Here is a 72,089-nt window from a genome sequence, read left to right on the forward strand (position 1 = left end):
TGAGACACATCGACCGGAGGGTCTCACTGTAGCCTCGAGTGGCGTATGTGTTGTATGTGGTATTTTGGGGAACTCACTAAGCATTTATGCTTACAATTGTTGTGTTATGCGTTTCAGGTACCAGCGAGGATCGCGGGAAGGCGTCAGCATGATCAGTACACACTCATAGAGATTATGTTGAGATTCTGGGAATTGTTTTGTGATGATGACATTGGATACATTATATTTTAATATTGTTTTATGATTAAAAGTACGATTTAAAAATGAAAAATTGTTTTGGAAATTTACGTTGTTACAAGTTGGTATCAGAGCCTTGGTTTGAGGGATTCGGACGCACCTTTGGGCGTATCTGAACTCAAATTGAGGATTTGAGGAATTTTTCGCAATAAAATAATTTTTCTAAAAAGAGTAAAAGGTTTTGAGACGAGCAGAACAGAGCAGTGTGTACGGTCAGCCAGCGCCAGAACGGTGATTTCCCAAAATACCCTTACATTATATGTTATGAGATATGATATGATATGTTATGCAAGATAGAATAGGCTAGGTATTCATATTAGGACTAGAGTGGCCTGATATGTAATGCCTTAGCCTAGGAGATTACTACTACTATGAGATGCTGGAGAGTGAGTAGGTAGCAGCGAGGAACTGATGAGGGGTCTACCGAAGGGTAGCCTATGCTAGCGAGATGTAGAGTACTTGTGACCTGGGATCCTAGGAGGAGGACTTGGGGTGAATACCGATGCGTTGTGGAAGGTAGTATAGGGCCCGTACTACTGGAAACACCGGGTCGGTGAGCAGTCCAAGTAAGAATCCTTAGGGTACTAAAGAACAAGTAGGGTTGAGTATCGAGTGCGAGTATACCCGAGCGAATCTCTGATTTCTTTTGTGTTGTATTTCAGAGACACCATGGTTGGGACGAGCCACCACCCAGGAGGCAGTTGTACCAGTGGTACCAGTGATGAGGAGATCCGTAGGTTGATTCACGAGGAGGTGGTTGCGCCCATTCGAGCTGAGATACCAGAGATGTTCGGGTCTATCAAGACCAATCTGATCGAGACTTTTGATGAGCGGTACGCTGCTCTTACTGATGTTGTTGTTGCTACGGCCACCGCAGCCGTCGCTGCTGCCAGGCCGCAGGGGGGGTGACTCGTTGCTGTATCGAGAGTTCAGCAACACGAAGCCACCAGAGTTTGATGGGACGCAGGACCTGATCGTTGCGATAAGGTGGATTTCTGATATCGAGGGATGCTTATACACCTGCTCGTGTCCGGAGCATCTGAGGGTTCGGTTTGCGCTGAACCAGCTTCGCTTGGGAGCGAAGGACTGGTGGAAGTTTGTGACGACAGACTTCACTACGGCAGAGCTTACTGCGGTGACCTGGGAGAGGTTCACCACGATGTTTCGAGATGTGTATGTTCCCCCGGTGGAGAGGGAACGTCTAGCCCAGGAGTTCTTGTCCCTCAAGCATGGAACTGAGTCTGTGACAGTGGTTACGAGGATGCTTCATGAGAGGGCGTTATTTTGCCCTGAGCACGTGTCGACTGAGCAGGCACGTATGAGCCGGTACTTGAGCATACTGAGGAGGGATATCCGTGAGTTCGTGGCGAACTCGTCATACCGGACATTTGCTGAGTTCCAGGCAAATGCCCGGAAGAGAGAGATTGAGCTGGAGACTCAGGTCAGGGAGGAGGCCGAGTCTCAGAGGAGGGACAGGCGACCGGCACAGGCGCAGCCGGCAGCCAAGCGGGCAAAAGCCCGCTGATTCGAGAGCTGGGGGTCCGAAGGGCCGCACTTGTGGGAAGTGCGGCAAGAGCCACGAGGGAGTGTGCAGAGCTGGGGTGTGTTACAAGTACGGAAAGGAGGGGCATTATGCGAGGGATTGCCCCAAGGGGTTCACAGTTTGCTTTCATTGCAACCAGACCGGCCATCGGAAGGCCGAGTGCCCACAGCTACTACAGGGATCAGCGCAGGGATCTGCACCCACTGCTCGAGCTACTGAGATCCGGCCAGCGAAGGCCGAGGCACCGAAGGCTCGCGGGAGAGCCTTCCAGTTGACAACGGAGGAGGTCCGCGCAGCGCCCGATGTCGTGGTTGGTATGTATTCTTTCATTTATTTAAGCTGAGTTTGAGATATTGTGTTTATATTATGATATGCGTAGGTACTTTTCTTGTGAGTTTTGTACCTGCTTTGGTGTTATTTGACTCGGGTGCGAGTCGGTCTTTTGTGTCGTTAGCGTTTAGTCAGCACATCAGTATCCAGCGGGAGGCGTTGAGTCGACCTCTACGAGTTTCCATAGCTGACAAGCGAGCGGTGTATGCTACGGATGTGATTCGGGGATGTGTACTCGAGATCTTCGGTGTTGAGTTTCCGATTGATTTGGTCCCGATTGCGATGGGGGATGTGTGTGTCATAGTGGGCATGGATTGGTTGAGCCGTTTTGGGGCTGTTATAGACTGCGAGCGACAGTTGGTGACGATACGAGACCCTAGTGGGGGAGTTCTTACGGTGTACGACGAGGGTACCCGTTCAGGGTCAGCATTCTGTTCGGCTGCTAGAGCGAGGCAGAGTCTACAACAGGGCTGTAGTGGGTTTGTGGCCTACGTGATGGACACACGAGTAGCAGCAGAAAGGCCTAGTTCTGTTGATGATGTGCCGATAGTGCGTGAGTTTCTGGACGTTTTCCCCGAGGAGTTGTCGGGTGTGCCTCCCGAGAGGCAGGTGGAGTTTCGCATCGATTTGGTTCCGGGAGCGGCGCGCCTATCGCCAAGGCACCCTATCGCCTTGCGCCACCAGAGATGCAGGAGTTATCCTCACAGCTTCAGGAGCTGTTGGGGAAAGGATTCATCAGGCCGAGTAGCTCACCTTGGGGAGCGCCGATCCTTTTTGTCAAGAAAAAGGATGGTTCACACCGGATGTGCATTGATTACCGGGAGTTGAACAAGTCAACGGTCAAGAACCGTTACCCACTACCGAGGATCGATGATTTGTTCGATCAGTTGCAGGGAGCGTCTTGGTTTTCCAAGATTGATCTGAGGTCGGGATATCATCAGATGAGAGTGCGTGATGATGATATCCAGAAGACAGCGTTCAGGACTCGTTATGGGCATTACGAGTTCGTGGTGATGCCTTTTGGGCTCACCAATGCACCGGCGGCGTTCATGGATCTCATGAACAGGGTGTGCAGACCGATGTTGGATCGTTCGGTGATCGTGTTCATTGATGATATATTGGTGTATTCGAGATCCAGAGAGCAGCATGAGGAGCATTTGAGGGAGGTCCTCGGAGTTCTGAGATCGGAGAGGCTTTACGCCAAATTCTCCAAGTGTGATTTCTGGTTACGAGAGGTCCAGTTCCTGGGGCATCTCGTTAACCAGAATGGGATATTGGTCGATCCGGCCAAGATTGATGCGGTGATGAGCTGGGAGGTGCCGAGATCCCCCACCGAGATCAGGAGTTTTCTGGGGTTGGCCGGCTATTATAAGAGATTTATTAAAGATTTCTCCAAGATTGGTGTTCCTCTCACCAGGTTGACCCGGAAGGGCGTGGCTTTCAGTTGGGGCCCGGAGCAGCATGCCTCATTCGAAACACTTCGCCAGAGATTATGCGAAGCCCTAGTGCTAGCCCTTCCGGAGGGGATGGAGGATTTTGTGGTGTATTGTGACGCATCGATATCGGGGTTGGGTGCAGTGCTTATGCAGAGGGGTCATGTGATAGCATATGCATCGAGGCAGCTGAAGCCTCATGAGATGAGGTATCCCACCCACGATCTAGAGTTGGGGGCGGTAGTGTTCGCCCTCAAGATATGGCGTCACTATCTGTATGGGGTTCGGTGTACCATATACACGGACCACAAGAGCTTAAAGTATTTGATGGATCAGCCCAACCTGAATATGCGCCAGAGGAGATGGTTGGATGTGGTAAAGGATTACGATTGTGAGATCCTGTACTACCCGGGCAAAGCTAATGTTGTAGCTGATGCCCTGAGTCGTAGGGCGGAGAGTGCCCCGATTCGAGACATTTGTATGCGGTTGACGGTGATGACTCCGGTGTTGGACACCATTCGGGAGGCCCAGGCAGAGGCCGTGAGACCGGAGAACCGCAAGAGAGAGCGGGTAATTGGGCAGGTATCTGAGTTCGTCACCGATAGCCGAGGGCTTATGACCTTTCAGGGTCGGATTTGGGTGCCATATGCAGGCGAGACACGTACCACCTTGATGGAAGAGGCGCACAGATCGAGGTTCTTGATTCATTCCGGGGCCACTAAGATGTATTTGGATCTAAAGAAAGATTATTGGTGGCCCTATATGAACAGGGATGTAGCATGGTTTGTTGAGAGGTGCTTGACCTGTCGCAGGGTTAAGGCCGAGCACCAGCGTCCGCATGGCAAGTTGCAGCCACTTGAGGTTCCCCAATGGAAGTGGGAACAGATTTCTATGGATTTCATCACCAAATTGCCAAGGACCGCGAGGGGTGTCGATGCAATTTGGGTGATCGTCGACCGGCTGACGAAGAGCGCGCATTTTCTTGATATCAGTGAGAGCTCTTCTGCTGAGAGGCTGGTAGAATTGTATGTGAGAGAGGTGGTATCGCGACATGGAGTACCGATCTCGATCGTGTCGGATCGAGATGTGCGTTTCACTTCCAGGTTCTGGAAGAAATTCCACGAGGAGTTGGGTACGAGGCTGCATTTCAGTACCGCATACCACCCACAGACGGACGGTCAGAGCGAGCGGACGATTCAGACGCTCGAGGACATGCTTAGGGCATGTGTGTTGGACTTCGGAGGAAGTTGGGACACATACCTACCATTGGATGAGTTTTCCTATAACAACAGCCACCATTCGAGTATTGGTATGCCTCCCTTCGAGTTGTTGTGTGGGAGGAGGTGTCGGACTCCCATTTGCTGGGGAGAGGTAGGACAGCGCGTGATGGGCAGCACTGAGATAGTGCTTCAGACGACCGAGCAGATACAACAGGTTAGACAAAGGTTGTTGACAGCTCAGAGCCGCCAGAAGAGTTATGCGGATAGGCGACGATCCGAGCTGGAGTTCCAGGTGGGAGACTTCGTACTCCTGAAGGTGTCTCCTTGGAAAGGAGTGATTCGATTCAGGAAGAGGGGCAAGCTGGGGCCCCGGTACATTAGGCCGTTCAGGGTGACCGCGAGGGTGGGCAGGGTAGCGTATCAGTTGGAGCTACCTGCGAAGTTGAGCCAGATTCATGATACCTTCCACGTGTCTCAGTTGAGGAAGTTTATAGCCGACGAGTCGGCGGTGGTGCCGCTGGAGGATATTCAGGTGGATGCGAGCCTAAATTATGCTGAGAGGCCAATCGCGATCCGGGATCGGAAGATCAAGGTTCTGAGGAACAAGGAGGTGCCCCTGGTTCAAGTCCAGTGGCAGCATCGGAGAGGGTCCGAGCTGACTTGGGAGCCGGAGTTGGAGATGCGGGAGCAGCATCCAGAGTTGTTTGTGGAGCAAGACTTCGAGGGCGAAGTCTGATTCTAGTGGGGGAGAATTGTAACATCCGGATTTCCAGGTATTATGTTTGATCATGTTTTCTTTTTGTAAAAGAGAGGGACTCGACGAGTCGACGCTTGGACTCGTCGAGTAGGATCGCGTTTGCTGACTGGATTAATGAGCGGACTCGACGAGTCGGAAAGGGGGGACTCGACGAGTCCACGCTGTAGGTTGAAACCCTAAATCCCCGGGCCTGAGCCCTATTTAAAGGGCCTTATAGGCTATAGCCCTCTTGTGCGGCTACCTGTCCTGAGAGAGTGCCCCTTGAGAGCTTGAGCAAGTTGAGAGAGTGATAAGGCCATATTGATCGGTTTTGGTGTGATTTAGCAAAGGAGAAGTTGTTTCCAGCAGGAGGAGGTCAAGGGAGCTGTGGATCCAGGGTTTTCAAGTTCAGATCTACACTATTGAGGTATCAAATCGAACTTCCTTCCTGTTTTGGGTTAAGATCTATGATCTAGGGTTTTCTATAACCTTTTAGGGCTTGAAAAGTTGAGTTTATGGTCCGTTGCTGTGTTAAACCTCGGATCTGGACCCATAGAGGTCCAGAGAGCCTTCCCCATTCTGTTTTATGTTGGTTTATGGAGGAAAGGAGACTAGGTTGCCATTTTAGAAGCTATTTCACCAAGGAAAGCCTTGGGTGCTTTGCATGTGAGTCAAGTTTCGACCTTTACGTGGTTATTGGTCGTGGAGAAGTCAGATCTATAGTTTAGAGAAGAAGATCTGACCTCAGAAGGTCATTTGAGAGTTGTTATGGGAGCAACTCGCTGAGTCGAGTCGGGGTTGCCCCGCGATTCGTTGCAGAGTAACCCGGCGAGTAGAGGAGGGACTCGACGTGCCAAGTGAGGCTTAGAAGGATTCAGGGGACCCGCGTGGACTCGCCGAGTCGCCCATGTGCACTCGACGAGTTGGGTCAAAGTCTGACCGTTGACTTTCGTTGACTTTTAGGATTTTGGTCAACATTTGGACTTTTGGGTCAAGGAGGGGTAAAATGATCTTTTACCCTTCTGAGGGATTGTAGAAGGGGATTTAATCTAGCCTTTGAGAGCCATTATTTATTTGAGGATATTGTGTATGTGATTAGGCGGGGGCTAGATCAGTATATTCGTGTGAGAGATCATTCGAGATATCCGAGGTGAGTCTTCTCACTATACATTACCTAGAGTGGTATCTATGTGTAGACCGGAGGGTCTTGTGTGCTATGTGTATGTATGAGATTATGTGCATTGTGATATATGTATGCTATGTGTTGTATAGACCGGACCGGAGGGTCCAACGATATAGACCGGACCGAAGGGTCCAACGATATAGACCGGACCGAAGGGTCCAATGATACAGACCGGACCGAAGGGTCCAACGAGCTAAGACCGGACCGAAGGGTCCAACGAGCTACGGGACTGGAGGGTTCCGTTGAGACACATCGACCGGAGGGTCGCACTGTAGCCTCGAGTGGCGTATGTGTTGTATGTGGTATTTTGGGAAACTCACTAAGCATTTATGCTTACAGTTGTTGTGTTATGTGTTTCAGGTACCAGTGAGGATCGCAAGAAGGCGCCGGCATGATCGGTACACACTCATTGAGATTATGTTGAGATTCTGGGAATTGTTTTGTGATGATGACATTGGATACATTATGTTTTAATATTGTTTTATGATTAAAAGTACGATTTAAAAATGAAAAATTGTTTTGGAAATATACGTTGTTACATTCTTTGGTGGTTTTGAGAGTTGTTTGGTGTATTTTGAAGCTAGGGAAAGAGTTGGAAGGTAGAAGATTCAAGGGAGAAAGAGTAGATCCAAGAACAACATCAGATTCTCTTCACTTTCTGGTAATCAAGCTTCAAACTTGACTTGTACTTTTTTAGATCTTCTTGTTGCCATTTTTATGAAGTTTTGGGTCCAAGAAGCTTGATCCTTGGGACTTGGACGTCCCAAGTCGATTTACACTCAGATCTGGAACCTTGGAGGGTCCTCATGGCATAAAGGTGCCATCTTTATGGCCATGAGAACCCCCAAGAATGAAATAAACCCCATTTTTGGTCCTTTGAGCATAAAAGTCCCATATATGAACGTAAAGTTCGTGGCTTTACGTGCTATACCGATCTTAGGAGCCTAGATCTACCTTCTAGAAGAGTTTTGCACATCAGAAATCGAATTATTAGACTTGGATATGCATGGACTCGACGAGTCGTTCTTGGGACTCGGCGAGTCGTGAGTTGGTTCCCAAAACTGTTATGACTCAGAGGAGCCCATTTTAGTTCAAAAGGGATTTGGATGAGTCCAGGGAAAGGACTCAGTGAAATAGACATAGCCTTGGATCTGGAAACCATGGGACTCGGCGAGTGCAGGAACGTACTCGGCGAGTCCAAGGCCATCTCCCAACTCATGAAGACGGACTCGACGAGCTGTTCATACAACTCGGTGAGTCACAGACCAGACACGTTAATAAGATGAAGATAAACTCGACGAGTTCAGAAAGAACTCGGCGAGTCAGATGAAGATTGTCTTGATGCTATGATTGAAAGAGAACTCGTCGAGTTCTTGCTAGACTCGACGAGTAGAGTCGGGTTGGGGGTAGATGAGAGGATTGGGACTCGGCGAGTTGTCGAGCCAACTCGGCGAGTCCGGTCAACTAGGAAGTTGATTTTGACCATGATGTGGACTTTGGTCAGGGGTAAAAGGGTCATTTTACCCTATAGATAGCTAATAGTTTCTGACTAAGTGTCATTGTGGAATTTATAGCCGGAGAATCGTCGGAGCAGCAACCAGATATTTTCCGCTCAGTATTTCAGCAGTCAGTTACGCGAGGTGAGTTTTCCTCCAGTAGGAACGGGTCTAAGGCACCAATGCCGGCCCATTTATATATTGGTAGTATACCGGGGTTAGCCCGATGCAGTCTATATGTTTCCGGACTTCGGTCCGATGCCGGGGTGGTCCCGAGAAGTAGTTATGAATGCTTGATGTCTTTGTGATTCATGCATGTGTATGTTATGTGTTATATGCTCCGGACTTCGGTCCGATGCCGGGTAAGCCTGATGCAGTATATGTGATTATGTTATATGTTTATGTTTATGTTTATGTTATGTTCAGTTTATTCCGGACTTCGGTCTGATGCAGTGGGCGAGGCCCAAGTTATTCCGGACTTCGGTCCGATGCAGTGGGCGAGGCCCAAGTTATTTTTTGACTTCGGTCCGATGCAGTGGGCGAGGCCCAAGTTATTCCGGACTTCGGTCTGATGCAGTGGGCGAGGCCCAAGTTATTCCGGACTTCGGTCCGATGCAGTGGGCAAGGCCCAGTAGTTGCTTTATATGTTATTGTATGGTATGTGGTAGTTTGGGGGAGCTCACTAAGCTTTGTGCTTACAGTTTTCAGTTTTGGTTTCAGGTACTTCCACTAGCAAAGGGAAGGGCTCGGGATGATCGCATGACACACACCACAGTCTTCAGCCTGGGAGTTTTACTCTGATATTTTGTTATGATATTTGACATGTGATAGATCTTATGAGATTTTTTAAAACATTGTTTATGATTTTTATACTATGGTGATGAAATGATGGTTTTGATAATGTTTTAAAAATGAAATTTTTGGTTTGTATTTTTGGGACGTTTCATATTATGGTTCGACCAACGCACAATCGAACTCGAATACGGTGGTTGACAATCTAAACGCTTGAGGACTTCTGGAGTGGTTGCATTGGTTTCTATACTCAGAAGCTTCTCTTAGAGACTTCTATGTCCGGAGATGGCTAACTCAACGACATCTACACTCGAGGATTTTTCCGCCCTAGGAACCTCTAACTTACGACATAGTGGGGGAGACTCAGGACTTATGGGTACTATTATTATATACTTATAATTTGATATTTTATAGTATTTAATTGATCTTTACATCTCTCACAAACATCTTATTACATGTCGCAACCATTTGGTCCACCTCTTCTGCTGTAGAGGGTTGCAGAGGTGGTCCGCAGACTTCATAAATTTTCGTTTCGGAAAAACAAACAACACATTAGAGTTTGACAAATGCCTTTTTGTTGGAATCCTAAGTTGAGTAGGACTTAGAGACCAAGTAAACTTGGGATTATGGCAAGTTGGTCATAGTTTCCTAATTGTATTCTAATTCAAGTTGGTAATTAGAACCTATAAATACATGTCTAGATCGAGTATAGGATCGTAGAAAACAGATTGCATCCAATATTGGTTTTGAGTTATTTTCCAATTAATCAAAGAGGTGTTTGATTAAAACTGTTTTGCAATTACGTTTTATAAACTAGAATTGGTATCAGAGCTACAACATCTTGCGACAGAAAGAAAGACAAGTTATCCTAAGTAGTGGTGATCGAAAATTGGTTTCTGTGATTCTCGTTTGGAATTGGTAATCGATAGAATAGTAATTGTTAAAGGTTTTTATCGATTTGATTTTTTTTTGTAATACACCTGATCAGTCATCGTGAACTGAGTCAGTCATTCACGTTTTTAATCAGAAATCGTTCTTTGTCTGTGATCGTAATTGTTGATCTGAATTGGTATCGTAATTGATTTGTCTGTGATCGCAAGTTCCAATCAAAGTTAATCAACAATCAATTTATTTTTTGGTGATTGGTTCTGTCAACAGAAGCATCTGGTCGATTACGTCTCTTTTCTTACCTTAATCGATAGAATCGTAAATCGTGAACAGTAAAGTGTGAGCAGTAAATCGTGAACAGTAGATTCATCGATTTTGGGTTCATCTTTTCTGATTTGAGTAATCACCATGTCGGTTGAGTCCTCGAATTCAACACCATCAAAGGAAATTAGAGCAACCTCCGTTCACTGTCCGATGTTGACAGCTACAAATTACACAGTTTGGGCTATGAGGATGAAGGTTGTTCTAAGAATTCACAAAGCATGGATTGTAACTGATTCGGGAACATAGAAGAATGAAGAGAAAGATTACCTGGCGATGGGGCTGTTGTATCAAGCGATCCCGGAGACTTTGATTATGCAAATCGGAGATGTGGAGTCCTCAAAGGTGTTGTGGGACGCAATCAAAGCCAGGCACGTGGGTGCTGACCGCGTGAAGGAGGCTAGGTTACAAACCTTGATGGCAGAATTCGACCGATTAAAGATGTCCGACTCGGAATCGATTGACAATTTTGCGGGGAGATTGTCCGGATTAGCCTCAAAATCGGCATCTTGCTTCTTTGGAACAAGTCTTGGATCTCAAATCGGTTGGATTTGAAGATGTTGTGGGAAGGCTTAAAGCTTATGAAGAAAGGATTAGAGAGGAGGGTGATGACGGAGGAAAAGAACCAAAGGTTTTGTGGTCATCGAGCAGTGGCGGCACTGGTTCAGTTGGTGGCGATGGCTTGTCTGGTGGAGCAAAGGAAAGATCGACAAAGGGAAAAAGGGTGTCGACTGGTAATCATGGATCCGATGGGTTATCTGGGTCAGGCGGATCAGGCGGGCCCAAAGGGAATAATAAGGTTTCTCAAAGTGGTCATCGGCCAAATCACCACAAGTCCAATTCCGATTTAACTTAACCCAATTCCAACAATTGCAAAAAATGTAATTGTTCTTGTGACAAAAATCAGAAAAATAAGGAAAAAGACCGATCTAAGGTGATTTGTTTTTGGTGTGACAAATCGGGTCACTTTGCCTCTGAATGTCCGGAACGACTCCAAAAATTACAAGAAGGTGATTTTTCGGAATGTGACGACAACGACGAGCCCGTATTTTAAATACAGATCAGGGTTGAAGAATTCTCTAGAAGGACTTAGAGATTCGGGGGTGATTGTTGGAATCTTAAGTCGAGTAGGACTTTGAGACCAAGTAAACTTGAGATTATGGCAAGTTGGTCATAGTTTCCTAATTGTATTCTAATATAAGTTGGTAATTAGAACTTATAAATGCATGTCTAGATCGAGTATAGGATCGTAGAATACAGATTGTATCCAATATTGGTTTTGAGTTATTTTCCAATTAATCAAAGAGGTGTTTGATTAAAACTGTTTTGCAGTTACGTTCTATAAACTAGACTTTTAAACTTATTACTTTTTAGAAAACCAATAAACTAATTAATAAGTCATTTTAAAAAGAGAAATTAAATATCCTTTTAGTTTTTTTCCTACAAATCCTCGTACCTAATTAAATAGTGACATGTGTAACATTTAACAAAATGAAATTTAATACTCCCCCCGTCCTAAAATTATTGTCCACAGACAAAAAACACATAGATTAAGAAAAACAATCATCAAGTTACTTTATTAAATGTTAGGGGTAATATGGTAAAAGTGTATATCTATTTTTGATAGTGGACAATAATTTTGGGACAAACTAAAATAGTAAGGTGGACAATAATTTTAGGACGGAGAGAGTAATATTTTAGTATATTAATATAACACATGTAAATAAATGAGTTTGAATATGGTATGAACAAAAATTAGAAGGAGATTTAATTTCTCTTTTAAAAAATACTCCCAAACATCCACTTAGTTAAACATACACTTAATTAAAGTCGTGTAAAAAAAGAACGAAATTAGTAACGACTAACGAGTATATGAAGCTTCTTGGTCGACGGATAAGTTATGAAAGACAGTGCCCTAACTCCGACAGAGGCTACGATTTGCTGAAAAGGTCATAAACAACAACAATAACGAACGAGCTCACAAGGACGATAACCGTAGGATAACAGGTATGAGGAGAGCATATACAAGCTATGTAGGTTTGCTCCTTATTTCGATATTAGCAGGCACCTGTTTGTGAAAATGCCTCGGAGAGATAACGTGATATTATTTTCTATCTATTTCTATACAGGTGAACTGAGTTTTTAATACCTACTTCGCTGCTAATTATCGTTCTTTTGAGTTGCAAGAAAGGGGCGTTTAGTAGATATGAGTTGGTCCTGTAGTAACTATCTTTGCTTGTCGAGCTCAACCTCTAGCTCTGTCGTCAATTCCAACGAACTTACCAGGTTTACCAGATGCAAGCTGTCTTGTGAGGTGAGATTAATGTATTCTCTACTTTTCTTCTAGTTCTATATATAAGTGAAGGGTTAACGTCTTTGGAATCCGTAATTATCTTAATACATCATCTTCATCTCCTGAAGCTTTTAAAAGCATGTATCTGATCCAAATTGAGTTGTTTATATGGGTTTCATGATTTTCTTCTATACTCCCTCTGTTCGACAGACATTATGCTTTTATCTTCAAACAATCAAAAGGACTGCACATTCTCCTACAAGTCCAAGTTATATTATACTCATGAAAGCTTTGTAAATCGTATTTTGTCCAACTTTTGAAATAAATTATCCATAGAAAAAACCTGTCTAATAACTTTTTTAATTCTTCCATTTCATGGCAGTATGAAGAACAAAGAAGGAAACATCATGACCTAAAGAGACCAATAAACATTTTTGCTTACAACGGCTTGAAATCTCCATCTTATAAACTCGTAAGTTGCTTAACTTTATGTATTACTCTAAATATATCCCCATTTGGTTATCCTGTTCATCTTTACTGGATTCATTCAGGACAAACCCCAAAAAAGGAAAGATCATGTCTTAAAGAAGCCAAAAAACATTTCTGCTTACTACAGCTTGAAACCTCCATCTTATAAATTGGTAATTCTCTTTGTTATCTTTTCTCTTTCCTCTCTGTTGTCTTTCCTATTTGTTACCCATCGATTTCATGTTCTACTTTTTGCAGGATGCTCTAGAGCCATATATGAGCAAGAGGACTCTTGAGGTGCATTGGGGAAAGCATCACCGTGGTTATGTGGAAATTTTGAACAAGTATCTATCCAAGAAAGATGTATTGTATGGATACACAATGGATGAATTGATCAGAGTGACATATAACAGTGGAAATCCATTGCCAGAATTCAATGTTGCTGCTCAGGTTTGAACAACTCATGAGTCTATTCTTGTTTTGGAAAATGTTTGGAATCATGATTTCTTGTGGGATTTTGTAGGTCTGGAATCATGATTTCTTCTGGGAATCCATGCAACCAGGAGGTGGAAACTTACCAATATTGGGTCTAATGGAGCAGATTGAAAAGGATTTTGGTTCCTTTGCAGATTTCAGACAAGAGTTTATAGAAAGTGCCCTGACATTATTTGGGTCTGGATGGGTTTGGCTTGTGTGTATGTTTCTTGCCATTTTAAATTGGTTTCTTGTTTAGTTGAATAAGTTAGTAATATTCTGTTTTATATCTTTATAGTTGCATCCAGTTTTGATTTGTATTATTGTGGGGTCCCAATTTCAGTAAAGAGGAATGAGCAACGACTTGCAATAGCTACAACAACAAATGCTGTAACCCCTCTTGTGTGGGGTGATATTGTAAGCATGTTTTTACTTTTCAACTTTTTTTTGTGAATGTCTTTTTCTTTTTCTCTTTATACTAATGGATTAATCTCTTGTACTTGCACAGCCTCTACTTAGTTTGGATATGTGGGAGGTAAGAACAACTCTCTCTCTCTCTCTCTCTCTCATACACACACACACACATTTTTCTCACACATACATGACTGTTAATAAAGTTCCACTTGTCCCAATAACTGCAATATTATATTGTACATGTATTTCAATGAAAGCGTTACCAATTAGTCAGATATTTAAAATATCCCACAAAGATGAGAAAATAGAGGAATTTTGTATGGTATGTTGTAGTATTCATTCTAATTTTTGTTTCTCCTTTTCTGCAGCATGCTTATTATCTGGATTACAAGGTACATACATATTCATTTGAAACATGCTTTTGATCCTGCAGCCATTTGTTTCCCTTTTAACTCGGTCATTTGTATCTGAATCTTTCCTTTTATTTTATTTTGTGTGTTAACAGAATGACAGAGCCCGGTATGCTAATGTCTTCATGGACCATCTTGTGTCATGGAATGCAGTATTGGGCCGCATGGCTCGTGCCCAGGCCTTTGTGAATTTAGGAGAACCCAAGATTCCTGTTGCCTAACTGCACATCTCTCTTCTCTCCCTATCTCTTTTAGGTAGCAAGTTTTGCTAGTATTAATGTAACTTCTATTTTTGAAAAATGCTTGGTGAGTATTTTAGTTTTTGAGGCAGTAAGTAGTAAATGCAGACCTGAATTTTAGGCATGAATGATTGCAAATATGGCATTGTATATGATTGAAATTGCAGTAAAAATCCTTGCAAGAACCCAAAATAGCAATGGTAGTATGACGTGAATCAAGTTAAACAAACATGGAATGGTCAATCAGAGACAATGTAGGGAAAGGAACAATTTGAGAAAACAAATATTAATCATCTTGAAGATTAGTATGGTTTGGGGCAAAATACATGTTTCTTTATTTTCTTATTAATCACTTTCTCGTTTCTCCTTCCCAATCACCATCTTCGACAACCACTCCATCTATAGTGCAGTTGACGGCCTCTAACTCAGTGACTTCAGAGGTGGGGGTAGGTGGGTTCATTTATTTAGTAAGAAAATAAATATAAAGGAAGACATGGCAAAAAAAAAAAAGAAGACAAAAATGGTAATTTCATCATTTTACGATTATTTAACATAGCATATGGACGGTGAAGACTGAATGGACAAACGCTGATGGCTTTTGAAACCATAAGAACTATTGACATTAATTTCTCAATAGTAATACTAAAACAATAAAATTGTATAAATAAGAAACTACATTAAATAAATGTTGTAGCTGAACTAATGTCAAATAAGATAAAATTGTTTTTTTGGTTTTTGTGGCTGTATATGCTTTTTGAATAGAGTCCATTTTTTTTAAACTCTCGTTGGCTATAGAAAAAAATTTATAACGATTTTTCGTCCCTTTGGTGGACGTCATTAAAAAGAGATAGTTAGATCATCTCCAACGGACCACTAAAATAGTGGGATGCCAGCCAAAATAACTCCAACCGCCCACCAAATGAAACCACATTCTTGTGGCACCATTTGCCCTTACTTTTATACTTATACCTAAAGTAACTACAAAAACGGTCCGTAAGAATATGGTATACTGATAATTACAAGTTTAGTCTAAGAACGGAGAGTTAAATCTTAAATATTGGCAATTGCATGGATTAATATCTACTTACAACGTTGAAGAAATATTGTAGTCTCACGAGACCAAAAATGTAATTTTTTAGTCTTTGTATTTATTTATTTTAATTTTAATTTCCCTTTTGCCAAGAGCGGGCCAGAGTTTAAACGCTGATAACGTGCCCTAGGCATTGCCTGGCGCCATTCCGTCCATCTCTACTCCCGCGCAAAGCAAACACACCATCGCCATAGAAGCCAAAGAGATCCGTTCTTGAGAGTGTGAAAATGGCCGAAGTGATTTCGCCGATGGACATAGATGAAGCCAATCCGTCTCAAGGACCCAACGGGAACAAGGGCAAAGCTGTAGTCGCTTCCGGCGGCGCCCCACCAGCTCACAGCAAAGCCACTCCATGGGTCGAGAAGTTCCGGCCTCAATCTCTCGCCGACGTCGCCGCTCATCGTGACATAATCGATACCAGTATGCGACTTGTTTATTCTTTTCATTTAATGGCTTCAATCTTGTCTTAAACTGTTTAAGTAATGAAAATTTTCCACTGGGGTTTTTTGTCAAACAGTTGATAGGCTTACGAGTGAGAACAAAATGCCTCATTTGTTACTGTATGGACCACCGGGCACCGGCAAGACATCGACGATTCTTGCCGTAGCTAGAAAACTATTCGGGACGCAGATGCACAATATGGTTTTGGAGCTCAACGCTTCGGATGAACGTGGAATTGATGTGGTGAGGCAGCAGATACAGGATTTTGCCAGCACTCAGAGCTTCTCCTTTGGGTAATTCTTGCTCTGTGTTCACGTATTCACCAAATTTGCTCTTTCTTTTGGTTGTCAATTGTTTGTTGATTTTGGGGTGTTGCTTGATCTCATGTTCTTTTGTTTTTGCTTCTCCTTCGTGTGTTGTTTATCAGTGCAAAAGCCTCGGTGAAGCTGGTTCTTCTGGATGAGGCGGATGCAATGACAAAAGATGCTCAATTTGCTCTTCGAAGAGGTAATCTACACTGTTAAAAGCAACTCAATTGTACTTTCCTTTCTTATTGCTTACCATTCTACACATCTCTAATGCAGTGATTGAAAGATACACAAAAAACACCAGGTTTGCACTTATCTGTAATAATGTCAACAAAATCATTCCAGCACTACAATCAAGATGCACAAGATTTCGATTTGCTCCTCTGGAGTCTGTCCATGTCACAGAGCGACTTAAACATGTTATTACCTCTGAAGGGTAAGTTTTTGGACTTCGTAATGATGTCACACACTTCACAAGAAACCCTTTATAATACAAGATAATAATAAATTGTTAAATTAGGCTTGATGTGACTGGAGATGGGTTAGCAGCTCTTGTACGTCTTAGCAATGGTGATATGAGGAAGGCTTTGAACATTTTGCAGGTTTCTTATTTTTGCTTACTTGCCATATGATTCAGCTTACAGAGTTACAGTTTCTATAATGATTATTGTAATGTAATGTGTTTATGTGTTTGATTCATGCAGTCGACACATATGGCTTCACAGCAGATAACTGAAGAAGCTGTATACCTCTGCACAGGCAATCCGTTGCCCAAAGACATTGAACAGATATCTTACTGGCTTCTAAATGAATCATTTTCATTTAGCTTACAAAGTATCCATCATATTTTATTTTCATTTTAAGGCTTCAGTTTTCTTTTCTTCTTTCTGTTCTTGTTGGTGCTTAACTTTTTTACAGAAATATCTGATATCAAGGCAACAAAAGGATTGGCTTTAGTGGACATTGTAAGAGAAGTAACCATGTAAGTCTTGTAATATCTGGTTAAGAAGCTACCAGTAGTTTTGTGGGCTTATCTTGAAATCACATTTGTGTTGACAGGTTTGTTTTTAAAATCAAGATGCCTTCAGATGTTAGAGTCCAGCTCATCAATGACTTGGCTGATATCGAGTATGTATATTTTACATCTGTTTCATTTTACTCCCAATAATCATTAGTTATGCATATGTAATCAATGGCACAGCTGTGCACTTTTGATCTAAAGTCAACAAAGTCTTATCTTAAACTAAATGGGTAATGGCAAAATTCGTAACCACTGGGATATGTTGATGAAAGTGTATTGGTCTTCTGTTCTCTCATATTAAAAGCTAGTTAAAATCCAGTAAGTTGTTGTTTCTTTTTGATTTAATGGACTTAATAGTGTTTCTTTGTGACTTAATGTAGAAAATATGACTTAATAATGAAAATCAAGGTATTTTTCCATTTGATTTCCCTGAGTGTTCTGTCGGTTTTTCAAAAAAAAATTATTTAAGCATTTCATTTTTTGTAAATTTATATTTATTCACATATATTGGTACATACATATTTCATATTTCACATATTTTATTATATTATTTATGTGTTAAGAATGTATGCCATTATTTGTATCAGATATTTTTTCTGTATTTTATATGGTTATAATTTATTTATGATACCAATTGCATTTTGATCATTTATTACATAGTGAATCCATGTGTGACTTTATGATTTGCTAAATTGCCAAATATTCATTTAGAGTTTACATTCAGAAAACAGAAGAGTTATTACTTATTTTTCAAGTTTCATATAAATTTAATAATTTGTCATTTAGAATTTACATTAAGAACCATTATTTCAGAATCTACATGCAGAACAGTTATCAAATGTATAGTCATTTCTCATTCAGCACTAGTTCGATTTAGAAGGGTAAAATAGTCATTTACTTTACTCAGCCCAGGAAGGAAACAACATTTGTTCATACAAGACTTCCTTCAGACATACTCATTTATCCCAACACTTAATAAAGAAAAAGAGAAACCTGGTCCGAAAAGTGGTCTTGTGCTTCCACTTTCTTGAAATTGTAAAAAAAAAATCAGTCTTTTTGTCCAAAAACTAGTTGGCAGTATGTGAAAGATGAATTCCAATACAAATTATTATTAGGTTCTTGAATTCATTTTTTGTGGTTGTTATGTGATTTTACAGATACAGGTTAACTTTCGGGTGCAATGACAAATTGCAACTGGGATCAGTAATTTCTACTTTCACCCGTGCTAGATCTGCACTTGTTGCTGCAGCAAAGTAGAGAAAATCTTAAAACAAATGTATCAAATAGTATGATGTTCACCATGTATGATCTTTGTTGACTATGTCTTTTTCATTAAGCCTGTAGGGATTCAGACCTTTTTCACCATCTTCTTTTTGTTTAGAATTTTTGTTTACATTGGTTGTTAATTAGTATCCGGTGTTTTTTTTGTTGCAAATTTGTCATCGGTGATTCAGATCTTTTCTATTGGTTGTTAAAAAGAGTCTGTAGGGATTCATACCTTCAGGCTATCTTTTTGTTCCTGTTTTTTTCTAATTGATAATGATAGAATAATTTTATTAGACTGTAGGATGTCATGCGGTTTTTGCCACCGCCCCTTGATCCATTTTATTGCCGAGCGGCTGAACACTTGCAGATGAAAAGTGAACGGCAATAGATAATACAAACAACATTTGGTGCACTTTCTATCATTGTTCTTTTAATTTCTTCATTTAACATCCATCTTTTTATTTTCAATGTACACTTGCTCACCTTGTTTTTTTTTTAATTTCTTCAAAATAGATATTAGATGAATATTATTTATATAATTTTAATTTCATGTTATTATTATTTTTACTTTTTAATGTAATTTTCAATTTTATGGTAATTGAAATTTAAGTTTTATTTTAATTAGTATTCATGTTTTTTTTATTTATTAAAAGTTAATATTTTTTAATTTGAAAAAAAAAGGTTGTAGGTTAGAATAACACCACACCTTATTCATAAGCAAAGATTGACCACAATAACAAATGTTTATGAGAGGCCTATAACACCAAATTTTGATAGGCCAAAACACACATCTTTTAGCCTAATACACACTAAAAGTGATTCATACTCTTAGACCATCTCTACTTTTTCCCTATAAATTGAGTAAAAAATGAGATAAATAATGTTTCATCTCCAACTCTTCTCCATTTTCTACCCTATTTTTTACCCCAAAAAGTATATTCCTAGAATATTTCATTTTTATAACTTATACATATTGTCAAATACACCCCTCTACTAATTAGATTTAAAAAATATATACTATATTTTTTCATTACAAAAATAATTCAAATTATATTATTAGAAATAAAATGTTTATATATAATAAATTTAAATTAATTATTAATTTATATCTCCAAAAAAATGGAGGTGGAAATGAGGTAGGGTTGGAGAAGAATAGGGAAAGAAATAGGGGAAAAAATGGAGTTTGGGGGTGGGTTGGAGATGCCCTTAGGACATCTAGTTTCCTAGAAAAGTCTTTCAAGAAAAGTAAAATTTTTGAAAATGTATTTTGTTTGATAACCTTTTCAAAATTTTCCGTTTTCTAAAATTACAGATAACTTGGAAAAATGATAATAATTGTTTTTCATATTTTTCTATTTCCAAAAGTTTTTTAAAATATATAAACATACTCATCCAACCCCACCCATACCTTATACATTCGGTCCCACCCTACTGGCACCCCATACCCAAAACCCAACACATAACCTTACCCATGACCATTGACCACTACCTACCTCATCTACCCACCCACCCCACCCTTACCTACCAAACACCATCACCTACCCACACCACATACCCCACCCACCTACACATACCCTCGTACCGATCACCCACCGTACCCACCCCTAGCTCCTCGAGCCCCATCCTACATACCCCAACTCCACCCAAGTACACATTGGCAGACTTATATGGTGATGGGGTCCTGGGCCACCACTCCAATTCCGACCGTTAGTGTATTTTTTTTTAGTGACAAAACTGCAAAAATGGTCCCTGTGGTATGCATTTTTTCTGAGGTTTGGTCAAAACCTCGATTTTTTTGGATTGGTGGTCCTTTTGGCCTAGTTTCGATGCATATTTGGTCCCTCGGTAAACTAAAATGAATGTAATGCCCATCATGTATTTATTTTTCATTTTTTTAATTTAATATATATTTATCTCTTTTAATAATTAATAAAAAAGGGCATTTTCTCTCTTCTCTCTCTCTCTCTCTCTCTCTCTCTCTCTCTCTCTCTCTCTCTCTCTCTCTCTCTCTCTCTCTCCTGGCAGAAACCCGATGAAGAACTAGTTTCTGGTTCACACACACTTCTTGCACGATTTCTTTCGATTTTCTAGTTTTTTTTTAACTACATGGTTGTGTGATTTCAATCAATTAAATATTCAGGTAACATTGAATGAGTTGGTAACAGAAGTCATTGAAATTGAAATCGTGAAACATTGCTTTTGAGAATTGTAGATGAAAGGGATTTTTTCAGTTCTTAGTTTACATACACCCATATATGAAATAATTTGGGTCCATTCACACATGATTTTCCAGAGGTAGCAACGAAAATGGTACAAACCCCGATTCCGATTGTCGGATTTCAAATTAAACACTGCCATCGTGTTCCCCTTGATGTCGAAGTCGAGTGCAATCCGGAGAAAACCGAAACCTATAAAAGGGAGAAAATCGAAGCAAGCAGAATTGACCACACGATAACAATGGTCGGAGTTCGATCAGAACCGTGGTGGGTGGGATACGGGGCATCGATTCCCCTATTCGTCATTTGCCTTAGATTTAACGGTGAATTTGGTCACTGTAAATCTAGGTCACCGCATTATGAATCTTCATCTGAACGATACTCTATCATATTCTTGAAAATCCCAATATGGGTTTGAATCAATCCTTCCTAAATATCCCAATCCGTGTAGAGAACTAGTTGCTGTCTTTCAATTTCATCCACCTCGATACCTAGCTTTCATACCTTGAAATCAATCCAACTATATCTTTTATACAAAGAGAAATTAGTGCAGTTTTAGAGAGAGAAAGTAATGGTATATTTAGAGATACAAGTTTTTGTATGTATACGAGCAGAAGCATGCCAAAAATTATCAGAAAGGAAGCTCCGTTTAAAGCTTATCTTTACCAGCAGCTTCTTACAAAGCAAAGTCTGAGAGGTTCCATCAGAGGGAAGGAAATTTGAATCAAGAAGAACATTAGAAAAAGAAAGGTAGGGATAACATCTGTTATTCTCCTTCATGTTTTGCAGGTGAAAGATGAGGAATAAGAAGATATGAGAGAGAGAGAGAGATATGACCTTTTCATTTTTTTGATTATTAAAATGAATAAATAATTATTAAAACTTAAAAAAATGAATTTAGAAATAGAAAATAAATACCCAAAGGTATTAAAGTCATTTCAATTTGTCACAACCAAGAAAATTCTATGCTTTGTAAACATTAACAATGACAAAATTGTAACCAAAACTTGAAAACAATGCATGATGTTTATTCAATGACAACAAAATTTCATTAAACACTCTATACAAACACTTCAAATGGTCAACAAAAGATTGGAAACCCTAAAAATCCCGGTTTAAGTCCAATATGGACTAGGATTTTCTTATTCGGCCTAATGGACCAATAAGTTTCCAATTTGACTAGTTTGGACTTAGAACCCGTAATTGGGCTCTAATTCAACCCACCTTCATGAGATTTAACATTTTGGGCCATATTGGGCCTAAAAAGGAATAAATTACTCTAATGAGCCTTATTGGGCCATAATTGATTTAATTAGCTTTAATGGGCCACAAAACCCATTCTTTTATGCTAATTGGGCCGTGAACTACCCTAAGGGCCCAATGGGCCGAAAACCTCCTCTATGTGCCTCATGATTTCGAACCAAGGCTAGAGGTGGGCCAAATTAATCCATGTTTCTCTTATTAAGCCCAACTCGGCCCAACATCAATTAACAAAAAAAGGGAAAAGAATTGTGATAAGAGTGGACTTAGGAGGTGCCACCTCCATATTGTCCATCATGTATCCATGCAAGACTTACACTTCCCCATGCACCTATCAACTCACACGTCTCTCTTCTTCCCTATCTTCTTATTGTCTTCGCCCGAGAGCATCAACACACCCACACACATAATTCATTTTCAAACACTTCCAAATTCTCTCAAGAACACCTTCATTTATCCCTCAAAATTTCGAGAATTACAAGCATTCCAAGAAGGTTCTTCACTCATATCACAAATCTTTGGTAAGTTGTTGCTTAGATCCATGACTTAGCTTCTTGATTTCATCAAAAATACCTTCCTAACTCATGCAAAAATTCGTGATCTACTCCTTAGAATCCATCTAAGCCAAAGTCCTCTCAAGAAGTTTGCTAGGGCCGAGAATCTCATCAACTTCTTCCATTTCTTCTTCAAAACCGTAAGCAACTAAGCAAGGTGAGTTCATACCCCCTTCTTTTTGGTTTTTACTTGTTTTTGGGGGGAGAATACAAGTGCTATGTGTTGATCTATGTGTGTATGCTTGTTATATGTGATTTCTTTGGTTTGTGTTGTGAAAATATGATATTATTTGCTATATCTCGAAATCTATGGCTAAAGTGTGAAGGATACATAAACAAATAACATAATAAACAACATAATTCAAAGATCTAAGAGTCTTTAGGCCTAAGAAGTGAAAACAAAGCCAAAAATCTTTATAAGTGTCATTTTTGCAAAAATAACAAAGATTTGAGTAAAATATGATATTTTCGGTTTTATAAGGATAAAATAGTATTATTTACATAAAATCCGACTTTTATGAAAATAACACTTTTCTAGGGGTCAAAAACATAAATTATAGCTTATTGGGCTTACATTTGGGCCTCATGGGTTTTTGGGCCCAAAATTGCGAAAAATGAAGAGTTTTGGGGGCTGAAGTGGTAAATTTATCAAAATACGAGTCTAAAACGTGAATACACTATTTTAGGGGATGGAAATGACTTTGATGCCAAAAATTTGATTAAAATGCAAAGTTTTTGATTTTGGGGCCAAAATTGTAAAACTTACGGAATTTGAGCCAAAAGTGTAAACTTTTTACAAATAAGGGCTGGAAATGGCAAATACAATAGTTTTGGGCTAAAATTATTATTTAAATAAAGTTTGGGTCTAAAATGTCAAGAAAAATGGTCTAAGGACCAAAAATGTCAATTTTCATAAAAAGAGACTAAAAATGCCATTTTTATAGATAAAGGGGCTGCAATGGTCAAACTAAATGTTTTTGGGCTGAATAGGCAAATATTAAATTATTGGGTTAAAAATATTAAGTTTATAACGCATGGTTTTTAAAAATGTTATATATATATATATATATATATATATATATATATATATATATATATATATATATATATATATATATATATATATATATATATATATAGCCAAAGCTTCGTTATAAATCAAACGTCAAAGTATTTTTAACATTTCGAATAAACATTTAGCATACAACAAAGACCTACACTACGAACCAAAAATCGACAAATTATAAATGATTCAATGATTGGGCCAAAAATCTTCTGTTCGTGCTATTGGGTCTTTGTGGCCCAATATCATGATTATTGGGCCCAATATATTCACACATGTTTATTGGGCTTCCGGTGACCCATTTGCATACCCAATGGGCCTTTATCAGCTTTAACATGCTATTGGGCCTTAGTGGTCCATTTGTATTGCTAATAAGACCCTAAACATTCATAATATGCTTAATGGGCTATAACGTGTCCGTAGCATACTCGACAGTCTATAATAACATACATAATTAGTGGACCACTGTTGTCCTCTTTTATGTCTGTTAGGTTTACTTCATATTCACGTAAACATCATTTGGGTTGTAAAACAAGGTTATTCAATTTTATTGGGATTTAGTGAGAAATAACGGGCGGCATCAATAAATGTCGGCCGTAGCCTGCAGTTATAATCAGAGTCTTCTGGAGGGAGAGCGAGAGTTTGTGTATAGATCTAAACGGGGGTGACTCCCCCACACCGAAGCTGTTCGCTACAGTTAAACTCGACCAGTCTAGGGTGACAAAATCTTAATTCAAAACCGGCATTAGATAAAATGTCAAGACAGGCGAATTAGTCATTATTATGCATGGTTATAACGACTCACATAGAGATCCATTACCATCTAAGTAATCATGGGAAATCATATTCATACGCTGTGACGATGCAAAGTGATTATACAATAATACAAAACTATCATACTATTTATAACGGAAAACATCGGGTTTTCCGGGGAACAACATTATTCACTTCTACTTACAACAACTATAGTACAAGGAACTATTATGAAAGACATTTCACTTTTACATGTTTTAAAATCATATACATGTATACTTATGGATCATCACACCTTTTTCGTAAACAGTTTTTGTTACAGAAAATATCAAATTTTCTGGGTTTTACAAACAATACAAAACATTTTCACATCAAACCTGCTTATGAACTCACCAACATTATATATGTTGACCGTTTTCAAAATAACTTGTGTTCTCAGGTAACCGTTAAAATGAAGAATTATCAAGCGTGTTTCTGAAACGTCTTTTGTGTGATGTCAATCGATAAACAATTTATGTTTTGGATTATGTAATGTAAACAATGTACTTGATGTGAACAATGACGGTTGTAATGTATTAATGCATGGTGATGCTTATGTTATGTTTCATATATATTCATTGTGATGATATTTCAATTTAAGTCACACGAGCCATCGGAAGTTTCCGCCGTCTGGTTCGGGGGTGTGACACAATTTACCGAGGGAACAAATCCGCATTGAAACTAGCTCAAAAGGACCACGAAGCCAAAAAAGTCGTTGTTTTGACTAAAACCCCAAAAAAATGCATACCACATGGACAATTTTTACAATTTTGTCTTTTTTAATTATGTGCAACTTCTTGAGATATGAATGCCACTATTCTTGTGAAAACTTTTTTTTTCGGGAAATTGTCAGAAAAGTCCCAATATTTTCATAAAAGTTACACTTTAGTCCCAAATTTTTTTTTTGAACATAAAAGTCTTGATTATTTTATTTTGGCTCAAGTTTACAAAAAAATCATTTTTTTTTCTTTTAACAGGATATGACATATTATCGTGTTTCTACAAATAATCGGGACTTTTATGTTAAAAAAAAATCTTGGGACTAAAGTTTAACTTTCCTGAAAATATTGAGACTTTTCTAACAATTTTATTTTTTTTAATAAACATTTTTCAGAAAATTAAGTTAAAACTTTATTTTCAGCTTTTAATGAAAAATTTAGAAAACAGCTTTGGATGAAATCTTAGATTTTTCATTTTCCATTTTATAAATTAAGAAAAGTTTTGCAAACTGTTAAAATCACTTTCGTAACTAAATACAATTTGGAAAACATTTTTTTAAAATTTTTTTTGAAAACTAAATTAACCAAACACATTTTAATTTTTTTTTTAATATAAAACTGAAATTTTTTCCAGAACCAAACCTACCTTTATTTTTTTTAGAAAATTTGAAGTCTGAGTCGTTAATTCGTTATTGTATGTAAAACTGAAAATAGGTTTATAGAAATGGAGATTAAATAAAGGGTTTTTCCAAAATAGACCCTAAATTTACAGTTTTTTTCTATTTAAACCAAAAGTTTTACTTTTTTCCTAAAAAGACCATATTTTTTGAGGATCTTTGTTATTTAGAAGGGATAACCGGTTGACTAAGTCAATAGCCAGTATCAATGTATGAAGTACGAACGTATCCCATTCCCTCAATTATACCTCCGTTTCTTTTCTTCTACACTTGTCACTAGGTTTCATTCGTTGCTCTTCAATATACACAAGTCGATATGCAAAACCAGGGCTTTTTTCTAAAATCGCTCAAGAAGAAAGCCATGGCATCCAACAACGATGCCAAGAAGAAAACTAAGAAACACAAAAAAATACGTTGATTATGAAGATCCCGAAGATGAAACTCTCGTGTCAGACATGCCCATGGACTATTAGAGGGAAAAGGTAATAGCTGTTTCATTCCAATCTGTTAAAGATCCTTTTCTTACCAAACTTTTTGAAGATGAATCTGAGTTTTTTGGCGAAAAAGATAAATATGTAGATGATTTAGTTCATCTACAAGATGATGAGAATGACATTGGTGGTTCCAATTTTGTCCATGATCCCACCATAGAGTGGAATCTCATGGAACCAAAGGTTGGAGAGAAATATCAAAATTTTTCTTGATTGAAAAATTGTCTTATTAACTATGCTGTGGCCCATGGGTACCCCCTAAGGTTTGAGAAACTTGAAAGTACTAGGTTAGTAGCTAGATGTGGTAGAGATACATACAAAAAAAATGTGATTTTCGTTTGTATGCATCATGGATGAACACAGAAAGAACAGTCCAAGTAAAGTCAATGAAAAAGAAGCACTCATGTTCAAGAAAGTTTACTTTTGGACACCTTGTATCCCCTCAGTGGATTGCTTCTCATCTTGTGAAGGAGATTGTTTTCAACCCATCTATTAAACTTAAAGAATTGAGGGAACTCATTAGGACAAAATTCAAGATCACCCTATCTATCAGTAAATGTAACAGGGCTAAACATAAGGCAATGGTGATGATTGAAGGGAATGCTAGTGATCATTATGCTAGAATTTGGGACTATGCTGCAGAAATACAAAGATCCAACCCTGGTAGTACTGTGCAAGTGGGTGTAAACCTTAATCCTGATGGAAAATATTACTTCCATAGATTCTATGTATGCTTTCATGCATTGAAAACAGGATGGATTGTTGGATGTAGAAGAGTGATAGGATTAGATGGGTGCTTTTTGAAAGCGCAAGTAAAGGGTCAACAAGTTGGTGATGCTTGGTGAATCAAGAAGAATATGACATTTTTGAAAGGGCACAATTCAACTCCACCGTTCCTTACTATCATTCTACTTCTGATGCTCCTGATGCTTGAAGAAGATGACATTTTCGAGAACTAACAAGTTGGTGAATCAAGCAAAGAATGATCAATTCATGTTTATATTTCATATATAAATTCAGTTTTATAAACCTGAATTAACATCAATAAACATCAATTCAATTTCTTAGTCCCTTAAGTAAAATAGTCGCTTAATCAATTCAGTAAATAGTCTCCTGTTGAACAAAGCGTGAGATCGAGCTGAACTACTGGGGAAACAAGTCAACTTTACGATTGGATGTTTATGAGATTGATATGGTGAGAAAAGTGACACGCTTGTTGATTGATTACTCCGCAGGGGTTTGTATTTACACAAAGAAGATTTTGGGGTTTACAAAGCGAAGCAAGATTTAGTGTTAGGTGGATGGAAGAAACAAACTCAGAAGTTTTTGTACTAAGAGGGGAATTCGAAAATTGAACCTGAGAATTGGAGAAGAAAAGCCCTAATTTTGCATAGCCTTCTTGTTGACTAAAGCGTGAGATCGAGCTGAACAAAGCGTGAGATCGAGAAAAGAACTTACTTCAGTGATTCCTGGATTCCATAGCCTTCTTGTGCGATTTCTGGAACTGAGAATTGGAGAAGAAAAGCCCTAATTTCACATATGTACTTGGGTATCTTGAAGCGCAGCTAGACAATAGAGGAAGAACGATCAGTGTAGAAGAAAAGAAACGCAGGTATAATGGAGGGAATGGGATACGTTCGTACTTCATACCTTGATACCGGCTATTGACTTAGTCAACCGGTTATCCCTTCTAAATAACAAAGATCCTCAAAAAAATGTGGTCTTTTAGGAAAAAAGTAAAACTTTTGGTTTAAATAGAAAAAAACTGTAAATTTAGGGTCTATTTTGGAAAAAAAAACCCTTAAATAAATGTTTCAAGATATTTTATGAGGGTGTTTAAAAAATACACAACGTTACTCCTAAAAATTTGGTTTTGGTGTTCTAGAACAAGTGGAACGTATGGTATTCAAGTATTCCACGAACTAAACAGTGAAGTTTTCACTGAAATCAATCATAAAATATGGACACTTTTTGACATCCCAGCCATGGAAGATGACCTTTTTAGTTTGGTTCTCTACATTATTTTGGCAATAAACCAGTCAGGCTCAGGCACTCATATACGCCAAACGCCCATGCCTACATGACTTTTCAAATCTCAAAGAAATACCAAAATTGACGTTTATGGCAGATTCCAGATGATAGCTGACAGCGCAGGTTTGAGTTGTATGTAGGGGCCCTTCTCTCATCATCAATCACCTCTCTTTGTAATTATCTTTGGTACCCACACACCGCTAGACCCCCTTCCGGAACATTAATTCCGACCTAATTTTAGGGTTTTATTCATTCACACACTGATTAAGGATTTTCTTTTCAATTGAGCTTCCTGCTGCGGGAAGATCACGTATAGATTCAAGGTTCTTTATCCTTCCTACTTGCTGAATTCTTCATCAACAATTGATTTTTGAATCAGTATTTGATTGGATTGTCGGGTTCGCATTTCATAATCAGGTGGTAAAACCCTAATAATGTTATAACCACCGTCATCTCGGAAAATTGGGCGTTTTTGCTGTTGAACTTATTCAACGTTAACGTGATCATCTTTCGTGGCTAGTTTTTGATTGTAAACAATGGAAGATGAAGTAGCCAGAGACTCTACATGGACTCGAGAGCAGGACAGGGCTTTCGAGAATGCTCTGGTTGCATATCCCGACGAGGATTCCGATGATCGGTGGGAAAAAATTGCCACCGATGTTCCCGGAAAGACAGTGGAAGAGATTAAGCATCACTATGAGCTATTAGTTGAGGATTTAGACCGTATTGAATCTGGTATTGTTCCTCTACCTTGCTATAGTTCCTCTTCAGAGGACTCTGCAAACCATGGAGGTGATGATGGAAACAGTAAGAAAGGTGGTAACAGTGAATCCGTTCATGGAGTTAAGTCCTCAAAGTCAGATCAGGAGCGCCGGAAAGGTGTTGCATGGTCAGAAGATGAACACAGGTTAGTTTTTTAATCTAAAACCTCTGTTTTGTGAGAATCTGTTATTGATCTCATTTTATGGTAAAAAAAAAAAAACAGATTATTTCTTCTTGGGTTGGAGAAATATGGGAAAGGAGATTGGAGAAGTATATCCAGGAACTTTGTGGTGACAAGAACTCCTACTCAAGTTGCAAGCCATGCACAGAAGTATTTCATTCGTTTGAATTCAATGAATAGAGAAAGGAGGCGAACAAGCATTCATGACATAACTAGTGTCAACAATGGTGATGGAGCTGCAATCACTGGTCAAACAAATGGTTCTCCGGCAGGTAAGTCAAGCAACCACTCCCCTCTGGTGACCGGAGATCCTTCTTCCTCCATGGTTAGTGGATTACCTCTAGTTTTGGCAGTAGGCACACCTGTAAATCTTTCACCAGTGTCACACATGACATACCCCATGTTGAACAAATCATCCCGTAGGTGAAGTTGCAAGTTGGAAACCTGTAGAAAGAAGGTTAGAAAGACACTATAGGTTCATTGATTTCTTTAAACAATGGCCTTGCTGATTAGACACATATATGAACTGATTATGCCTGTTATGCTCTATGTTAGAATGGCCTAAATGTGTACTTTCTTGCAGGATAACGATGCAAACTATTGTTACTATGTGATAAATCACAGAGACCAACATGTTCTAAGTTGGTGGTACTATGGCAGGTTTAAGGAGCTTGGTGTTATGCTCGATTGAAAAATCAATTCATTCATTCACATTTGAAGTTGGACTCCATGAACGGGTGCACCAACGGATTTGGAAACCCATGTTATCGATGTTGGAAAAACATTATTTTTCTTCTTTAGGAAAATATGATTTTTCAACGACTTTAGAGACGTATAAATATGTATATTTTGTGGTCCGGTTATATGATATTTAATGGGGTTGCATACTTGCATTCTTCGTATATAGTGCTTCGTAAAGATGTATTGTATGTTTAAGTTTAAGTTAATGTATATATGATATCGACTCTCAAAAATCAAAGTGGGATCTTTGGAATAAAAGATGGAATTTGGCAAAGGGGATACAAGTTGTCCTTCATAGGTGGGAAAGGGTAAACCTTAATTAGGTTTTATAAAACAATGGATTCCTTACCATTTAGTTGAATGACGAGAGTTGAAGTAGGGTTCCACGTACTAGTGTGCACTTGGACTTGAATCGTGAGTTCTGCGAGTGGTGCTCATAGAGGCATTTTGCACTTGTTGGATATACACATCAATTTCTTGTACACGAGTCAAGTTCAAGTTCTACACATGCATAATTATGTGATAATGGAGAATGAATTCATCATTATTTGAAAATGAGTTTCTTGCTTAACCGGTGAGTATGGAAGCTTATATGAGAAAGCAGATGATGAGACTAAGGCATCGTTTGTTTTTCTACAAAAGTACTTTTTGAGCACTTTTCTCTTCTGGCGGGTAGATGTTTCTCAAGTGCACGTCTTCTTCCGCAAACATGAAAAAAAACAAAAGACATATGACCACTTCCAAAACAAACAACACCTAAGAAAAAAAAAAAAAAAAGGCAATAGTTGATAAATTGTTTGGTTCTGATGCTGTTACCTATATGGTGGAAAATTGATCCAAATTATACTTTGCGGAGGTTGCTTCTTCAAAAGGATATCAATGGAAAGAAGATACTACCAAGATTGAAATTCACTATTTTGAAAAACCACACTTAGAAGTTAGTGGATCTTATTTCGGGAAGTAAACCACTAGGTTATCGTTGGATCTTCAACAAGAAGGTAAATGACCATATCAATAAATATTAACCAAAATTAGTTTTTAATGGTTACAAGGAGAAAATGATCTTTTTAAATAGACATTTAGAAAAGAATATGCATGGAACTATTGGAAATTTCAGAAGAAGAATATGCATGGAACTATTGGAAATTTCACTGCCACATGACAAGAGCAGAGAGCATGTAAACTTGTTAAGTCATTGATAGACTTAAAGCAATTAAATGGACTTTGGTTTACCTATCTCAATGTGTGTTGAAAATATGTCCCTCCCTGAGTGGTTCAGGGTTCAAGTCTTGTTGTAGAAAATTGTGTAAATTTAGGAGAGAGAGAGAGAGAGAGTGTGTGTGTGTGTGTGTGTGTTTTCCGTTCTTAAAAAAACATAAACAAACTCCAAAACAATGACATCAAAAGTTTGACCATACCATGATTGAATGTGGTCACATAATCAACGAATGTGACAAGTGTTTGTAAAAGACACAACTAATGCCTTTTTCATAGTATCTTCATATTTAGATGTCATTTTTTCTTGGAAAATGAACTTCCCTAACGAAGGTTTCCGGGTCAGTTTTCGCGCATCGACTAATCCCCCACTGCAAATATGAGGTTATGTCTCATGCCCTGGAGTCACTGCAGACGAACCTCCATGGCCATAGGGGCTGAGTACTGTCAAGATTTGAACATTGGTCAATAGGTTATCCACAATATCTTCCACATGTCTTACCACATCACCACAATCCAAGTGGTCATTGAAAGCAGTGAAAAGTGATAAAAATGAGATTTGACATGAAATATACGGGTCTTATAAGAGTTTTTGAATTAATCTTCAATAATCAGGAGAGATATGTATTGCAATATTTATTATCATACAAGATTACAATGGAAATTTAAAAGTACAACAAGAATCATATAATAGTGGATCTATACAATCTTGTGAGATTGTGATATATCGTTAATACCCCCTTCGAGCGAGGAAGTGGGGAACCAACACAGAGCTTGGATTGAAAATACTCAAACATCAGACGCGAGAGACTCTTGGTGAATACATCACCAACCTGTTGAGTTGTAGGGATAAACCGAGTGGATAGGCATCCTGAAGCAACCAATTTATGAACAAAATGACAGTCTATGTTGATGTGTTTAACATGCTTATGAGAGACATGATTTTGACTTAAGAAGATGACACTTTTATTATCACAATACAAGCATGGTGTATGGAAATAGGGATATGTAGTCCACGCAACAGGTTTGTAACCAAAACTACTTCAGCTGCAGTATTTTTCATCGCTCTATATTCAGACTCGCAAGATTCGACATATCCACTATTATAGGATTCTTGTTGTACTTTTAAATTTCCATTGTAACCTTTTATGGTTATAAATATTGCAATACACATCTCTCCTGATCATTGGAGATTAGTTCAAAAACTCTTATATGGTATCAGCCTCCTCTCAATCCTTTCTCTAAACTAATAGTCGACCCTATTTTTTTCTTTTTCACCATGACTACTGGAAGTTCATCCAACGATGTTTCTCTTTCTCTCAACACCATTCTCCATATGTTAACCATCAAACTTTCTTTAACCAACTATTTTCCGTGGAAGAATCAGATCATGCCTCTACTCAAAAACCAGATTTTGTTTTCTCATCTTACCGGTTCCTCTTCTCCCCCTCCTGCAACTATCATGATTGCAGATAAGTCTTCTCCCAATCTCACTTTCACTACTTGGCAAGAAGCAGATCAGCGGGCAATCCTCATTCTTCAGTCCTCACTCATTGAAGAATCTATGGCAGAAGTTCTTGGCCTATCTATTGCATATGAAGTCTGGTGTACACTTGAGTCCACATACAATCATGATTCTATTGAATGTATGCAAAATCTGTGTGATTCTCTTCGTCAGTTGCAAAAAGGTTCGTCTTCTGTTTTTGAATTTGGTCATAAGTTTAAGTCTCTATGTGATCAACTTGCAACTATTGGCAAACCCGTAGAAGATGATGGCAAAAGCCACTGGTTTTTATGTGGCCTTGGCTATTCTTTTGAGACCTTTTCCACAGCTTACAAGGCTATCAAACCAAGCCCCCCTTTTGTGATCTTCTCTCTCTAGCCGAAGGTCACAAACACTTTCTCAAAAATGTTCACGGATGCTAACTTAGCACATGCCCTGATCTCTTTATTTTTGCAAACCGGGGACTAGCTGTTGATGCTAACTTAGCACATGCTTTTCATACAAAATGCAATACCACGGACAACTCATCTTATTGGTATGTCGACTCAGGATCTTTTACTCACATGACAAACTCGGCTACAAATATTTCTTCCTATGTACCATACACTGGAAACGAACATGTGTCATTTGGCAATGGTAATATCTTAAACATCTCTCGTATTGGTAATGCATCTCTTACTATAAATATTGATTTGGCCAAGGTTCTTGTGGTTCCTAGATGTACAAATAATCTCATTTCCATTAGTAAATTGACATCTGATTCACTCATTGATTTTTTGTTTTCTGACCAATTCTATACTATTCAGAATCGATACACCATGGAAATACTAGCAAATGGAAGATGTGAAAGTGGGCTCTAGGTGTTAGAACAAGGCCATAAAGCTTTAGTGGCTCACCTTAATTCCAACAGGCTTCGTTTATCCTATGAAGTTTGGCACCAATCTCTAGGACATGTTTCCTTTTCTACTATTTCATTGTTAAGCAAACTTGGTCGTTTATTTGTTACATCTATTTTACCTAAACCTGGTACTTGCTCATCTTGTGAGATTGTGATATATCGTTAATAGGTCTAACCGATATGATTTTGGGGTTAAGATCACTCAGCCTAATAAGGACTTTTGTTGAGTAAATCCACTTGAGAAATTGAATGTAGGTGATTCAACATACAAGATTTTCATTTTATAGGTGCTCCCCATATCGAAAACTAAAGAATAATCGATAATATGATGTATTTGATGAGTTGTATGAGAAACAATTTAGCATACACGGTTAGCATACTAAACATGTATACTAGTAATCTAAGTGTTAGACATTTGAAAAGTATTACCATGCTATGGTACTTAAGGTACACTCATGGATATAGATCACTTAATAATGATATATATTTAATTATTATCAACGAATATAGTGATACAAATTGAATATAATGATATTAAATATCCTAAATCCATAAGTGGGTAAATTACTGGAACACTTCTCTTGCATTAAAGTTTCCAACTTACATGTAGATTTTGCAAACATCTTCCATTATGGAAACATTTCCATATTCCCATATGACCATCAATTCTAACCAAGAATCATCTCAATCCAAAACGTGTCACTATGGTCCTTTCCAAATAATTTCATACTTCTAACTCTCCACAAGCAACCAATCTTCGGTAAAACCTCATAATGTTCTTGACAGTTTGTTTAATAACTCTAGTCACATGAAATTCTCATCCTTTTCACACAATGTTAAAAGCATTTGAAAAATAGAATAATCGAATATTATAGCATATGCAATCGATCCTATATCCGAAGCATATAAGAATCGACTCATTATTGCAAGGGTCTAATATCTGTTCAATTTCTTCCTATAATATCTCCATATATAGAATCTTCAATGTTGAAACATTTCAATATATTATTCATATATGTCTTTGACTGAGTTTTATTAAACTATACAATCTAAACCTTTAGATTCAAAACGAAGTATGAGTGACCTCTTGTTGACTTTCACAAGATGAAAACTTGGAACTACCACTTAAGAAAACACGACTGAAAAAGATACATAAAGTACTAGAATGAAAAGTTGCATTTCACTACTCACTTAACAACTGGAAAGTACAGGACTTTTATATGAAAGTAAACCAGAAAAATAGGAACTAACTTCTACTGATTCTACCCGCTTTATTCAATGTCAATAAGCATAAAATTAGGACACTACTAACAACTTGAAACATGCAAATTCTTTATAACGGTCACAAGTTGATGATGTGGCATTGCTTAGTCAACTAACTCCCTCTCAATGCCACAATTCTTCATTCCAACATGTGAGATAAACTTCAATACCCATGGTTTTGGCAACCCCTTTGTAAGCATATCTGCCACTTGATTATCCATATCAACATGTACCAGATTAATTCCACCCATTAAAACTTTCTCTCGAATGTAATGATAGTGGATTTCAATATGTTTCGAACGAGCATGGAATGCTGGGTTACCTGCTAATTGGATTACTGTCATATTTTCACATCTTAGCACCACATGATCTCCAAAATTATGTCTCATATCACTTAAAACTTGCTTTAACAATGTACACTCCTGTGCAGCCATTACAACGAAAAGATACTCAGCCTCAGTTGTTGATAATGACATTGTAGGCTGTAATTTACTGTATCATGACAGACATTTAATGCATGAACGGCGGTTTTCTCTCTCTCCACTTATACAAACAGTTCAAATTCAAAAATAAATTGTTTAGGTATCCAATACTATATAAATCCCAAGAGTTATCAATTCTATTCTTTATGCTTCCATATCATTCAACAGATTTCCCAAAATTTCTTTGGTGTTCATCTATTTTCTGCAACTTTTGTTTTAAACACAAATAACATCATCTGAGAAAATTTATTTCATGGATCAATCAGACTCTATTATAATGTTGAATATCAAGTTGAGTCAGAACTTAATGGATGGTTTGGATGCTTTGAAGTATAACCCTACCGTTCGACCTTTGATCGAATGCCTTAATCATTCACAACTGATGAAGGTTTTGACATTATTTGAAAATGTTCCTTTATCTGCATTATCCATGGTGTACTCCACTGAAATCTATAACAGGGCTGGAGAAGTGATAAATTTTGAATTTCATGGTCATCGTACTTCAATCTCCAAAGACAATTTTTGCAAGGTTCTAGGGATTTCTTCATCAAGCAGTGCTAACAACTTGATCCGAACTGGCATGGTCCATTTGGGTTGCACTTCACCTAACAATTTGTATGGATATACTTTTGAGAATAAGATGTTCATGATCTATTAATATATTATAAGTTATAATATATTAATATGAAATCATATTATTTAATTAGTATTGATCAATAATTGATTTTGGAATTAATTTAGTGATCAAAAGAGGCTAACTAAATATGGACTCTTACATATATATGGATTGAGCTAAGATTTATTTAGGATGGGCTAAGAGTATATGGAAGTCCATGGATAGTCCATGGAGCTTTAACCCATGGATCCTAGGTAAATGAAGAGTCATGGGTATTAGGGTGTAACCCTAATCCTCCATACTATATAAAGAGGTCACTGGTTCTAGAATTGGCACTAGTGTGTGTGAGAAACAAGAGTGGGCCGATTTTAGAGAGCATCATATTCTCTCAAGTATTTCCAAGTTGTTTTGGATGATTTGTGACTCCACTTGAGGCATCCACACTATTGGTGTTAGGCTCTAAAACTCCAAGCAATCAACCACAAAAGAAAGGTATGTTATTCTACTTAAAGTTTTGTATTACATGTACCCCATAACATGCTAGTTAGGTTGTAAACCTTGGAAATCAAATTTGCATGTATTTTAGAGAAAACATAGATCCAAGGTTTCTAGGGTTGCATGTACACCATAGGAGTGTTAGAATGCTCAAAACCCAACAGTGGTATCTGAGCCTAGGCTTGTTTTCTTGATACTTCATGCAAACTTGTTGAAAAAGCTCAAAAATCTGCTATCTGCTGCATGAACTCGCCGAGTCCATGGGGGGACTCGACGAGTCCATGTGATAATTAATCCTACTCGTCGAGTAGGTTCTTGCACTCGACGAGTAGGAGCCCCTGAATGCAGATTTTCGAGTTTTGCTGCTGGAAATGGACTAGAAACATTACCCTAAACTGTTTTGGTGTTTTAAAACTTGTTTTAGATGGTGTAATGCTTATGCTAATCCATTTACAATGGCTAATATCAAAATTCCATGTTTTATATGTGTTAATATGATTCTTGAAATTTTGATATGAATGTTCATGTTCTTATGAGTTATTGTTAGATCATAGGAATTATTTGCTGAATTGTTTAATGATTAATTCTTGATCAATTATGTGTTTAATGGAATCCATAATTTGTCCTCAAGTTATGGATTACCAAAAGTCACTCTTTTAAAGTCCATATTAAAAACACATAGGTTACATAAAATGAAAAGTCTCTCATTTTAATAAATCATTAACTCATAAGTTATGAAGTTGAAAAGTCTTGAATAGTTTCAAAACTTGCCCTCAAGTTTGGAATTTGTAAAGTCTCACACATTAATACTTTAAATTCCAAATTGAACCTTAGAATTTTAAAAGTTTAAAATTCAACCCTTATACTTCTATAATATTAAAAGTTTAATTATTATATATATGTATAAGAATAAGTCGGTCTTACCGTTAGTAGGCCTCATTCACGAAGCCGGTCTGTAAGGGGGGTATAAGGTTACTGCCTATAAAATGGCGGTTTAATGGGTGTCCACTCTCACCCACCGCTTCCTTGACTGGTGGAGGGTCGTTAGCCGAACGGGTAGGATAGGAACTTAATCCTCATTAAAAGTATAATGAAATTATAAAGTAACTAAACTTTTATTAATACCCAATCTTAGTTACTTTAGGAAAATGTGAAATAGGTTATAACCCATGAAATTACACTTTGTACCTTACTAAGTCGTTAGTGGAGCGTGTGTGGTTAACCGACACACTAACGAGGACTAGTAAGAGTGGCAAAGGGTGACTTAAGTTTTATCATAGATCGGTGGAGCGCGTGTGGTTAACCGACACATCAATTGGGTGATAAAATTAAGGGTACCAAGTCGATTTGCGTGGTTATTCACACCTTGTTTGTGATCCTCGGCATACCAGTCACAAACTTGAGAGAGAACAATCGAGATTTAAACATGCCATTGAAAGTTCAATGTATCTCAAAAGATCTAGGAGTTTCAAATCCAATTAAAACTTACTAATTTATTCTGTTTATAATGGTGGAAATTGGTAAATCGTCATTTACCTACCTTCAAATATTTTATAGCTTGGATTACGACATCCTTCTTCCATGTTACGAAATAGTTTGTAGGATCCTAGCCTTAATATTTCATTTGGGTGACTTATTAAGGACTCTTTATCTAATTAAAACTTGTCTTTCTTTTCTTTCAGATGTCTTCCAACACTGTTGCTGGCTCAAACCCTACAGGCTCTTTTTCCCTCATGAACTTGTGTGGGAAAGTCACTTTTAATGGTTTTATTTTCAATGAATGGATTAGGAACATCAGAAATGATTACCCGCTATGAGGACAATAAATATATCCTTGACAAGGAGCTTAAGGTGATCAATGAGTCCACTGCTACTCCTGAGGATATTGCGGAGTATGCTGCACATGAGAGGGATGCTACTAGAGTTTCCTGCATTATGTTGGCTACTATGACTCCCGAACTCCAGAAATCCTATGAAGATTTCTGCCTCTATGAGATGCACCTGGATCTGATGGAAAGGTACCATCAGAGCGCGCGTCAAGAGAGGTATGAAATCATCTCCTCCATGATAACAGCCAGGATGAAGGATGGTGAACCCATCACCGGTCACTTGCAGAAAATGCAAAGGTTCGTGGACCGGTTGCTGAAGCTTAATGTGGACTTCCCTGAGGACATGGTGGTTGATATCATTCTCCATTCCTTACCTCCAAGTTATGATCAGTTTCATATGACTTATCATATGAACAAGGAGGAAGTCACACTTAGCAAACTTCAAGGACTTTTATGGACCGCTGAAAGTGGCCTTAAAGGTAAATTGGTTGTTACTTCTACTCCTACTCCTACAACAGCCCCTGTTCTGGCAATTGGGCAGGGAAAGGGGAAGAAGAGGAAGACCCCTTCGAAGGGAACCAAGGGAAAGTCTCTTGATGGCTCTTCTTCAAGTGGGACCAAGAAAGGTCCCATTCCTCCTTCTTCAAACCCAAAGGAAGCACAATGCTTCTACTGCCACGAAAAGGGGCACTGGAAGCGAAGCTGCCCTGAGTACTTGTAGGATGTAAAGGATGGGAAAGTTAAACCCACCCATGCAGGTATTTATACCATTTTGTTTAATAACTAATTGCATACTAACTCTTGGGTGCTTGATACAGGTTGTGGTATTCACATTTGTACTGATTTGCAGGGCCTAAGAAGTAGTGAAGAAGTGGAGCACGGGAAGATAAACTTAATCATGGGCAATAGGAAAGCATCACCTATGACCAAGATTGGAGTTTATTCTTTATTGCTTAATAATGGGTTAACTTTAGATTTGTATAAATGTTGTTACTCGTCAGAAATTGCGAGAAATATTATTTCCCTTCATAGTTTGTACAAGCAAGGATTCGCATTTTCATTTGATAATAAAATTGGTGCTATTGATGCTTTTTATAATGATATGTTTTATTTTAAAGCATTACCTTGTGATGGTGTATATGAAACTTTGTCGATTGTAGACAACTTAGGAAATAATGTATTTCATATTGATTCTTCTATTACTTTGGATAAAGCATCCTTGTGGCATTGTTGTCTTGGACATGTCAACAAGAAGCGCATATGCCAACTCCAAAAGACTGGAGTTTTGGAATCATTTGACCTAAAATCAGATGATAGTTGCGAGTCTTGTTTACTTGGAAAAATGAAAAAGTCACCATTCACTGGTTCTTGAGAGAGGGGTGAAGGTTTGTTGGACCTCATACACATAGATGTGTGTGGACCTTTCAAAACCGCCACTAGGGATGCTAATCGCTACTATGTGACTTTTACTGATGATTATAGTAGATATGGATATATCTACTTAATCAAGCATAAGTCAGAAACCTTTGAAAAGTTCAAAGAGTTCAAGCAGGAAGTGGAGAATCAACTGGGCAGGAACATCAAGATGCTTTGAGCCGATCGTGGAGGAGAGTATCTTAGTATTGAGTTCCTTGACTATCTTAAGGAATGTGGGATTGTCTCACAATTGACACCTCCTAGGACACCACAACTGAATGGTGTGGCTGAGAGGCGCAATCGAACCTTGTTAGACATGGTTCGTTCCATGATGAGTCGAGCTTCGTTACCAATCTCATTCTGGGGGTATGCCTTAGAAACTGCCGCCCATATCCTTAATCTAGTCCCTACCAAAAAGGTTGCCAAAACACCTCATGAGATGTGGACTGGGAAAGTTCCTAATTTAGACCACGTCAAGATTTGGGGCTGCGAGGCTTTTGTGAGGCACGAGTCTCACGAAAAGCTCGAACCTCGAAGTGAGAGGTGTATTTTCATTGGCTACCCACAAAAATCCTTTGGTTACGTCCTCTAAAGACCCAGTGAGAATGTGGTCTTTGTAGCTAGAAGAGGAGTTTTTCGTGAGAGAGAGTTCATAAGCCAAGGAGACAGTGGGAGGCAAATTGACCTTGAAGAAATTCAAGAGTCACGTGGTGAAGGAACCTCAAACCCTAGTAATCAACCTGAGGAGGAAACTCCTGTTGATCCGACTGACGAGCCCATACATCTGAGGCGTTCCACGAGAGTTAGGAATGCACCTGATTATTATTATGGTTTCCATATTACTGCGGGAGGTGATACGCTTATCAGTGATAGTACACTGGTAAGTCTGGATGAACCTAACAGCTACACGGAAGCCATGGCAGGCCCTGAGGTTGCTAAATGGAAAGAGGCTATGGACAGCGAGATACAGTCCATGTATGACAATCAATTTTGGACCTTGGTTGACAATGTACCAGGTCGTAAGACAGTCGGGTGCAAATGGATCTTCAAGAAGAAGATCGACATGGATGGTAATGTACACACGTATAAGGCGCGACTGGTTGCAAAGGGATTTTCTCAAACTCCGGGAGTTGATTATGATGAGACCTTTTTACCAGTAGCAAAGATTAAGTCTATTAGGGTTATGCTAGCCATTGTTGCATTTCATGATTATGAAATATGGCAAATGGATGTCAAAATCACTTTCCTTAATGGAAAGTTGGCTGAGGATGTTTACATGAGTCAGCCAAAGGGTTTTGTTAGTACAGAGTACCCTAATAAGGTGTGTAAGCTTGAGAAATCCATCTATGGATTGAAACAAGCACCTCGTAGATGGAATCTTTGCTTTGATGAGAAAGTTAAAGAGTTTGGCTTTTCGAGGAGCGAGGATGAGTCCTGTGTATATGCTAGGGCTAGTGGGAGCATAGTTAGTTTTTTTGGTATCGTTTGTGGATGACATACTACTCATAGGAAATGACATCCCAACTTTGCAGGAGGTTAAGTCCTGGCTTGGGAAATGTTTTGCTACGAAGGATCTTGGAGAAGCTGGATATATCCTAGGGATAAGGATAATGAGAGACAGGAGTAAAAGACTGTAACATCCGGATTTCCAGGTATCATAAGTTGAGTATTAATTTTGAATCAAGGAGAGGGACTCGACGAGTTGACGCCCAGACTCGTCGAGTAGGATCGCGACCGCTGACTAGGATTAATGAACGGACTCGACGAGTCGGCGAGTGGACTCGACGAGTCCGCGCTGTGGACAGAAACCCTAAATCCTTGGGCATGAGCCCTATTTAAGGGACCTTATGACCCTCATTGCGGCCACCCATACCCTTGAGAAACCCTAAGAGATCAGAGAGCATAGAGAGTGAGGGAAAGAGCTAATTGCACCACCTTTAGTGCATTCTTGCAAGAAGAAGAGAGGGGATTCAAGCTAGGCTGGTTGAGGAGCTCAGATCTGCTTCTGGTTGAGGTATGGATCCATGCCCATTTTCGTGTATAAAGTAGATTTATGGAATCTAGGGTTTCCTTACCCTTCCTTTAGTTGAAATATGGAGCTTGTGAAGTCCCCTTTGAGAAATAGACCTTAGATCTGGACCTTGAGAGGTCCAGAGTGTCACAACAACCAAGCTTTATGCTGTTACATGAGAGTTTTGAGCCTAGGGCTCCATCTTTAGAGCTATTTCACCAAATAGAGCTTTATGTGCGATGCATGGACGTAAAGTTCAGACCTTTACGTAACTTTTGGGTGTTAGAAGGTCAGATCTATAGGTTAGAGAAACAGATCTGACCTCAGAAGGTCGTTTGAGCATTCTTATGGAAGGAACTCGCCGAGTCCATGAGAGGACTCGACGAGTCGGATCGTGTTGCACCATGATTAGTGATCAGTGGTAACACGTCGAGAGAAAGGTTAACTCGACGAGTCGAGTGAGGCCTTAGGAGGATTCAGAGGACACGCATGGACTCACCTAGTCACCCGAGTGCACTCGACGAGTCTGGTCAAAGTTTGACCGTTGAATGGGGTTGACTTTTAGGGTTTGGTCAACATTTGGACATTTGGACCATTGGAGGGGTAAAATGGTCTTTTCCCCTTCTGAGAGAATATAGGAAGGGACTAGTCTAGCCTTTGAGAGCCGTATTAATTAGAGATAATTACTTTGTGTGATTAGGCGGAGGCTAGATCAGTGGTCCGAGTTCGAGACTTTCCGAGATTACCCGAGGTGAGTCTTCTCACTATACATTACCTAGTGTGGTAACTATGTGCAGACCAGAGGCTCTTATGTGTTATGTGTATGCTTGAGTTATGTGTATTGTGATATATGTATGCTATGTGTTATATAGACCGGACCGGAGGGTCCAACGATTTAGACCGGACCAGAGGGTCCAACGATTTAGACCGGACCGGAGGGTCCAACGAGGTAGACCGGACTGGAGGGTCCAACGAGCTACGAGACTGGAGGGTCCCGCTGAGACACATTGACCGGAGGGTCATACCGAGTTATAGCCTCGAGTGGCTTATGTGTTGTATGTGGTATTTTGGGGAAGTCACTAAGCATTTATGCTTACTGTGTTATGTGATATGTGTTTCAGGTACTAGCGAGGATCGCGGGAAGGCGCCGACATGATTTGTACACGCTGGCAGAGGATTATGTTTTGAGATTCTGGGATATGTTATTTGTGATGACACTGATACATGGGATTTTTGAGAATATTATATGAGTTTTATTATGTTTGAAAAATGAAACTTTGTTTTGAAATTTACGTCGTTACAAGTTGGTATCAGAGCTTTGGTTTGAGGGATTCGGATGCACCTTCGGGCGTATCTGAACTCAAACTGAGGATTTGAGGAGATTTTTCATAAAATAAACAATTTTTATAAAAGAGTAGGAGGTTTTGAGACAGGCAGAACGGAACAGTGTGTACAATCAGCCAACGCCCGAACGGTGATTTCCCAAAATACCCTTACGTTATGTGTTATGAGATATTATGTGATATGCTATGCATGCTAGAGTAGGTAGGTATTCATATCTAGGACTAGAGTGGCCTAATTTGTGATGCCTTAGCCCAGGAGATTACTGCTACTACGAGATACTTCGAGAGTGAGTAGGTAGCAGCGAAGAGCTTATGAGTGGTCTACTGGAGGGTAGCCTGATTCTAGTGAGATATAGAGTACTTGTGATCTGGGATCCTAGTAGGAGGACTTGGGGTAAATACCGATGCGTTGTGGAAGGTAGTATAGGGCCCGTAATACTGGAAACACCGGATCGGTGAGCAGTCCAAGTAAGAATCCTTAGGGTACTAAAGAACAAGTAGGGTTGAGTATCGAGTGTGAGTATACTCGAGTGAGTCTCTGATTTCTTTCGTGTTGTATTTCAAAGACATCATGGTTGGGACGCGCCACAACCCAGGAGGCAGTGGTACCAGTGATGAGGAGATCTGTAGGCTGATTCACGAGGAGGTGGCCGCAGCCATACGAGCTGAGATTCCCGAGATGTTTGGGTCTATCAAGACCACTTTGATTGAGACGTTTGATGAGCGGTATGCTTCTCTCACCGAGGCTGCTGTTGCTGCAGCCACCGCAGCTGTCGCCGCTGCCAGGCCACAGGGGGGTGACTCGTTACTATACCGTGAGTTCAGCAACACGAAGCCACCAGAGTTTGATGGGACTCAGGATCCAATAGCCGCGATGAGGTGGATCTCTAACATTGAGGGATGCTTCTACACCTGTTCTTGTCCGGAGCATCTGAGGGTACGGTTCGCGCTGAACCAGCTTCGCTTGGGAGCGAAGGACTGGTGGAAGTTCGTGACAACGGATTTTACTCCTGCAGAGCTTACCGCGGTGACCTGGTAGAAGTTCACCACTATGTTCAGAGACGAGTATATTACCCCGGTGGAGAGGGAACGTTTGGCCCAGGAGTTCTTGTCCCTCAAGCAGGGGATGGAGTCCGTGACTGTGATTACACAGATGTTTCATGAGAGGGCGTTGTTTTGCCCTGAGCACATGTCTACGGAGCAGGCACGTATGAGTCGATATCTGAGCATACTGAGGAGGGACATTCGGGAGTTCGTGACGAACTCGACGTACCAGACATTTGCCGAGCTTCAGGAAAATGCTCGGAAGAGGGAGATCGAGCTGGAGACTCAGGCCAGGGAGGAGGCCGAGTCTCAGAGGAGGGATAGGCGGTCGGTTCAGTCTCAGCCGGCAGCCAAGCGGGCAAAGCCCGCTGATTCGAGAGCCGGAGGTCCGAAGGGCCGCACTTGAGGGAAGTGCGGCAAGACTCATGATGGGACGTGCAGGGCGGGTGTGTGCTACAAGTGTGGGAAGGAGGGGCATATCGCGAGGGATTTCCCCAAGGGATTTTCGGTTTGCTTTCACTGCAACCAGACAGGCCATCGAAAGGCCGAGTGCCCACAACTACTACAGGGATCTGCACCTGCTGCTAGAGCTACCGAGACCCGGCCAACGAAGGTCGAGGCACCGAAGGCTCGTGGGAGAGCCTTTTAGTTGACATCGGAAGAGGTCCGCGCAGCGCCCGATGTCGTGGCTGGTATGTATTCTTTTATTTTCTTGTATTGAGTCGAGATATTGTGCTTATATTGTGGTATGCATAGGTACTTTTCTTGTGAGTTCTGTACCTGCTTTGGTGTTATTTGACTCGGGCGCGAGTCGATCTTTCGTGTCATTAGCATTTAGTCAGCACATTAGCGCCCGAAGAGAGGCGTTGAGTCGACCTCTACGAGTTTCTATAGCTGACGAGCGAGCGGTTTATGCTACTGATGTGATTCGAGGATGTGTACTCGAGATTTTCGGTGTTGAGTTCCCGATAGACCTGGTACCGATTGCGATGGGTGATGTCTGTGTCATTGTGGGCATGGACTGGTTGAGCCGATTTGGAGCCGTTATAGACTGCGAGCGGCAGTTGGTAACCATACGAGACCCTAGTGGGGGAGTGATGACAGTATATGGCGAGGGTACCCGGTCTGGTTCAGCGTTTTGTTCGGCTGCTAGAGCGTGACAGAGTCTACAGCAGGGCTGTAGAGGGTTTGTAGCCTATGTGATAACTACACGAGTTGCCGCAGAGAGGCCGAGTTCTGTCAGTGAGGTACCGATAGTGCGAGAGTTTCCAGATGTTTTCCCTGAGGAGTTGTCGGGTGTGCCTCCCGAGAGGCAGGCGGAGTTCCGCATCGATCTGGTTCCGGGGGCTGCGCCTATTGCCAAAGCACCCTATCGACTTGCGCCACCAGAGATGCATGAGTTATCCTCATAGCTTCAGGAGCTGTTGGGGAAGGGGTTCATCTGACCGAGTAGCTCGCCGTGGGGAGCGCCGATCCTTTTTGTCAAGAAAAATGATGGTTCACACCGGATGTGCATTGATTACCAGGAGTTGAACAAGTTAACGGTCAAGAACCGTTATCCATTGCCGAGGATCGACGATCTGTTCGATAAGTTGCAGGGTGCGTCTTGGTTTTCCAAGATAGATTTGAGGTCTGGATATCACCAGATGAGGGTGCGTGACGAGGATATCCAGAAGACGGAGTTCAAGACTCGTTATGGGCATTACGAGTTCGTGGTGATGCCTTTGGGGCTCACCAATGCACCAGCGACATTCATGGACCTCATGAACCGAGTATGCAGGCCGATGTTGGATCGATCGGTGATTGTGTTCATCGACGACTGTCACACCCCCAAACCAGAACGATGGAAACGTTCGGGGGCGGATGACTTCTTGGGCAGTATCATAACAATGAATATAATAGTGAAGAAAGCAAACACAACCATCATCAATATAATTGAAAAAGTTACATCGTAGTATATGTTTACATGTTTTCGAAATCAATTACATCATGATAACAAAATATGTTTTTGAACTTAACGCCTTAGCGTCCATGTCCTCAAAGCTGAGCATTACCTGTTCACTGAAATCCTGGGAATACAAGTAGTTTTGAAAAAGTGTCAACAATTAAGTTGGTGAGTTCATAAGAGTTTTATTTTGAAACGAAACTGTTTTCCTTTGTAAAAGCGATAAAGTTGATTCCAGAAAATCCGATATTTTCCTTAAAGAGTGAATTGAAAGTTTCTATGTTATGAAATAGTGCATCCTAGAATTTTCTATAGTTTCCTTCTATAATCTCCAAGTATATATAAGTTATATAAAATTAAAGTTAGATAAACCGTCGAATGTAATGGGTCTGCCCTAGGCCCACAACCAAACAAGGAACAGGAAATAAAGCGGACCCACCAATTCTAAGTCGATCACGACTAAATTCTATATAACTCTAGCATATACACTTAGTAATTATGGCTGAAAACTAACAATTCTAGATAGAATGTAGTCTTAAAAACCAAAGACCGAGACTATGCCTATCATAGTTCATCAAGTAGTGGTAGTGGACATAAACTATACATATCATAATTCACCAAATAGTGGTAGTGATAGTGAACATGAATTATGCATATTATAGTTTATCGAATAGTGGTAGTGGTAGTGAACATAAACTATACATATCATAATTCACCAAATAGTGGTAGTGATAGTGAACATGAATTATGCATATTATAGTTTATCGAACAGTGGTAGTGGTAGTGAACATAAACTATACATATCATAATTCACCAAATAGTGGTAGTGATAGTGAACATGAATTATGCATATTATAGTTTATCCAAAAGTGGTGGTGGTAGAGAACATAAACTATACCTATTGTAGTTTATCATATTGTTTGTAATGTAATGCAACCTAACTATACCTACTATAGTTAGCGTATTTGTTGGTAGTGTACACTTATTATAGTTTATTGTAATTACTTGTAGTAGTGGCAAACCTTGGTATATGATTCATACCTTCAAGATAAGGTAAATAATATGTATTATCATTCACATGTATTCAATTAGTACTATCCTTGTCATGGCTTACCAAATGTTTGTATGTAACGGATGTAAACTTTGTTTATGACAATTTATTATTTCACCATCCTTAATATAGTAAAAACCCATTTGTTTTCTGATGTATGTCTACATACCAAGACAAAATGACATATAATGTAATAATATATAATCACATAATGATACACACATTGCTCAACAAGTTACAAGGTGTGAATGAAATTGATGGCATTTTTCTAGTGATAACATTTCTATTCCTGTTCTTAGAAAATTTATAGAAAAATCATCAAAGGTCTAAATCAAAATCCGTAAATTTTGAGAGTTTAGAAAATATGTCTAGTTTGTTCATAAATTTTCTCATGATTTTTAGTGACCTCCAACTTGTGTGAAAAAGTCCATAATCACAGACTGGTCCGGATTTGTTCTTGAAATGATAGGCAGTTTTGTAAAAATCACCATAAATTGTAGAAAAATTGTATGGGGATGTGCAAGTAGTCATTTTAAAGCTATGAACTTGAACTATTTGCACGTAGTACAGTGTAGAAAACTAAATTGTTTAAGTTGTCCAAAACAGTCCGTGAATGGAGTTAAACTTTCCTGATGAAAGCTGTTGGAAAAGTTTAGTTGTGTTCTTGGTGTTTTAACTTGTATGCCCCCCCTTAAAACTTAAGAAAACATGAAAAGATAGGGGTATGAACTCACCTTGTGTGTTCTTAGTGGATGGATGTTGAAGAAAAGAAGTGTTCAACTCAAGAACACTTAGAAGATGCCTTGAAGGTTCGAAGATCAAAAGTGGAAGAAAACTTGATGATCAGCTCTTGAACCTCGAATTTGAGAGAGAGAGAGAAGTGAGAGAGAAAGGTGTTTGTTCTTTGGTGGAAAATGAGAGAAAAAAATGAGAGAGGAGAGATAATGATTCTACCTTTTGTTCAAGTGTATGGCTGGAAGAAAATGATGGGAAGGACGATGGAAGTGACTAGGTATGGTGGAAGGACAAGGGTTGGTCATGGAGTGGGCATGGGGTGGTTGCTTGTGTCATACACTAAAGCAAAGTCAACACTCCACCAATAATATCCCACCCACTCTTCTTGGATAAGGATTATACCCCAAAAACGTGATTAATTATGAAATATGGGGTGTTATATGTTAAAATATGATTTTGGGTGAAAATCTCGCGTTAAAATAATTAAAATCGGACTTAAAACGCAAAACTAATCGAAAACCGGGTGAAAATGGCGAACCTGCGAGGCTTCTCGCTTTGGGGAACCGAAGGTGGCAAGTTTCAGTCCTAAGGAGGTGGGGACCGAAGTGGCTTGTGAGGCTAGGAGCGAAGGCGAAGTGTCAGAAGCGAACCTGGGCGAGGAGCGAAATAGACCGAGAGGAGGTTCGGTCCGAAGGGACCTTCGGGTTCGGTCCTCATGGTTTCGGTTCAACAGCTTCGGTTTCGGTTCTAAGAGGCTAGTTTCGGTTCTGAGCAGTTCGGTCCCTTAGGTCTCGGTCCTTAGCAGATTCGATCCCTATAGGGGACTTCGATTCTTAAGAGGGTTCGCCCCTTAAGAGAGGGTTTCAGTTCCTTAAGGCTATCTTACCCATTTTTACCCCGTTTTAAGTGGTTTTTGACCCGGTTAAGGGTCGGGATGACCCGAATGATTACGAAAAGTTAAAGGAATTTTTGAGAGAGATTTGGGGGAGATTTGGGAGAGATTTTTAATAGAGAGAGATAGAGTGAAAAACATTGGGAGAGGCTTCATTTGTGACCTTTTTGAGTGTTTGGCTTCGCAACGCAAGGTCCGTAAACCCCGGTAAGTCATCTTTAAGGATCTTACACACCCCCGATGGGTATGCAATATTGTTTTATCATTTCGTTACCTCACTTACCCCGATTAGGGTTACAGAAATCTAAAAATACGAATTTTCCAAATGATGATTTCTTATTAAAATAGTGAGTTGTACAGTAATTACATAACGTAAACCCTAGTATACAAGGGCTAATTGAGTTGACCGGTTTGACTTGCTGACTTTATTTGTCTTTGACTTGACCGAAATTTGACGATTGTCACAACGACATCCTAGTGTATTCGAGGACCAGGGAGCAACATGAGGAGCACCTGAGGGAGATCCTCGGAGTATTGAGATCGGAGAGGCTTTACGCCAAATTCTCCAAGTGCAATTTCTGGTTACGAGAGGTCCAGTTCTTGGGACATCTTGTTAATCAAAATGGGATATTGGTCGATCCGGCCAAGATTGAGGCTGTGATGAGTTGGGAGGTACCGAGATCCCCCACCGAGATCAGGAGTTTTCTGGGGTTAGCCGGCTACTATCGGAGATTTATCCGGGATTTCTCCAAGATTGCCGTTCCCCTCACCAGATTGACCCGGAAGGGCGTTGCTTTTTATTGGGGTCCAGAGCAACAGACCTCGTTTGAGACCCTTTGCCAGAGACTATGCGAAGCCCCGGTGTTAGCCCTTCTGGAGGGAATGGAGGATTTTGTGGTGTATTGTGATGCGTCTTTATCGGGGTTGGGTGCAGTGCTCATGCAAAGGGGGCACGTGATAGCATACGCATCGAGGCAGCTAAAGCCTCATGAGACGAGGTATCCCACCCACGATTTGGAGTTGGGGGCTGTAGTGTTCGCCCTCAAGATATGGCGTCATTATCTGTATGGGGTTTGGTGTACCGTATACACGGACCACAAGAGTTTGAAGTATCTGATGGATTAGCCCGACCTGAACATGCGTCAGAGGAGATGGTTGGATGTGGTAAAGGATTATGACTGTGAGATCCTGTACCACCCGGGCAAGGCTAACGTGGTAGCCGATGCTCTGAGCCGCAGGGCGGAGAGTGCTCCGATTCGAGACCTATGTGTGAGGATGACGATGATGACTCCGGTGTTGGATATTATTCGAGAGGCCCAGGCAGAGGCTGTGAGATTGGAGAACCGCAAAAGGGAGCGGGTGATTGGACATGTATCTGAGTTTGTGACGGATAGCCGAGGGCTCATGACCTTTCGTGGTCGGATTTGGGTGCCGTATACGGGCGGGGCACGTAGCACTCTGATGGAGGATGCGCATAGATCGAGATTCTCGATCCATCCTGGGGCCACTAAGATGTATTTGGACCTGAAGAGAGACTACTGGTGGCCCTGTATGAAGAGGGATGTTGCATGGTTAGTAGAGAGGTGCTTGACCTGTCGTCGGGTTAAGGCCAAGCACCAGCGTCCGCATGTCAAGTTGCAGCCACTAGAGGTTACCCAGTGGAAGTGGGAACAGATTTCTATGGATTTTATCACCAAATTGCCGAGGACCGTTAGGGGTGTTGATGCAATTTGGGTGATCGTGGACCGATTGACGAAGAGCGCTCACTTCCTGGCTATCAGTGAGAGCTCTTCTGCAGAGAGGCTGGCAGAGATGTATGTGAGAGAGGTGGTGTCGCGGCATGGAGTGCCAATCTCGATTGTGTCAGACCGAGATGTACATTTTACTTCCAGGTTTTGGAAGAAGTTTCATGAGGAGTTGGGTACGAGATTGCACTTTAATACTGCTTATCACCCACAGACGGACGGGCAGAGTGAGCGAACGATACAAACGTCGAGGACATGCTTCGAGCATGTGTTATGGACTTCGGTGGAAGTTGGGATACATATCTACCCTTGGCTGAGTTTTCCTACAACAACAGCCACCATTCGAGTATTGGTATGCCTCCCTTCGAGCTTTTATACAGGAGGAGGTGTCGGACTCCCATCTGTTGGGGAGAGGTAGGGCAGCGAGTGATGGGTAGCACTGAAATAGTGCTTAAGATGACTGAGCAGATACAACAGGTCAGACAGAGGTTACTGACAGCCCAGAGCCATCAGAAGAGTTATGCGGATAGGTAGCGATCCGAGCTTGAGTTCCAGGTTGGAGCTTTCGTACTCCTGAAGGTATCTCCTTGGAAAGGAGTGATCCGATTCAGGAAGAGGGGCAAGCTGGGGCCCCGATACATTGGTCCATTCAGGGTGATCGCGAGGGTGGGTAAGGTAGCATACCGTCTGGAGCTACCCGAGGAGCTGAGTCAGATCCGTGATACCTTCCACGTATCCTAGTTGAGGAAGTGTATAGCCGATGAGACGGCGGTTGTGCCGCTAGAGGATATTCAGGTGGACGCGAGTCTGAATTACATTGAGAGGCCGATCGCGATCTTGGATCGGAATATCAAGGTTCTGAGGAACAAAGAGGTGCCCCTGGTTCAGGTACAGTGGCAACATCGGAGAGGGTCCGAGTTGACTTGGGAGCCGGAGACGGAGATGCGGGAGCAGCATCCAGAGTTGTTTGAAGAGCTAGACTTCGAGGGCGAAGTCTGATTCTAGTGGGGGAGAATTTTAACATCCGGATTTCCAGGTATCATAAATTGAGTATTTATTTTGAATCAAGGAGAGGGACTCGACGAGTTGACGCCCAGACTCGTCGAGTTGGATCGCGACTGCTGACTAGGATTAATGAACGGACTCGACGAGTCCGCGCTGTGGACAGAAACCCTAAATCCTTGGGCCTGAGCCCTATTTAAGGGACCTTATGGCCCTCATTGCGGCCACCCATACCCTTGAGAAACCCTAAGAGATCAGAGAGCATAGAGAGTGAGGGAAAGAGCTAATTGCACCACCTTTAGTGCATTCTTGCAAGAAGAAGAGAGGGGATTCAAGCTAGGCTGGTTGAGGAGCTCAGATCTACCATCATTTCATCAAGGGCTTCTGGTTGAGGTATGGATCCATGCCCATTTTCGTGTATAAAGTAGAGCTATTTTACCAAATAGAGCTTTATGTGCGATGCTGGACGTAAAGTTCAGACCTTTACGTAACTTTTGGGTGTTAGAAGGTCAGATCTATAGGTTAGAGAAACAGATCTGACCTCAGAAGGTCGTTTGAGCATTCTCATGGAAGGAACTCGCCGAGTCCATGAGAGGACTCGACGAGTCGGATCGTGTTGCACCACGATTAGTGATCAGTGGTAACACGTCGAGAGAAAGGTTAACTCGACGAGTCGAGTGAGGCCTTAGGAGGATTCAGAGGACACGCATGGACTCACCGAGTCACCCGAGTGCACTCGACGAGTCTGGTCAAAGTTTGACCATTGACTGGGGTTGACTTTTAGGGTTTGGTCAACATTTGGACATTTGGACCATTAGAGGGGTAAAATGGTCTTTTCCCCTTCTGAGAGAATATAGGAAGGGACTAGTCTAGCCTTTGAGAGCCGTATTAATTAGAGATAATTACTTTGTGTGATTAGGCGGAGGCTAGATCAGTGGTTCGAGTTCGAGACTTTTCGAGATTACCCGAGGTGAGTCTTCTCACTATACATTACCTAGTGTGGTAACTATGTGCAGACCGGAGGGTCTTATGTGTTATGTGTATGCTTGAGTTATGTGCATTGTGATATCTATATGCTATGTGTTATATAGACCGGACCGGAGGGTCCAACGATTTAGACCGGACCAGAGGGTCCAACGATTTAGACCGGACCGGAGGGTCCAACGAGCTAGACTGGACTGGAGGGTCCAACGAGCTACGGGGCTAGAGGGTCCTGCTGAGACACATTGACCGGAGGGTCATACCGAGTTATAGCCTCGAGTGGCTTATGTGCTGTATGTGGTATTTTGGGGAACTCACTAAGCATTTATGCTTACCGTGTTATGTGATATGTGTTTCAGGTACTAGCGAGGATCGCGGGAAGGCGCCGACATGATTTGTACACACTAGCAGAGGATTATGTTTTGAGATTCTGGGATATGTTATTTGTGATGACATTGATACATGGGATTTTGAGAATATTATATGAGTTTTATTATGTTTGAAAAATGAAAAATTGTTTTGAAATTTACGTCGTTAGAAAGACTAAGTGGACTTATTTAGAGTACCTACTTGGATAAAGTGTTGAAGAGGTTCAACATGGAGAATTCCAAGAAAGGGGAGTTACCGATCCAACACAATTCCAGACTGAGTAAAACTTAGCTTCCGAGTACAGAGGCTGAGATAGCTGAGATGAGTCGATTACCGTATGCTTCCGCTGTTGGCTCGATCATGTATGTTATGACTTGTACTAATCCTGATGTGGCCTTTGCTTTGAGAATGCTCAGCAGATACCCTGGAAAGGCTCACTGGACTGCAGTAAAGAATATTCTCAAGTACCTACGGAGGACTAAGGACTGGGTTCTTACCCTCGGTGTGACTTGAGAGTAGTAGGGTATAGCGATGCTAGTTTTTAGACTGATAGGGATAATTTCCGCTCTCAGTCAGGCTGGGTCTTTACCCTAAATGGAGGAGCGATTACATGGAAAAGTTCCAAGCAGGAGACAGTAGCTGATTCTACTTGTGAATCAGAGTACATAACAACAAGTGAAGCGGCAAAGGAGACGATATGGATGAATTACTTCATTGGAGACCTTGGAGTTGTACCAGCTATATAGGAGCCTATGGAGATTTTCTGTGACAGAAATAGTGCGGTTGCCTTAGTCAAGGAACCAAGAGATTATTGTAGATCCAGACACATTGACAGAAAATATCACTTCATAAGACACAAGATAGAATAAGGACTCCTCGTGGCAAAGAGGGTATCATCAGAAGAGAACCCTGCAGATCCCCTCACAAAGGGACTGACTAGGGTTAGACATTTGCAGCATGCGAGGAGCATCGGGCTGAGAGACGATATTAGTTTTAATAATTAGATATCTATTTTTGAAACTTGTAAAATGTAATTGACATTTGATGATTAAATAAAAGTTGTTGTTTATTTATAAGGAAGGTGTTACTATCTTATGTTAATCATTTACTATTGTTTTAATTTTGCATGTTTTGACTTTCAGAATAATTATTTTATTCAAAACTCTCCACAGTCGGTCATACATTGGAAGTAGGTATTGAATTAAGACTGTCATGAATTTGGATTATATGATTTGTCTAAGGTGCATTAGACATTGCAATGGTTGCTACAACATTCATGAGTACTCATAAGGTCTGAGTATTGGATTAAACCCATGCTCACTTGTATCACTTCATGGAATTTATCTCGAGTGATCGTGAGACGGTAATATCATATATATCTTCAAACCTAGAGATGTGAGTTGTTGACTATGAGTTGGTTGTTCATTGATTGTACGAAAACGCATCAGTAACTTGATGTCATAAAACATGCTTTTGTGCATAATTCAACTAGTAGTTAGTACAAGCATATGTATCGAAGTTTATCTGTTCCTTATAGCAATAGAAGCAATATCTGGGCCCCTCGGTGATTTGGTTTATGTGTCGGGCCCGGTCAGAACCTGATTGATGTGTTCAATTTAGTTCTATGTAACGACGTAAATTTTCAAACCAAATTTTTCAATTTAAAACACATATATCGCAATAATAAAATTCCAAAATGTCACAAAGTCATCATCAATTCTCATAATTAAAACAGTATGTATTAAACTCCAGGATCCTCTAAAACATAACTCAATCTCTGATGTGTGTACAATCAAGCCGGCGCCCTCCCGCGATCCAAATAAGAACCTGAAACACATAACGCGTAACACGGTAAGCACGAAGCTTAGTGAGTTCCCCAAAATACCACATACAACACATAAGCCACTCGAGGCTATAACTCAGCATGACCCTCCGGTCAATGTGTCTCAGCGGGACCCTCCAGTCCCGTAGCTCGTTGGACCCTCCAATCCGGTCTAGCTCGTTGGACCCTCTGGTCCGGTCTAAATCGTCGGATCCTCTGGTTCGGTCTAAATCATTGGACCCTCCGGTCCGGTCTATATAACACATAGCATACATATATCACAATGCACATAAACTCAAGCATACACATAACACATAGGACCCTCCGGTCTGCACATAGTTACCACACTAGGTAATGTATAGTGAGAAGACTCACCTCGGATGATGAACAACCCCTATAAACGCTGCTGCTACGCACCAACCTCTAACTCTGATCCAAATCCACAATTAACCCAATTAGGAACTAAATCCAGACTCTCACTCATTAGGTCTAAAGGAAGACCACTAACCGGCCCATTAATAGCCTAAAACCCATTGGGCCCACCAAGGCCCAATAATAAATAGGCTCTCCCGAGGCCTAACTCTCAAGTCCAAGAGGCAAGCCCAACTCAAGGGCCCAAGGCACATATACATATTCCTCTGGTCCAAATCTCTAGCACAACAAGCCCAAACTCCAGGCCCAACACTTAAGGCCCAAAAAAGTCCACAGTGGGGTTACGCGGGGCGTACCTCCCTTGGTACGCTCAGCGTACTCCAGCGTACACGAATCCTGATCGGGGACACCAACCTAGTATGCGGGGCGTGCCAGATTTAACCTCAGCGTACGCCCATATTTACTTTTTCTACTCTTTTGGTCTTAATCAGTTAAGACCTTGACTCATATCACAGATCTGAACTCCCTAAAGGCTCTTACTCCATAAAGTCAATGACTTTAAGCCTTTGCATGGCTGAAAAGGTCACAAACACCCAAAACTCTCATTCTCTTGTCTCAAAATGCTCCTAACTCATGCATAGCTCGATTCCAACGACCAAGATTGGATTTTTATGACATAACACCACTAAATATACTCAAAGGGACATATATTAGGCTCTGGAGTTCAATCACTCATAAAGCTTCAAGCTTTGGGACCAAAAACCCTAAAATGGACGCAGAACAAAAAATAGCACAAGAATAAGCACGTTCAAAACTTGATACGTCTGGAAGATGCACCAACAAGAGAAGAATATATATCCAAAAGCTAGGTGCTCAAGCTATTCTCTTTCAAAGCTCCGTCTTCTTCAAAGGCCAAACATAACAAGTGATCACCCCACTAGATCCACATGAGAAAGCCACCAAGATTCAAACTTTATGCTTTCTGGAGCTAGATCAATATGATTAGGGCTTGGATCTACAAGCTCCAAGCCAAGCAATGCTTCCTCAAGGAACTCCTTCTTCCACAAATATGCACCAAAAACTCACTAAATCACCAAAATGCTCAAGAATCACTCAAATGGAGGCTTAGGATCGATTTACAGGGTTTAGAGGGATGGAGGCTGAATATATTAGGGTTAGGTTATGAGATAAGAAGCTTAAATAGGGTCCAAGACCCTAAAATAGGGTTCAGGTCTGATCAGCGTACGCCCAGCGTACATATGGTACGCCCTGCGTACTCCAAAGAACATTCGCGACTACCCCTGGTCAGTACGCCCAACGTACTTGCTTCTGCACTAGTACGCCCAACGTACGCTTTGTGTACGCCCAGCGTACTCAGCTAAGCCCGCAACCACAAAACTTCTGAATGCCATAACTTCTTCGTTATAAATCCGTTTCTGACGATCCTTATATCCACGAAAAGGTAACGAGAAGCCCTACACTTCTATCAACTTTATTCCTCCTGAATCTCACTCGTACTCAGATCCAAAATTCATGAAAATCCTGCACCAGCGCCTTTAACAATACATTTGGGCTCTAAAGCACAAACCGAACTCTTTTATCACACAACCTACCTTACCCATATCCCAAAACGACCTAAACCTTTATCCTTCAAAGCCTCAAAGCCTTCTCATACTCGGATTAAGGCCCACGGGCCCTAAATCACAAAATAATCTGGAACGGGATGTTACATTCTATGTCAAACAAATCAGAGATCGAGAAACAACTGCTGGACAATAAGTATGACATTGTTCCATGTATTTGTCCGACTGATATCCTGAGAATAGAGGATTATATGATCACTTATCTAAAATGGGGTTTCATAGTTCAACAGAGTTTTAAAGAGCTACGATTACTGGTTGGTTCCTGAAGTTATACTTGCAACTATAGTCATCAGACTTATGCAAGTGGGAGACTGTTGGATAAGGTGTCTAAGTCCGTAACTATATTTGGTATGAACTTGATCCGACCCGGCATGGTCCATTTGGGTTGCACTTCACCTAACAATTTGTATGGATATACTTTTGAGAATAAGATGTTCATGATCTATTAATATATTATAAGTTATAATATATTAATATGAAATCATATTATTTAATTAGTATTGATCAAGAATTGATTTTGGAATTAATTTAGTGATCAAAAGAGGCTAACTAAATATGGACTCTTACATATATATGGATTGGGCTAAGATTTATTTAGGATGGGCTAAGAGTATATGGAAGTCCATGGATAGTCCATGGAGCTTTAACCCATGGATCCTAGGTAAATGAAGAGTCATGGGTATTAGGGTGTAACCCTAATCCTCCATACTATATAAAGAGGTCATTGGTTCTAGAATTGGCACTAGTGTGTGTGAGAAACAAGAGTGGGCCGATTTTAGAGAGCATCATATTCTCTCAAGTATTTCCAAGTTGTTTTAGGTGATTTGTGACACCACTTGAGGCATCCACACTATTGGTGCTAGGCTCTAAAACTCCAAGCAATCAACCACAAAAGAAAGGTATGTTATTCTACTTAAAGTTTTGTATTACATGTACCCCATAACATGCTAGTTAGGTTGTAAACCTTGGAAATCAAATTTGCATGTATTTTAGAGAAAACATAGATCCAAGGTTTCTAGGGTTGCATGTACACCATAAGAGTGTTAGAATGCTCAAAACCAAACACTTTTTACGGGCGAGAATCTGGATTATGGAACTGTGATTTGGACTCAGTTTTCTCAAAGTGTGAGTTCAACAACAAAGGATTCAGAGATTTCGTGTGTGCTGGGTTTTGGTCGATTTTGTTGTTCATCTCTAGAACGACTATCAAGTTCCAGAGATGAATGATGTTATGATAATTGATACTCCAAAGATGCAGACTGCCATGTGTGTGAATTCTGATCCGAAGAATTTCAATTTTGTTGGTTCTATTCCAGAAGTGATGTTGGCTAGGGTTCCGCTTGATACTGTCTTTATTCAAGAATATCGGAAAAACCCTAATATTGTAGATCGTGAAGTTCTTGCTTCATTACAAGTTATTCTTGACGTTGGTGATGTTCCAAAGAGGGGAGGAACAAAGAGAAAAGCGAAAGTAGCTGAGGTTGTTTCAAAGAAAGTTAAGTCGTAAAGAAAACCCAAATCTAATCCAGCTGTGATGGATGAGGGTTCGGAAGAGAGAACTAAAAGTGATGTTCCGGGTGAAAATACTTTTGAGGAAGATACTACGACCACATTGAAAGTTTCACTAAAGGCTTCAAAACATAATACTTCACCTGTACTTTCGAAGGTATTCACTCCACTTTCATCATCTGTTCTTAAATCTACTCAAACTCCACTTGAGTCTGATATTTTTTATCAAATGTTGAATGACCCATTGCTTGATCTTTCTCAAACACCACCACTTCCTTTACCATTTAACACAAATGTTCCGACCCAAACCAATATTTCACCTCTTACGAACACCAATTCTGAATCGACAACGCCAACCCAAACCACTTTACCTATACCAACTCTAATTTTCACTTCATCTACTTACAAACACAAAATTTCCACCAGAAGCTCCTACTTTCAAATCCTTTATGGAGGATAATTGGACTTCAGGCATCCCTAGAAACACATCTGATGTGGATCCAAATGTCAACATTGGTGTGACTTAACCACCTGTTTCATAACCAATTTGTAACATACACGTTCAGTTATCGTGTTTTGTAACTTTTAAAAATGAATAATATTATAAAATATTATGTGATTTTGAGTGTTGAGTTCTAACAGATAGTTTTTACTAGAAATGAAGTACAACTATGTTTAGAATCACTCGGAAAATATTGGAAGTCTTATGAGATTCCAATCTAATGTCAAATATTAAAATTTAACGAAAATATAAAATTTGAAATAAGTACAATTTTATTATTGAAAGTTGTAAAGAACCTCGTTAGAAACATTTAGGCGAAAACCTCATCGAAATCTGAGTTATAACGAAGAAGTTATGACTATTTGAAGTTTCGCGACAGAACCGGCACGACGCCGTATGACGTAAAAAGTGAGTTTTCGATAAACTAATTTTTAGCCCGTATGATCCAAATGAAAGTCGTAGTATTCGTTAAACTGAGAATTTTCATAAAAAGAACGTTCAAATCTGACTTCGTATGAGGAAGTTATGATTTTTCTAAATTTCAGAATAGCAGTAAACAGCTAAAAACTCGAAATAAAGATCGAGTGATCTTTAGCCGACGCAACCTAAACGAGAATCGAAGATCTCGTCAATAGTAGTACAACGGTAAAAAGACAGACGAAAACAGACGTCGGATGAAGAAGTTATGAATTTTTAACAGACTTTTCATGTCCCGGCCCGTTAAAAATATAATATTAAAAATGAGTTCAAAATTAGCCGATGGAGTCTAAACGAAAGTTGTAGAGCATAATTTCACCTACGCGTGGATATAAAGAACGTCAAAAACGGAGCTCGTATGCAAAAGATATGAATTTTTGAAATTTTTAAATAAAAATAAATGAAAATTCGAGCCTTATCCGAGGAGATACGCCCCGCGTAGAGGCTTACGCCCAGCGTTTGCATGGCAGGACCTCGGATTGACCACGTCTCCGGTCTTCGCATGACGGCCACGTAGCAGACACGTCCGTGCCACGTGCCCTCCCTTCCAAGAATCGGACACGTAGCCTCGTACGCCCCACGTACAACGAGACTACGCCCCGCGTAGTGAGCTGCTTCGGACCCTATAAAAGGGATGAGAGGCTGCCCGTATTTTGGTTGCCATTTTTCAATCTCCTTCACTCTAAAAACCCTCTCTAGCCACTTTTAACCCCCCGAAGCCCTGGTATCATCTCCGACACCCGAAGCAAGTCTCGACACTCCGAAGTTCCCGAGAAAATAATATATTTCTAGCCGAAACTATGCCCGAGTAAGGCTGGTTTTCAACTAAAATCCCCCGTTTCGTCACAGAAAGTCATATTTAGAGCCGAAGTGCTGCCCAAATTAACATTTAACCCCCGGTTATTTCACGGTGAGTTCAATATAGGGACAATTGTATGTTATGTGTTATATGTTCAATGTGCTTTCCCATGTTATTATGATAATGAACTATACCTTTGACCACAAAGTGTATGACATAAGCATCAATTGGGTATTGGTATGTAGCCTTTGGCCATGAAGTGTATGACATAAGCATCACTTTGGCATTAGCAGAATGCAAAGATAAGGCTGAAAGCCTGTGTATTGTAGAAAAATGATATTCTGAAATATATTTTCTACGCCACTTGGGCTGAAGTCTTATTGATGTATATCAAGTATTGAAATTGTTATGTCTCATTGATTACAAATCTTTGAATTTGATTATTCGTTGATATGGAAAGCCTGTCATATGATACTCATTTGCCTTTCTTGTTCCTTGTCCCTCTTTGCTTATGTCATATTGATATGTATATGGCATAGCGTTATATTGTAACTGTTATTGAACTCACTAAGCGTCACCCGCTTATCCCTCTCAATGTTTAAACTATTGTAGGTGATAAGCATCCAGTATATTCATGTACTGGTAGAAGATGTAAATAGATAATATTATAGCTTTTGTATTGTATTCCTGAGAAAGTATGTAATATATATAAAACTTTGTAAAAATCTTAATAGTCGGTTTGTATCAAGTCTATGTAATTAAACTGTCAATGTAAAATATTGTTTTATGAATATTCTGACAACCCGAAATTTCTATATTGTACAATCATTCAATTCAATCAAAGTCAGACTCATTTCTGTTATCCTTTAGCATTGTTTAGGGTCTGTTTGAGTGTTCTAAGCCTAGTACATTCAAGATTAGGGTTTAAGGATGAGTCAGCTTAACTTCATCGTGTTGCATTCGGTCCAAACACTCCTTCAAGAGGAGTATACGGCCGTACACATGGGTGTACGGCCGTACACCCATGGTGGCCGTGATCTCATGCCTTTATGAAGGATAATCCTTCATTATTCCTCATTTCTACACTTCTCACTCAAAGAAATCCAATTCTTTCTTAACTATCATCTAGTTCTTCATCTTGATCTTCAAAGATGTAAGTATTTCTTCCATTTGTTAGTTGATACATTGCTTTAACTAGTGATGATCCATGTTTTCATCTGTGAAATCATCTCTTTTGGTTAGATCTTCAAGTTTTCTCCAAGAACACCTACTTGTTCTTGGTCCGTGAACTCCTTAGAAGCCTTCAAAAGTGTGAGTATCTCTCCTATCTGCTAGTTAATCTTGCGAAACACTTGTTTTTAGCCTTGGATCATCATCTAAATGCATAAACATGAAGGGTATACGACCGTAGTCACCTTATATGGCCGTAAACCCTTGTTTAGTGCATGTATTGGCCTCAAAAACACCCCATATCCCTACACATGATCATAAACACTTAATGGATGCTAGATAGGGCCATAAAACACCCTTTTTGCATACTTCATCCATGAGTGTACGGCCGTACACTCCATGGCCGTACACACCTTGGCCGTACACACCCTAGTGTGGCCGTAAACCCCTTTGATGCAATCATATGTGAGTGTAACACTTCAATCTAAGTGTTTACCAGTCTATAAGGTGGTTTCCTTGCATGATTAGTTGTTTATACACTAATTATATACATATATGTGTCATTATATGCTTATTAGGATCCGTTTGTGCTCGAGGCTTCACTTGACACATAACATCCTTTATCGATCTTTCATTTGTATTACTCACTGCAGGTGAGTTCATACCCCTTAACTTATCTTTTAAACGATTTTAAATGCTTTTATGGGAGGAATACAAGTACAAACACTTATAGTTATTATATCAATCATATGTGATTAATAACTATCAAACAAATGGATTTCGTATACTTCAAACTGTGTTATCAAACAAACTGCTTCGAATCATTTTACAAACGATATTATATGCAAAACTCTTTATCAAACTCTTTTAAACTTATATATTGTCAAAATCATGTCTATATGGATATAGTTATATAAGTAGGATTGAAAGGGATTAGGACTGATAACTCGCTTTATTTCATGTTCATTGTTTGGTTGTGGACTTAGGGTATCTGTTGTTTGCCCAAATGTCGTTTGAATCTTAGTTATATATTATGTATATGTATATAGATATAAAAGTTCTTCGTTCAGCTCAATACCTTTGGGTAGCAAAGGTGTACAAACATGTTCAGTCATGCAAACAACATTATTAGTAAACTATAATAGGTATAGTTTAGGAAGTCACTACTTACTATTTCTAGAACAATGAAACATACAAGAGTCAGTTCATACATGAGTCAGTTCAAACATACTATAACGAGAAACAATACTTACTATAAAGAGAGACAGAGAGAACATACTATACACTAGACAGAGAGAACATACTATACACTAGACAGAGAGAACATACTATACAAATACAAGAATACTATAACGATAATGTGAGCCACTACTTCATGGCATGGCAATATACTGATGTGTCACGTTTTGTATCCAGAGTCTCCTGGAGGGAGAGCGTGAATTTGTGTATAGATCTATACGGGATTGACCATCCTACACCTTGCTGCTAGCTACAGTGGGACCTGCAGGTCTACGGGTGACGAATGTCATATCATTTCGATGTCTCGAATGTCGTGTTATACTAGTCAATCAAGAATGGTTACAATCTTATCACATTTTACCTTAATTAAACAAACATGTTTAAGGTAGTTAGTACATTGGTAGTTACTTAGATAGAACTACAGTACATCTTTATTTTCCCATTTCATTCACATTGTGATATTCTAACATAAACGGTAATGAAAACTATATTTTGGTAATGATAGTCAAACTTTGGGAAAACACTCACTTTTACAAAAGAACAAACATAAAGAACAGTTGGGTCTTGGTAGAAGACTACTTTAGTAGAAAATATAGGATTTTCTAGGAAGTTTACAAACATTTACATCAAACACTTACAAACTTTTACATCAAACATTTACAAGTACTTTCTTCAAACTTATACAAACAATGACACTAAAATACTTATGAACTCACCATCTTTAATGCTGATCTACGCTTTCAAAGTAACTTGTATTCTCAGGTCACTAGTAGACAAGTACCGATGACCAGGTTTTGAGAAGATGGAGCACGTTCAAGACTCATCTCTTATTTTGATTCTTATTTTGGCGTCTTTCAAACTATTCAGAACACACTTGTATTAAATTATATTATTAATGCAATGGATGATGTTGTTGCTTGTTTTACTATTATGCATTGTTATGATACTGTACATGACGTCCTCCGCCCCCGAACGTTTCCGCCGTTCTGGTTTGGGGGTGTGACAGATTGGTATCATAGCATTGTTTATAGTGAATTGAGTATATCAACCCATAAAAGATATACAACTATAAACACAACGGGATTAAAACACTCTGACCAAGAGTAAATACTTTTAAAATAATACAAAGGTTTTAATAAAGTATACATACCTACATTCATACTAAAATCAGTGTCATCGAGGACAGAACAAAAGTATTGCGATTGTTGGACATCACGATTAGACTTGGGGACATATAATCAGATCTGGGAGTGATATAGCCTGATCAACTATATCTTTCCGAGAAGTGATTAGCATGTGCCTAGGAATGGTTGTGGTGTTGCAGCAAGTCTAAAAACTTACCAACAATACTACAATGAAAACATTAGAACAGAACATAAACTTAAAATACTATAGGAGTATTTGTGTTACTATAAATTACTTATGTTCAAACTAAAAAGGTCTTTATTAGTATGTCAATAATTGCTGAGTGGATACGCTAAGGTTATATGTGACTAGGATGTCATAGACTTAGAATCTGTGATCTTTGCTTTACTTCTTGTTCCTTGTTTGGTTGTAGACTTAGAGTTAGGATCACTTATTCGAAGGTCTATCTTGTTTTGGTTACATATGACTGGTATGCACTACAAAAATGTTGGAGTAACTAGTAAGGATCATCTTATAAATTATCTTAATTAGTACGTCTATTAATTATTTATTTTACCCCTATTCTCGCGTAGATAACATGGCTGGATTCCATCCCCACGGCGACCCGTACTTTCCCAACCAAGGAAATGGTGGATGGATCGATGAAGAGCCATAAGAGAATCATGCAATTCCATTGGATGATGACTTCGCAGAGAACTTCCCGGAGGATTCTGACTCCGAGCCGAAAGTCAATGATCAACCCCTAGTAGCTCAAATCCCAAATCCTAACCCTCGTCCGGATTTTAAAGGCCCGACGCCTCTGTGGGCGGAAAGTTTGGAAACATGGAGTCAAGAACAGGGTCAACCAATGTCATACAACGGAGACAAAAGCTTCTACAACCTGAGCGAAAGAGGCTCAGCAGACAGAGTCCTACTAATTCTGGTCCGTAGGGTTTCCCGAAATGAAATACAGGGTAAGACAACCATTAACCGAATAATGGAAGTTGATGCCAATGCGGGAGTTAATACGGTCCGCATTCGTCGTCTGGAAGATGCTCGTGAGAGAGCTGCGAGAGACAATGAGTCTCTACTGCAAGAACTAGCTGTGACACGAGCTGAAGTCATAGAACACCGCGTATGCCAGCGAGTGTATGAGCGACGCCTTCTTGGCATGGAGTGTCAGCTGGCTGATTTAAGGGTTCGCCCAAGGGGTGCCCATCGCCAGTAGGAGATGCTCTGCGCATCCTTTCTTTTGGTTAAAGGAATAGCCTTCTTATCTATGCTCTAAGTAGCACTATTCCCTGTAATTTCCTGTTTATCTTAAGACCTTGAACTTTCAGTCAATTAGGTCTTTATACTGTCAAAATTTTCCTATCCTGGTTTGATGTAAGACCTACTCCTAGGTCATTTTCCCGAACTTGTTACACCTTTAATACCAATATTATTGACAGATACCTAATCTCATGGGAAATTATTATCCAAATGCTTTCATCCTTCTATTGCTAGATCTCTAATTCGATCATACTTTCATCTGTTTTGTTGGGCTATGGAGAGTTAGTCCATGTTTCACTTTCATCATTCTTTCTACTGAATACTTACCAATATCTTCATCTTTGTGATCTTATAGCTACAATATGCCTCCTTGTAGATCGAACAGGCGCGCTACTCCAATAACTCCGAATCAAACTCCACCACCTCCTCCACAATACAATCCTGCAGCAATTCAAGCTGCTGTGAATGCGGCTGTTACGGCAGCCATAGCACAATTCAACACTACCGACACTAGCGGGAGTGGAACTAATGTGCATTCCACTCAAGGTGATGCTCCTGTGCGCTCTAGAGAGTGCTCATACAAGGACTTCACCAACTGCAAACCCATGACCTTCAATGGGACTGGCAGAATCATTGCCCTCTCACAATGGTTCGAGAAAACGGAGTCGATCTTCGAGATCTGCTCCTGTCCGGAAGGGAGCAAAGTTAAGTTTGCTGCCTGCACCTTTGCGGACCGAGCCCTGACATGGTGGAATAGCCATGTCAAGTCACTAACTCTAATAGTGGAAAATGCTATGGGCTGGGAAGCTCTGAAGGAGCTCATGATCGAGGAATACTACCCGAGGGGAGAAGTTCAGAAACTTGAACAGGAACTCTGGAGCCTACCATGAAGGGCTTCGACATAGTGGCCTATACTGCCAGATTCAGCGATCTGGTGGTACTATGTCTGAGAATGGTCCCTACTGAAGGGAAGAAGGTGGAGAGGTACATCTGGGGGCTGGTGCCTCCATTTTAGGGGAATGTCTTAGCTTCAAACCCCACTACCTTCGACAGTGCCAAGCGGTTGGCACAACGGATCATTGACCATGGAGTTCGCACCCCGTCAACGACAACAACCCTGGCAATCCCAGAACCCTCCAAGGCCGCTAACAACAAGCGGAAGTTCTGGGATAACAAGAAGAAGAACGCTGCCAAAAAGCAGCAGATCATGGTTGTTCATGCTGCAATAACACCTACTACTACTGCGCTGATGAAGTAGTATGCTGGAAGCTTGCCTAAGTGCAAAAAATGCAACTTCCACCATAACGGACCCTGCCGGGAAATGCAGTGCTCTAACTGCAACAGGAAGGGGGCACACTGCCCGTTTCTGCAAGGCTCCGGCAAGGCCAATCACCCAAGTTCCCGGCGTTGGTGTGGGCCAGGCTTGCTACGGATGTGGCGAGGTGGGCCACTACAAGAGAAATTGCCCGAAGGCAGGGAATGCCGACGGAGTGGGAAGAGTTTTGGCTATAGGCCACGAGGAAGCAGTTGCCGACCCCACAGTGGTCACTGGTACGTTTTGTTGGGTTTAGAGCATTCTAACACTCCTAAGTGTACATGCAACCCTAAATACCTTGGATCTATGTTTTCTCTATTATACATGCAAATATGAACTTTCCAAGGTATTCATCCTAACTAGCAAAATAACATTGATTCATATGAATATATCAAGTTAGAATTACATACCTCTTTGATGTAGAATGACTTCATGAAGCTTGAGTGCCTAGTGCCCCAAGTGTGACACCTCAAATGGTTCACACAACACCAAATACACTTGGAATAACTTGAGAGAACATACACACTTTCATGAAAATCGGCTAGCCCTTATCATCACTCTAGTGGCCGATTTTGTCAACAATAAGATGCTTATATAGTTAGTGACAATTAGGGTAAACCCTAATTGTCATGGCTTTCCATTTCCTTGGATCCATGGGTTCAAACATACCATGGAGCATCCATGGAGCATCTTATGGGTTTTAGCCCAACTTGACAATCCATGGAGCATTAGCCCACTATACAAGTATAGATGATTTACACAATCAACCCATATATTTAATTAGTCTTCTTTTGATCACTTAATTAATTCCAAACTAATTCTTGATCAATACTAATTAAATAATCTTATTAATATATTATAACTTATAATATATTAACAAACCTTAAGTGTTATTTCTCTCATTATAGTCTATCCAAATGCATGATGCCATGCAACCCATATGGACCATGCCGGGTCGGGTCAAGTCTTACCAATTATAGTTATGGACTTAGACATTAATCCAACAGTCTCCCACTTGGATAAGTCTAAAACTATTATTGCGTATGACTTCAAGAACCGACTGGCAATCGTAGCTCTCAAAAGCTTTCGTCGAACTCTGACCTTGCCGATGATCTCTGACCTTTGTCAATGACTTGTCCATTAGATAAGTGATCATATATTCCTCCATTCTAGATATCATATGGACTGAGACATGGATTATCAATCATTCTCTCAGTCCATTTGTTGTTTCCCGATTTCCGATTTATGATGACTGACTGATTGAACAAATCAAATCAGTCCTGGCTTGGCCAAGCACTCACATGTGTCATCGCTAAATCATCGAGGGGCCCACAGATATCGCTTTTATCCCGAAGGTAAAAGGAATGGATAAACTTCGACTCATATGGCTTGTTCTACTACTTGCTGAATCATACACAAAGACACATTTTATAACATCGGGTTACCAATGCGTTTTCGTGCAATCAATGTATAACCAACTCATAGTAACAACTCATATCTCTAGGTTTGAAGAATATAAGATATTATCGTCTCATGATCACTCGTGATAAAATCCATGAAGTGATTCAAATGAGCGTGGGTTGAATCCAATACTCAGAACTTATGAGCACTCATGAGTGTTGTAGCTCCACTTTGTCCAACATCTTAGACCTCTACAAGCCAACCCATGATAGTCTTGATTCATATCTACTTCCAACATATGACCAACTGTGGATAGTTTGAATGACTTAGTCATTCAGGAAGAATGACCTAGTTTATTCTGGAAGTCAAAACATGCAAAGTGAAACACAAGAATAATTGAATCTAATATGGTATCAAAACCTATGAATATAAATAAGACACTTTTATTTATCACCATACTGATTACTCATTATTCATTGTTTCGGTTTCATCAACTTTATACTTGAATTAAAAACACTAGTTGTCCCATGCTCCAAGCAAGTACACTATGTTTTTCAAAACAATAGCTTTGCCATACACCAAGTATGCACTCTATGTTTTTCTATGATCCTTACTTTGTGAAATAAACCAATTGAACATAATTTCAATGATTCTAATTTCACACTTCCAAATCCTTATCGAAAAATGTGAGAATTTCAAATTCCTATCATTTATCGAAATCTGTTTAGATTTTAAACTTATATGCACTGACCCTCCTGTAATGAATATGTACAAAGTCACAAAGACTTGTCAACAGTCATTATAAGGTATTCCAATGGATTTCAACTCCATGGAAACTAAGTCTCATATTCAAAGTACATTGCTTTGAACATGCTTCTTGCATTAAGTTTTCTAATCTTACACAGATAACTTCCACCTATGGAGACAACTCCATATTCTCATTTTGACTATCACTTCTGAACAAGAGATGCCTCTTTCAGAATATGTCAATATGGTCCTTCCAAAATTAGCACTATACTTCCAACTGTCCCTGAGCAACCAATCTTTGGTAAACCTTAGATTGTCCTCGACAATTGCTTAATCCTTTTAGTCATATCCAATTCTAGACCTTTTCCCTTCTTAATGCCCCAGGCATTTGGAAAATTTTAGAAAGGATGAATATTATAGCACCTCCAATCGATCCTATATCCGAAGCATATGGGACATGATTCATGATGTCTCACATAAAGACATGATACTAGACCAGTCCTTTTGCTACAATATTTCTATTTGCCAAGTTCTCATAATTTAGATTATGAAAAGGGATGCCGTAATCATAATCAAATTTTAGAACACAAATAATAGACCCATATATAGAATTTCCTTATGTTGAGTCATTCCAACACAAAATTCATATATATCCTTGACTAAAGATGATTAAAACCTCAATCTAAGCTTTTAGAATTGAAATGAAGTATAATTTCCTCTCCCTTAATTATAGCGAAACAACTTTTCAACCCCTGCGACTCCACGAATTGAAACTTTTGTTTTCTATAATTAACATTGCTAACTTGAAACCTTTATCATAATTATCATGCTCCCACTAACATGATGATTATTAGCATAACACTTATGCTCCCACTAGCTTTGACACGTAGTCAGAAATCAGCTGGACTTCTAGAAGTCAATACTTTACTGACTTTCTTACCAAAGTTCAGATTTCTGAGACGAGATTGCCTTGATAAGACTTTATCAAAATCATTCACCTTTCCTTAGATAGCATGCATGTGTGTCTAAACAATTTCAGAACTATGAAAAGGGATGCCGTAATCATAGTCTCAATTGTTTAGACCTTTTGCCATCTGCTTCAAATCTACTTGGTGGAAGTGTTTCCTCACCATCATTTTCATGAATCAGAGAGAAACCTTATGACCCTTAGATTTTATGGTGTATGTGTTCTTATCCATGTGAATCGTCAGCACCATAGTCACAAGACAAGGATAATGACAAATCCAAACACATATGGACTGCACTCAATCTTAATTTCTTACCACCTGGCAGCTCAAGGGTCTGCCATTGCTTCCAAGTTGTTATGCAACCAACTGAGAACTCTAAGAACTCATATGCAAAGCCAACTTTAACTGGAATGGGCACAAAAATAGAAATATGTCAACACGATAGGTTATAAACCTCAAGTCGTGTGCTAGTGAAGAACCTTAGGGTTTATTCTTGATTAGTTCTTGAAATTCTTTTCAGGATCTTTAAGACTCCCACTGTCCTCTTGACATATAAGACTATCTTGCCAAATATTCAAGAGATAGTTTGGATTCTTTATCAAGACAAACACTTCACACAATTGGCCTTAGTTGGTCTTTGTTTTATCCAAAACATCACAACTTACCACTTTCAAATGTACAAGAGTAGGACACTTTTACTCTTACATTTGACAAGTGTTAATAATCCTTCTTTAAGATGTGTCACTCAAATTACGATCTTGGAGTATGACTCTAAGAATTGTTTTGGAACGAGGTATGACTCATTTTCTTGATCTAACCATTTCAACAATTCATGACTCCTCTTCTTAGCCATAAAAATGCATTAAGATGTCCTTAGAAGACCAATTGTGATATGGTTCTTTAATCATTAAGATGATCACAAAACATGATACTAAAGTACTCTCCCATCTTTTCAGATTTGAGAAACTTTTATGTTTCTGCCTAATTTGATTATTCTCATTCGTTCTGCCATACATCGAGACTTTTCCAATGCTTCAGAATTATACTTAAACTTATAAGTATAACCATATTTACTAAACTTTAGTAAATCATGACGAATAATCTTATCGATCTTTGTGGTGGACTTGACCAGTGCACAAGAATGTGTACTCGATCCCTTTAGTCCTTTACTTGACTCACATATAAATGTGAACAAGGAATTTGTCTTAATTTTCCAAAGCTGAAAGTTCTCATTCATCATACTATACAACTTGCATGATTCCAGGTTTCGGTCCAATTGAAACTTGGGTGATGAGAATCTTTCCTTATTTAGCAAATTTAGACACTACCACAAATGAAAGAATCAAATCCATTTTCCACTCTTGCTATTAATGGAATCATAACAACAATTTTCCACAACTGCCATTGTAAGGATATTTTAAAATAAATAAAATAAAAATTTTCCTTTTATTTTAAAACTTTGCGGAAAACTTGTCCTTTACAGTGCAAAAGCATATGAAAAACTTGTTGTTATCTATTCCTAAGCAATATATCATAACTCCTAAGCAATAGCTCAAAATTCTGATCACCGAACCATGCGATCGAAAACCATCTTCGCGATCAGAATCAGCATATACTTCCTTTAAGCTTCCTCTCTTTTCTTTGATTCTTAAAACATCAACATTTGACCAAGTCACATCATGTAATAAGAGTCTCAGAATAGAAACTTAACAGAGTTAGATAGTGGACTTTACCTGAAGCAGAGTCAAACTTCTTGACTTGATCAACCTTATGATCTTTCAGGTAAATAGGCAGCTTCGCAATCAATGCCCCTTCCTTTGGCAAGAGAAACATATGGACTCACTGGGAATGGTACATGGGACCATCGCAGACTTAGCCTTTCTCTTTACCATTTGGTCAACCTAGTTGACTATGGTCAAACCCTTTCTTTGGGATGAGAAGGCTTTTCTAGATATCCAATGTTACCATTGGCAATGTCCATTGGGAAGTTGATCTCCTAATCAATTTGCTTTACTAGTCCTCCAAATCATTGTTGATTTAGCAGCACCAAGCAACTAGATAAGATCATTAAGGGTCATGTCATAGTCTGTTTCATAGTAGTCCCAAAGGGACTCACTATGTGACTTAGAAAGTGATTGAACGTCCAACTTTCTCAAGACTTTGACACCTAACTCTCCCGGCTGGTTAATATGTGACTTCATCTCCAAGATGTGATCACACATAGACCTTGCTTGCCATTAGGGCTTGAGTGACCTTGAACTTGTGGGTTAGGGAGAATAATTGGAGGGGGTGGAGGAAGTAAAGTTCCAAGAGATTTGGGAAGATCATAGATGTCTGAGCTAGACATCTTTTGGGAGGTATTCAAGATAGTTGATTTAAAGTCCTTAATATAACACCCAATATGAAATATTAAGGCTAGGACCCAACACAATATTTTATAACTTGGAAGAGGGATGCCGTAATCCAGGCTATAAAATATTTGAAGGTAGGTGAATGACGATTCACCAATTTCCACCATGAAAACGAAATAATTTAATTAGGTTTTACTTGGATTTGAAACTCCTAGATATTTTGAGATTCATTGAACTGTTCAATGGCATGTTTCAATCTCGAGTGTGCCCTTCAGGTTTTGTGACTGGGATGCCGAGGATCACAAAACAAGGTGTGAAGTAACCATGCAAATTACTTGGTACCCTTAATATTTACCTCTTAATTTATGTGCCGGTTAACCACACGTGCTCCACCGATACTATGATAAATATTAAGTTACCCTTTGCCTACCTTGTTAAATCAAGCTAGTGT

General features: G+C 39.8%; 3 protein-coding genes across 5 annotated transcripts; all 3 read left to right on the forward strand.

Annotated features, from left to right (window-relative positions):
* The first annotated feature begins 12,033 nt into the window (after positions 1-12,033).
* Positions 12,034-14,629, forward strand: FSD3 (Fe superoxide dismutase 3). 2 transcript variants are annotated; one of them, XM_079084952.1, is made up of 10 exons: positions 12,034-12,186; positions 12,309-12,493; positions 12,855-12,944; positions 13,024-13,113; positions 13,199-13,390; positions 13,464-13,635; positions 13,713-13,831; positions 13,923-13,949; positions 14,197-14,220; positions 14,334-14,629. In XM_079084952.1, exons 2-10 carry the CDS (start codon positions 12,386-12,388, stop codon positions 14,457-14,459), a joined length of 948 nt encoding a protein of 315 aa, XP_078941078.1. In that variant the 5' UTR covers positions 12,034-12,186; positions 12,309-12,385; the 3' UTR covers positions 14,460-14,629. The 2 variants fall into 2 exon arrangements, with proteins under 2 accessions (XP_078941078.1, XP_078941079.1); XM_079084953.1 differs by having other exon boundaries at positions 13,758-13,831.
* Positions 14,630-15,653: 1,024 nt separating this feature from the next.
* Positions 15,654-18,730, forward strand: LOC145166027 (replication factor C subunit 3). Its single transcript, XM_079084954.1, has 9 exons — positions 15,654-15,987; positions 16,085-16,301; positions 16,436-16,515; positions 16,593-16,752; positions 16,837-16,918; positions 17,021-17,150; positions 17,235-17,298; positions 17,376-17,444; positions 18,495-18,730. The coding sequence occupies exons 1-9, from the start codon at positions 15,795-15,797 to the stop codon at positions 18,592-18,594; spliced, it is 1,095 nt and encodes a 364-aa protein (XP_078941080.1). The 5' UTR covers positions 15,654-15,794; the 3' UTR covers positions 18,595-18,730.
* A 9,590-nt stretch (positions 18,731-28,320) lies between these two features.
* Positions 28,321-30,251, forward strand: LOC145166028 (transcription factor SRM1-like). 2 transcript variants are annotated; one of them, XM_079084955.1, is made up of 4 exons: positions 28,324-28,729; positions 28,824-29,313; positions 29,392-29,806; positions 29,933-30,251. In XM_079084955.1, exons 2-3 carry the CDS (start codon positions 28,943-28,945, stop codon positions 29,774-29,776), a joined length of 756 nt encoding a protein of 251 aa, XP_078941081.1. In that variant the 5' UTR covers positions 28,324-28,729; positions 28,824-28,942; the 3' UTR covers positions 29,777-29,806; positions 29,933-30,251. The 2 variants fall into 2 exon arrangements, with proteins under 2 accessions (XP_078941082.1, XP_078941081.1); XM_079084956.1 differs by having other exon boundaries at positions 28,321-29,313; positions 29,392-29,621.
* The last annotated feature ends 41,838 nt before the right edge of the window (positions 30,252-72,089 follow it).

Source organism: Lactuca virosa, chromosome 3 (genome assembly GCF_052849685.1).
Source record: "Lactuca virosa cultivar CGN04683 chromosome 3, Lactuca_virosa_CGN04683_v6, whole genome shotgun sequence".
In the NCBI taxonomy this organism is placed as follows: Eukaryota; Viridiplantae; Streptophyta; class Magnoliopsida; order Asterales; family Asteraceae; genus Lactuca; species Lactuca virosa.

Coding starts and splice junctions, on each gene's coding strand:
- FSD3 (XM_079084952.1), top strand. CDS start 12,386: ATGAGTTGGTCCTGTAGTAACTATCTTTGCTTGTCGAGCTCAACCTCT. Junction 13,636..13,712: donor TGGATGGGTTTGGCTTGTGT/GTATGTTTCTTG, acceptor ATATCTTTATAG/TTGCATCCAGTTTTGATTTG. Junction 14,221..14,333: donor CTTATTATCTGGATTACAAG/GTACATACATAT, acceptor GTGTGTTAACAG/AATGACAGAGCCCGGTATGC.
- LOC145166027 (XM_079084954.1), top strand. CDS start 15,795: ATGGCCGAAGTGATTTCGCCGATGGACATAGATGAAGCCAATCCGTCT. Junction 16,919..17,020: donor AGGCTTTGAACATTTTGCAG/GTTTCTTATTTT, acceptor TGATTCATGCAG/TCGACACATATGGCTTCACA. Junction 17,445..18,494: donor AATGACTTGGCTGATATCGA/GTATGTATATTT, acceptor GTGATTTTACAG/ATACAGGTTAACTTTCGGGT.
- LOC145166028 (XM_079084955.1), top strand. CDS start 28,943: ATGGAAGATGAAGTAGCCAGAGACTCTACATGGACTCGAGAGCAGGAC. Junction 29,314..29,391: donor TGGTCAGAAGATGAACACAG/GTTAGTTTTTTA, acceptor AAAAAAAAACAG/ATTATTTCTTCTTGGGTTGG.